Source organism: Dasypus novemcinctus, chromosome 4 (assembly GCF_030445035.2).
Source record: "Dasypus novemcinctus isolate mDasNov1 chromosome 4, mDasNov1.1.hap2, whole genome shotgun sequence".
Taxonomy (NCBI): domain Eukaryota; kingdom Metazoa; phylum Chordata; class Mammalia; order Cingulata; family Dasypodidae; genus Dasypus; species Dasypus novemcinctus.
The window spans coordinates 62,143,777-62,215,865 of record NC_080676.1 but is presented as its reverse complement, the minus strand read 5'-3'; the positions used below and the strand labels follow the sequence as shown (position 1 = coordinate 62,215,865).

General features: G+C 42.5%; 1 long non-coding RNA gene across 2 annotated transcripts; it reads left to right on the top strand.

Annotated features, from left to right (window-relative positions):
* The first annotated feature begins 37,472 nt into the window (after positions 1 to 37,472).
* On the top strand, positions 37,473 to 65,444 carry LOC131278226 (uncharacterized). 2 transcript variants are annotated; one of them, XR_009185510.1, is made up of 3 exons: positions 37,473 to 37,636; positions 38,823 to 38,998; positions 65,059 to 65,444. It is a non-coding gene; the product is annotated as an uncharacterized lncRNA (long non-coding RNA). The 2 variants fall into 2 exon arrangements; XR_009185511.1 differs by lacking the exon at positions 65,059 to 65,444 and adding an exon at positions 45,600 to 46,021 and having other exon boundaries at positions 38,823 to 38,910.
* The last annotated feature ends 6,645 nt before the right edge of the window (positions 65,445 to 72,089 follow it).

The window sequence follows — 72,089 nt, the reverse complement described above, 5'->3', positions numbered from 1 at the left end:
TTTCCACTTTTTCCCCTATCAGTACCTGGGTCTTCCTGTCACTGGCATTCTGCTAGGATGGACAGACTGATGCATTGAGGGGTTAGAGCTTTGATATATCTGTCCCCACAAGATAAACTCAGTGCCTTCCTATCCTTTATAAGTAGACTGAGGGCCCTGGAGAGAGAGGCCTGGGTGAACTCTATATGCCCTGTCTGCTTTCCAAAGAGTACAGTCAGTCTCTGACATGTCTCCTCATACACACACTCACCTGGCCAGAATTCTGAGAACTCCATCTGTCATGGTCTCCAGACATGGCCCCTCTGCTCTTGAGTATCTTGCTTAGTAACCTGCAATCTGTGTCAGTCCTACTCAAAGGGCATGGCTGAGTTGTCCAAAGCAGGGATGGAGGGGAGGGATAGATTCTGGGGAACCTGACAATATGCACGACAGTTTCCATGGCTGGTTGAGCCACAGTTGGATCTTTCCCTTTCCTTCCAAGCTTTGCTTCATACCCAACCCCACCAGATGATTGTTAGGTCTACATATAATCTGGCTGAAAGGCTAAAATTCTTTGGGTTACAGAATTCCTCCCATGGCTGAGGTCTGCATTTGAGCAGTGCTGCCACTAGGAGGTCAGTCATGTCATACTCTCCTCTGGCATTCCAAAGACTCCCTCCCTCCTTCATGCTATCTCTAGATTTTATTATTTTCTATTTTTAATAATGCCATTATTTGATGTCTCTCCTTGTATTTTTACTTGTATTATGTATTTACTAATTAATCTCCTTTAGCTGAAGATTAAACCATAACACAGCAACTAAACCAAATTAACCAGAACTAGGATTCTTTTTATTTTTCAGTTGAGCTCATTTTAGATTCACATGCAGGTATAAGAAATAACATAGAGAGATCCCTCTTATACTTTGTCCAGTTTTCCCCAATGGTAACATTTTACAAACTATAATATCACAACCAGGATATTGACATTGATACAATCCACAAGTCTTATTCAGATTTCCTGTTTTACTAGTAGTCATTTGTGTGTGTGTGTGTGTTGAGTTTTAGACAATTTGATCATCTCTGTAGGTATGTGTATCCACAACCAGTCAAGATACTGAACAATTTCAACATTGCAAGGATCCCTCAAGCTGTTCTTCTATAACCATACCCACCTCCCTCCATTCCTAACTGTTGGTACTCACTAATCTATTCTGTTTCTGAACATTTTGTTTGTTTTTTGTTGTTGTTTGTTTTTTGTTGTTGTTGTATATGAAATTATTTTATTAGATAACAAGATTTTTTTAAAAGAATTTTTAAAATTCCAACCCCCAACCCAAGCTAGCTTCCTCATGTGTCTGCTTGTGTGCCTGCTGTGTCTGCTCACCCTCTCTTGGAGGCACCAAGGAACCAAACCCGGGATCTCCCACATGAGAGGCAACTGTCCAACCACTTGAGCCACATCTGCTTCCCGCTAGCTGCGTTGTTTGCTGGCTGTGGCAGTTACGGCGTCTGCTGTTATACCATCTGCTTGTCTTCATTAGGAGGCACTGGAAACCAAACCCAGGATTTCCCATGCCCCCCGCTCCCAGAGACCAAGAATTTTTTACTCACACCACTTCTTCTTTTCCAACTGTGGTTTTCAACTTCATTGTATTTACTACCTCCAATTGAGTGACAATACATTTACATGCTCATTAGCTAAAAATAATTTCCATACCAGATTCATGTAGTATAAAACTGCTAATGCTATAAGAAATGCATATTCATTTACATGATGGTTTGCTCTCCTGTGGATTTCTATGCTTACTAAAAGCTAAATGGCAAAGATTTCTGCGCAATTCCTGCATCCTTCACACCGCTCTAGCATTAACTTCTGTTGTCTAACAAGAAACCTTAGTGAACCTTGTTACATTTCTTACATTAGATTTTTCTCTGGTGTGAGTTCACTGACATAAAAGGAGGGTGTATGTGAACTGAGACATCCCAAAATTATATTCATAGGACTTTTTCCCTGTATGAGTTAGTGCATGCTCTCTAAGGGATTCTTACTGCCTTGGAGCTATCTCACATTTGTTACATGTATAGTGTTTTTCTCCAGTTTGGTTTACTTAGTGGTGCATCGTAGAGTTTCTGTCCAGTGTGAATAATGGGCAATTTACAGTTTGCCTATTGTGAAAGTCCTTCCCATATTTACTATATTTATAGGATTTTCCTAAAATATAAATATCTTAATATTACTAAGACAAAAATTGTAGTCATTTGGTTTCTCTTCATTATGATCTCTCACATGTAAAGTGATTCATGTAACCTAAAGTCTTTTTCACACTTACTGGGCCGTTAGGTTTCTCTCCATTATATATTCTCTGATGGACAATAAGATTTGAGCCTTTACTAAAAGGTTTCAAAAGCCAGTGTAGACCAGGGGTTGAGAGCTGGCTTCCTAAATGAGGTCCCAGGTTCAATCCCCAAAACCATTACCTCCTTAAAAAAAATAAACCTTTCCAATGTTCATCAGCTTTATATGGCTTTTCTCCAGCATGGACTCTGATACACAGTAAGGTTTGCATTAAAACAGAAGGCTTTCCCACATTTAATACATTCACAGTGTTTGTTTCTGAAATTTTGTAGTTTCTGAAATATTATATAAATGGACTCAAACAGTATGTAGCATTTTGGGTTTGGCTTACTTTTTTTATTCAGCCTGCTGTTGGACATTTCAATGTGATTCACCAAATGTTTAAAACATTTGCTCCAAATACCAGCTACCTGGACTGTAAAGCCAAAAGATCTTTTACCTCATCATTCAAGAGATGTTTGTCAGAGAAGTGGACTTGGCCCAATGGATAGGGCAACCGCCTACCACATGGGAGGTCTGTGCTTCAAACCCCAGGCCTCCTTGAGCTCCTGGCCCATGCGCAGTGCTGATGCGCAAGGAGTGCTGTGCCACGCAGGGGTGTCCCTGCATCGGTGAGCCCCACATGCAAGGAGTGCGCCCCATAAGGAGAGCTGCCCAGAATGAAAGAAAGTGCAGCCTGCCCAAGAATGGCACTGCACATACGGAGACCTGACACAGCAAGATGAAACAACAAAAAGAAACATAGATTCCCAGTGCTGCTGATAAGAATAGAAGTGGTCACAGAAGAATACACAGTGAATGGACACAAAGAACAGATAACCGGGGAGGAGAAAGGGGAGAGAAATAAATAAATAAATAAATAATTTATAGAAAAAAAGAGATGATTGCTGAAATCTACTATATTTCAGTGTGTGTGTTAAGAGGAGAGTGTATGTTTATAAGTAAGGTATTATCTCTGTACTCAAAAGAATTCAGTCTATTGGGAAAGGTTGGCATTTTCATAACCATATTATTATGCAAAAATGAGACACATCAAAAAGAATAATAAGGAAGGTTTCCAGAAGCACAGAGCAGGGCTGAAATTCAAATTCTCAGTTCAAATTAAGGTGTTTTTCAGAGAAGTGACATCAGCACAGAATGTGCTCTGAGGGGAAGGCACACCACAGAAACAGAAAGACAAGAGTAAAGGCACAGAGTTCCTTCTTAGGTACTTAGTTCCATGACAAACATTGCGTAGGTGTTTGCAATTGCATGCCAGTCAGAAAAATTACACGCAGTCTTTGATAGGTTCCCACAGAGGTAGTGATGATATCCACAGAGTCCGAAGACCTTTTTTAACTAACTTCAAATTCAACTGATAAGAAATTAATCAGTAAGTCAGTATATTTTAAATGTAAATATGTAGGTTACGTATATATCCATGATGTTATTTTCTAAAATTCTGTGATTCTATCTAATTTTAGTGTCCTGGAGAAATATTCAATATAAGCTCTGCACCAATACACAAATGAATAAAATCTAAAATGAGAAGATACAACTCCAAAACCAGTTTTTTGGCCTTGTGTGGTAACCAGAAACATTTAGTTCCCCAGAGTCCTAGAAGATTGTTAAAATTAGCTATTGGGTCAAGAGGCAGGTATTTTATAAGCATGGCCAGAAGATCAGTGTCTAACCACCTATTTTCCAATGAAAAAATATAAGCTCTGGGCTAAAAGAGGCTTCAGAATCCATTTGCTCTAAGCTCCAATTTATGTGTGAATTTCTCATACAGCATTGAATCAGTTATCACTGAATAACGAACTGTCTTAAAACTTCGTGACTGTATATATTAATAAGCTGTTGTTATCTCATACAGTTTTTGTGGATTAGGAATTCAGAAATGGCTTGACTGGGTGGTTCTGATGTGAAATCTTCCAGGAGGTTAGACTCAAGATGTTAACCAGGGCTGCAATTTGCCTTAGGACATAACACTTCAGATGACCCACTTCCAAGGTAAGCACATTCACATTTTTGGCTTTTCGTAAATTTCATAGTTTTTCCAGTACATTAAAAAATGCTGTGCTGATTTTTATTGGGATTGCATTAGATCTGTAGGTCAGTTTTGATAGAATAGACATCTTATTGATATTTAGACCTCCTATCCATGAACAGGGAAGATTCTTCCATTTATTTAAGTCTTCTTTGATTTCCTTTAACAGTGATATATAGTTTTGTTCTTATAAGTCACTGAAATCTTTAAATTTATTCCTCAGTATTTGATTCTTCTATTTTTTTGTCTTTTTTTTTTACTATTACATTAAAAAAATATGAGGTCCCTATATACCCCCACCCGCCTCACCCCACTCCTCCCCCATAGCAACAATCTCCTCCATCATCATGAGACATTCATTGCATTTGGCGAATACATCTCTGAGCACTGTTGCACATCATGGTCAATGGTCCACATCATAGCCCTCACTCTCCCACATTCCACCCAGTGGGCCATGGGAGGACATACAATGTCTGGTAACTGTCCCTGCAGCATCACCCAGGACAACTCCAAGTCCCGAAAATGCCTCCACATCTCATCTCTTCCTCCCATTCCCCATTCCCAGCAGCCACCATGGCCATTTTCTCCACATCAATGCCACATTTTCTTTGATTACTAATCACAATAGTTCATGAATAGAATATCAGTAAGTCCACTCTAATCCATATTCTATTCCTCCATCCTGTGGACCCTGGATTGGTTGTGTCCACTCCACATCTATATCAAGAGAGGGCTTAGATTCCACATGGATGCTGGATGCAATCCTCCTGCTTTCAATTGTAGGCACTCTTGGCTCCATGATGTGGTGGTTGACCTTCTTCAACTCCATGTTAGCTGAGTGGGGTAAGTCCAATAAACCAGAGTGTAGGAGCTGAAGTCTGTTGAGGCTCAGGGCCTGGCTATCATATGGTCAGTCCAGAGATTCAGATCCCCTGAGTATATATTAAACCCCAGCACCAACTACAGTTCTGGTAAAAGTAACAGGAGAGGCTTGTGAACAAAGATCACATCTGAGTCCAGCTCCATCATACAGAAACACAAACTCCAAAGAAGGGCCAACTGGCATGGCACTGAACTCCATCTGCCATGGCCATAGAACCTGTGGGTCTCTGTAGCCCTCAGAAGAACCAATACCCAGGGTTGTATCTACTTTATCTGTCTCTGGGACTCTGCTGAGGTGTGCATAAGGGCAACCCCTCTAATCCCTTTTAAAGAAAGTCCTTTAGCTATTTAAAGACAGTAATCTTCTTCCTCTTAGTTACCCTAACTGATACTTTACCCCTAGTCCCCAGTTCAAGTCTTTTATGTGGCATTTTAGGACAAGGTTAATTATGTGTACTTAAATATTATTAATCAAAAAAGACATGAGGGCACGTATCTACTCCTCAGCTTTCCCTCCACCCATAGTCTCACCCTTGGATTAGAGTCCATTCCTATCCTCACCTAAGTCATTTGCCCTGAGGATAGTGTCCAGATGCCATCTCATCAGCTCTCAAAGCCAGGCTGTAAATAGGCCAACTCAGTCCCATATAGCCTTTACTGTGGAAGCAAAGGAGTGGCAAGGGCACCCCTCACCCACCAGGGCTTCACATTAACTTTGTGGCACGCACACTTCAAAGGCTGAGGCAATAATGAACTCTTGTCTTGAAGAAGTCATATGCAAGAGTGAAGGGAATATCTCAGGGATCTTATGACCACATAATGTCCCAAACAGAGGCTTAAAGTCAATACTTCCATCTTTCCCAGGAGATGGAGCTTGAATGTCTGTCCTCAGGCTCTCAGAGAAACAGACCCAAAGGTACATTCTAATTGAAGATCCCATGAAGACTCACTGTGAATGTTAGTTAGGATAAGTTGCAGCTGCTAGAGAGATGTGTTTCCCCTTACACATAAACCTAGATAGGCAGTCTTGGACTTATGGCAAATTCAGGGTGTCACAGACCAAGGAAACTTCCATCTTGTTTTTTAATTCAACATGGCTTTGACCTCATAGTTGAAGATAACAGTATCCATGTTCCAGGAAGCAGGATAAAAGAAGGAACGTAGAAGGGGGAAAGGGCACACATAGCTCTCTCTTACAGAAGGTTTCCTGACGCTACCAGATGACAGTCCTACTCCATTGGCCGGGAAAGGCTAGACAATTTTGTCCTTACTCTGGATGCCATGACCATCCATAATAAAAATTCTATTATTATGGAATAAAGGGAGACCGGCTATTGGAATAATTATCGGTCTCTGCTGCAGCCCCCCACTGAGTGAGAGCACAAGTTACACTAATTCTGGTCAGATTTTAGGCGACAGTTACAGATATACAGAAATCCCGTGCCTGATGCATTTATTGCCTTAAAATACCCTACCTGTTGCTCTTATACTTTGAGACTTGCATCAACTAAATACAATTTAATCACCCTCAATCTGATCGCTCAGACATAAAGTGGTATCTGTCTTTAACTAAAGAATTTCTTCATGTTTCTTTATACATATGAAGCTATCAACATTATTTATGATGTTGGAATCCATATATTTGTGGAATGACATTTTCTATGTATCATTTAGCTATGAAATGTCATTCTGGTGAAAACGTACAAACATCCACTGAGCAGCTGTATTACTCTGCCAAAGGGCTGCTGATGCAAAGTACCAGAAATCTCTTGGCTTTTATAAAGGGTATTTATTTGGTGTAAAAGCTTATAGTTACAAGGCATATAAAGTCCAACTCAAGGTTGCTTTCTCACCAAAGTCATTTGCCACGTGTTGAAGCAAGATGGTTGCTGATATCTGGCTGGTCTCTGGGCTTTCTCTTCTGCTTGAGGCTCTGTGGGCCCCACTTCTTCCCAATTTCAGCAGCAGGCTGGCATAGGGTTTCCTGTGTTAGCATCTTCTGTTCTTCCCAATATCAGCTGTAAGCTATCAGGCAAAATGACTCCTCTCTCCCTGCAGCTTCAGCTGTTTGAGCCTTCTTCTGTTATGTGGAAAGATCAAAAATGACTGAGCTCTCTCTGTGTCTTCTTGAGTGAGTATCCTTTTATATCAGACCCAGCAAGGAGGTAAGAATTCAACCTGAGTCATGCTCTCTGATGTAGTCAAATCAAAAGCCCTACTCTTAACAGGTAATCTAATCAAAGATATTTCAGCTGAATTTAATGCAATCAAAGAGCATCATACCCAGGGGAATAGATTAGTTTACAAACATAATCTTTCCTTTTTGGGATTCATAAAAGAATCTCAAACTGCCACACCAGCTAAGAAATTACTATTCTCTGCCTTATTCTCCCCAAAATATTAAAGCAGTTTCTAAAAAACAATCTAAGAAGGAAGCAATAAAAATAACATTAAATAAATGAGAAAATGTGGTGAAAGAAAAATTAAGAATAAGAGAAATAAAATGAAATAAATCTGTAAGATTATTAAATTCTTGTTTTAAAAAGGAGACTCTGTGTGAAGTCACAGTCATTGATGTACTTTCTTTAGCCATAACAGCTCCAGCTCTGCCCTGATGGTTTGAGAAGGTGATGTCACGTCTCTGGTTATTACTTGGTGTTTTAATTTACTAAGCTGCTCAAGCAGACACCATAAAATAGATTAGCTTTTAAGAATGGGAAAATTGGGAAGCGGATTTGGTTCAATGGATAAAGCATCCACCTATCACATGGGAGGCCCAGGGTTCAAACCCAGGGCCTCCTGACCTGTGTGATGAGCTGGCCCATGCTCAGTGCTGATGCTTGCAAGGAGTCTGTGCCATGCAGGGGTATCCCCCACGTAGGGGAGCCCCACAGGCAAGGAATGCGCCCTGTAAGGAGAACCACCTAGCACAAAAAAAAGTGTGCCCAGGAGTGGCAGTGTACACACGGGGAGAGCTGATGCAGCAAGATGATGCAAGAAAAAGAGACACAGATTCCCATTGCCACTGACAAGAACACAAGCAGACACAGAAGAACACACAGTGAATGGACACAGAGAGCAGACAATTTGGGGGGTGGGGGTAGCGAGGAAGTGGAGAGAAATAAATAAAAAATAAATCTTTAAAAAAAAAGAATGGGAAAATTATTATTAATAACTTACAAGCTTGCAGTTTTGAGGCTAAGAAAAATGTCCACATCAAGGCATCATCAGGTGATGCTTTATCCCCAAAGACTATATGCCAGTGATCCTGGGACTCCTCTATTACATGGCAAGGCATGTGGTAGCACCTGCTGGTTTCTCCTTTCTCCTCCTAGAAGTGAGGCATCTTCAACTGATGCATAATCCAGTGTGGTCTTATGTTTTCACACAACGTTTAAGTCATTTAGATACAAAACAAAATATTTCATTAAAACTTTTTTGGTGTTTTCTCCCACATCAAACTACAGCCGTACTTTTTATTAGGTTTTGTTTTTTTTTTTTCTGCCTGCCTTTAGTGTTATCAGATATGAATCCAAAAGGCACAGAAACCTTTTGAAATACTAATCACTTTTTAGTATCCTCAACCTCCTATGAGCATAAATTGCAATTCCACAAAACTTCTTGAATTTTTTTGCTCATAATCCCTACATCCACCCTTCCTGTTCTTAACTCAATCCTTCCCAACTAAACTTCCATCTCCATCATTCCCCCTGAAATCATTCTTGCCTAGGGCACTACCGACTTTCATCTTGGAAAATGGAATGGTCGATTTTCAGTTCTCATCTTACTTGACCTCTCAACAGCATTTCACAGTTTATCCCTCTCTTTCTTTAACTGTGGTTTTAAATTGGTCTCTGGGACACCAAAGTCTCCTGGTTTCCTGTCTACCTTACTGTCCATTCCTCCTCAGGTTCCCTTGCCTTTTTTTCTCAGATGTCTAAATGTTGAGTGCTCTGGAAATTCAGTCCCCAGGCTTCTTTTCTTCTGTCTTCACTCCTCATGTAATTGCATTCAGAACCATTTATTAAAAGGTACTGATTCCCACATTTATACCTCCAGGTCCAATTTCTCACCTGAGCTTCAGACTTATATGCCACCTGTTGAATAGATGCATCCACTTGGCTATGTAAAAGGCACCTCAGAATTCACGCATCTAAATAGAACTTCAGATACACTCTTCCCCCTGTCTCCTCTCTCCTCTACCTTCTACTGTCAGCTGAGGCCAAACTCAGGAGGCATCCTGGACTCCTCTTTCCCTCATTTCCCATACCCATCAGCATTTTCTGGGAGCTCTATCTTCAAAATACACCCAAAATATGACCAGTCCTCACAATCTCCACCATTTCACCCTATATTCAAAGCAATCCCATTTCTTGACAGGACTTTTGCGATAGTTTTCTATTTTATCTCCCTCTTTCCACTTTTTCCCCTAGAATCAATTTTCCATACAGTAGCCAGAATGACCTTTTCAAAATGTAAATTAGATTATATCAATCTCCTGCTCAGACTCTCCAACAGATTCCCACTGCTCCTGGAATAAAATGCAATTTTCTTACCATATCTCTAAGGTCCCACCTACTACTCCATCTTTTCTTCTGCTACTCAGTCTCCACCACTCTGCTCTTACCAGAAATGACCTTCTTGTTTTTCTTCAAACATGCCAAGCTCCTTTCCATCTCAACACTTTTACCTTTGCAGTCCCCAGTACCAACAATTTCCCCCCAGACCTTCACATGACTTGCTCTGTTACATCATTCACATTTCTGCATGTCACCTTCTCTGAGGGGTTTTCCATGGACTACTCCACCACCCTCTATTTCTTTACCTACCATTGATTTGTTTTCTTTTTAGAACTTAGCACCAACTGACAGTATTTTGCAGTCATTATTAGCTTATTTCACTCTTGTTCAGTTATGTATTCTAGTGCCTGGAACAATGTCTGGCACTCAGTAAGCATCAGGTAAATAAAAAACCGAAAGACTCATTGAAATTAATTTCCCCAGACTGCTTTCAGGGTAAGACTTTGTATCTGAGTTAATAGTGTCAAAAAAGGTATCTTTTGTGAAAACATTCTAATAGGCGCCTGAGCACTTCCCAACTGTATCTGGACAAATCTATTAATACCAAATTCCTTTTGGTATTGGTGACTCAAACCTCATCAGAGTCAGAAACCTGGTAATGGTAATAAAAAGACTCTCCCCAGGAGGGCTTTTTGGTAATGAAAGCCTTTCCCCAGGAGATCTCTTTTCAATTGAGGGCGTGGTCTCCTAAACCTTCCCATGTAATCTGAGCAGGCAGGAATGGTGAAACTCTAGGTGGATATTGGATCTCTGTTTTCCTTTAAGAAGTAAGAAAGGTGAGGTATGATGATGTTGTTATAGTTATTCTAAGACACAAGGGGGCAGCAAATCCAGTTCTTATTTTTAAAGGCAAAAAACACTTTGATAACTACAATTATATGCTCAATAGATTGGATAAATTTCAGTACATCCATGTAATAAGTATTAGACAGCAATGAAAATGAATGAATGATAGCTACAACCAGCATGTGGAAATAGCGTAAAGTTGAACGTGGGAAAATGCTTGGAGTTGAAATGTTTCCATAATGCAGATAAGAAGTGTGGACTTAGGAACACCAGGCCCTGACTAGATGAAATGTTGTTTGGCCAGCACAGAAATTGTTTGTGTGGAGAAGCATTTGAACTTTTTATGGCCTATTCCCTATTATTGTAGATGTTGCACCTGTTCCCTATTATTGTAGATATTGCAGTTCTGAGAGCGAACAGCTGCTTGATAGTTTCTAATAAATATGATGTGGAAACTAGGGTCAAGGCTCTCAGTTCCAGAAACTGTGGTCCCCTGGTCCCATCTTTATTTCCCTCTTGTGTCTTTCTTTTTGTCCTTTCATTTCTTAAGTTCTGCATCGCCTTCCTTCAGTCCAACCTACTGCTGAGCTGGTCTCAGTAACTGGCGCTAGAACAAGGACTTGAAGGGAAGAAGGATCGCTTTGAGCAAAACTAAAGACAGTACAATGGTGCAGAGCCCCGAGTGGTTCAGGAGGCCTCCAAAGTCCTCAGCAGGTAAGGACACTCGGGTATTTTTGCAGGTTTACAATGGGAAACGGAGACAGTTTAACGAAATATCACCCTTATGTCTGTCTCTTGAAACAGCTCCTTAAAGCAGGAGCAGCCAAGGCCAGTAAGCCTCATATTTTAGAACTCTTACAGATTATAGAAAAATACTGTTCATGGTTCCCAGCAATAGGAAGTTTAGAATTAGGAGACTGGGAAAGACTGGGAAAATTTTTAAAAATTACATACACAAGGTGTTCCGCTCCCTGTTACTATCTGGCCCACTTTGACTAATTTTAATCTGTTTTAGAACCCTTGCAAACAGAAGAGGAGAAGGAGAACGAGGATAGAGAATGTGATGAAGTTCCTCCCACTGAATCTTTGATACTAAATCTAAAACTGTTCTGTCTTCAGCTCCTTCATTAATGGACTTTAGAAAGTCACTTTCCCCTCTGCTGACACCTCCCATACCCGGAGATGCTCAGCCACAGTTGTCAGTTTTACAACAGGGCATTTTACAGGCTAGAAGGGAGGGTGACTTGGAGGCACTTCAAACGGCCTATCCTCAACACCTGAATGGAATTTACGTGTTCACCCATGAACCCTTTCAATTTAAAATTTTGAAAGAGTTAAAAGCAGCAGTGCAACAGTATGGTCCAAATTCTCCTTTTACCTACGGTGCAGTGCAAGGTCTTACTGAAAGCTCTAGGCTGATTCCCGCTGACTGGTCTGTGTTGGCATGCATCACCCTAGGGTCTGGAGAGTTTTTACAATTCAAAACCTGGTGGACAGGTCATGCAGAGACTCAGGCTGCTCATAATAGAGCCCATAATATCCTCATTTCCTTGGATCAGTTAGTGGTGGTGGGGAATTGGGAGGAAGTAGATAAGCAATTAACAATGGATGATCAAGCCATCACACAGGTTCCTTGCTATTGCTTAAGAGCCTGGGGAAAAATTGAGGTTAAAGGACAGCCTCCAGTGTCATTTCAAAAAATACAACAAGGACCTAAAAACCCTACCCTGACTTTATTGCCCAATTGCAAGAGGCTATCAAAAACTGGTTAATAGCTTAGAGGTTGCTGATACTATTTTGCAGCTAATGGCTTATGAATATGCTAATCAGGATTGTCAGAAAGCTGTTGGGATTATGAAAGGTAAAGTGGATTTGACTGGATATAGTAAATTGTGCCAGGATGTAGGGACAGAGGGCCACTGTGCTACAGTGATGGCTCAGGCTATGGCAGGTATGAAAATCAATAAGAGGTTCTCTGGAAAATGTTTTAATTGTGGAAAAATTGATTATATGAAAAAAGATTGTCAGAAAAGTTCTGAGGGAAAAACAATGCTGCTCAGGCAAAATATTTCTGCTTGGAAATGACCTAAGCTGTGTTCCCGCTGTTATAAGGAAAATTATTGGTCTAGCTATGTCGGTCTAATTATCATAAGAATGGCACCCCCTTGTCAGGAAACTTACAATGGGCTGCCTCTGGCTCCCTCTGCCCCAGGTCCAAAAGGGGGATTTCCCAGTTCAGTAGAGCAATCCCAGCACTTCCCAATACTCCTCAGTGCTCTGGACTTATCCCCCACCACAACGGGAAGTGCAGTTGTAGATATCCCTATGGCAGAACCTGTTATTTGGCTTCCAGGAGACACCCCCATCTGTGTAAAAACAGGAATAATGGGACCTTTACCAATTGGCATGGTGGGACTTCTCCTCAGGAGAAGCTGTCTTACTTCACAGGGAGTTAGAGTGCTTACAGGAGTAATGGACTGTGACTATAAGGAGAGATTCAAGTTATTATGTCCACCTCAGTTCCTTGGAAAGCTGATATTGGAGATCATATAGCTCAATTGTTGTTGTTCCCTTATGTTTCTATAGAAGCTAGTAAGAATGTCCACGGGAAGAATGGTGTTGGAAGTACAGGAATGACAAGAGTATTCCTAACTAAAAAAATTTTAGAATCTCATCCTGTTTGTGAAATAACTATTCAGAACAAACTGTTTAAAGGACTTGATACTGGAGCTGGCATTTCTATCATTAGTTCCAACCATTGGCCCTCTGCTTGGCCATTACATGATGCATCTATTTCTGTTGTGGGACTTTAAACTCCCAGAGGTTTAAAACAGAGTGTGCAAATTTTTCATTGTTTGGGACCTGATGGGCAACCTGTCACCCTGCAGCCGTATGTTGCAGAATTACATATTAATCTTTGGGGACATGATCTATTGTAACAGTGGCAGGCTGAAATCCCTATTCCCAAGGTTGGCCCATATAGTAAACAAAGTCAACAATTATTAAGAAAACAAGGACATATTCCAGGGTTAGGGTTGGGTAAATACCACCAGGGAATTGTTGTACCAATAGCCCCCCCAGCTCACGGTAATCATGAGGGATTTGGATATTCATCTTTTCCATAGTGGCCACTGTTCAGTCTAGCCTCCTTGGACTGCCCAAACCTATTCCTCTTAAGTGGACTACAACCTCTTCAGTTTGGATTTAACAGTGGCCCTTAACTAAAGAAAAACTGGAAGCACTTCATAGATTAGTTAAGGAACAATTAGACAAGGGTCATATTGAAAAATGTTTTAGTCCTTGGAACTCTCCAGTGTTTCCTATTAAGAAAAAATTAAGCAAATGGAGACAGACCTCCGAGCTGTTAATGCAGTTATTCAACCTATGGGTGCACTGCAGCCAGGTTTGCCTACACCATCTATGATTGACTTAAAGGACTGTTTCTTTACAATACCTTTGGCTCTCCAAGACTGTCAGAAATTTGCACTCTGTACCCTCTTTCAATAACAAAGAACCTATGAAAGGGTTTCAGTGGAAATATCTTCCTTAAGGAATGCTTAATAGCCCCACTATATTTCAAAACTTTGTAGCTAAAGCCTTAAATCCAGTCAGATTGGCTTTTCCTTCTTGTTATATTATACATTACATGGATGATGTATTGTGTGCTGCTCCCTCTTCCCAGACTCTAGTTTTAGCATATCAGGCCTTAGAAAAGAGCTTAATTGCAGCAGGATTAATGCTTGCACCTGAGAAAATCACACAAACTGAGAAGAAAAATAATTAATTGCTTAAATGCATACAATGAACCCTCCAGGGTGTATGAAGCACCAAGAAATCGCAAAATCTGCCTTCATTACTTTGCAAAAACAAAAAGAGGGAAATGTGGAAATAACCTAAATTTGAACATGGGAAATTGGCTTGAAGCTGAAATGTTTCCATAACGCATATAAGAAGTGCACACTTAGGAACACCGGGTCCTGATTAGACTAAGTGCTGTCCAGTCAGCACAAAAATTGTTTCCATGGAGAAACGTTTGAACTTTGTATGGCCTGTTCCCTAGTATTGTAGATGTTGCACCTGTTTCCTATTGTTGTAGATGTTGCACCTGTTCCCTATTATTGTAGATGGTGCAGTTCTGATAGTGAACAGCTGTTTGGTAGTTTCTAATAAATAAGATGGGAAACTAGGGTTGAGAATCTGTTCCAGAAACTGTGAGTCCCCTGTCCCACCTTTATTTCTCTCTTGTGTCTTTCTTTGTGTCCTTTTATTTCTTAAGTTCTGTGTTGCCTTCCCTTTGATCCAACCTATTGCTGAGCTGGTCTCAGCAACCAGCCAAATGGATGAATCTTACAAACATAATGTTTAGTGAGAGAAGCAAGACACAAAAGAATAGATATGATATGAGTCCAAATGTATAATGTTTACAAAATGACAAAACTAAACTATATTGTTTAGAATGCATACAGGTGGACAAACTATAAAGAAAAGCCAAAAAAATCACAAAAGTAAGGCTTGTGAGGATGGAGGGGCTTGTGGTCAGGATGGTACTCACGGAAGGCTATGGGTACCTGGCAATATTCTGTCTCTTATAATTTTAGGCTCTTCTTTGCATGTGTGCTTATATTTTACATTACAGTGGTTTTGTTTTGTTTTGTTTTAAGGGAAGGGAAAGGGATAAGAAAGAGAGAAACAAACAAAATTACACAGCAGAGAGAAGTGTGGGGATAGATAAGAGAGATCCTGAGAGAGGTTATAAGAGAGAAGGAGGGATGAAATGGAAAGAGGAGAAAGAACCAGGAAAATACAGAAGGAAATATTAAAAAGAAGACAGTGTGAGGGAACAGTAAGAAAGGAGGAAATAAAGAAATAGGCAGTTAAGAGATAAAGAAGAATGAAGACAGAAAGTGGAAAAGGACTTCTGAAACTGCAAGACAGCAAATGCTTGTTGTTTAAGCCAACCCATTGTGTGATATTTGTCATAACAACCTGATGAATTAAGACAGATGCTTTTCTCCTGGAGGATCCCAATAAATATTCTATTAAAACTCAGATCTTGGCCTGAGTCATAAGAAGGCAGATTGAGCAAGATGTGTAACCAGAGGGTGACGGCCCATGTGCTCTCTAGGGCCATCAGGAGCTCCATAAAGGAGAGAACCAGAGAAGGCCAGGCCTCCCTGATCAAGGAGTGAGGCTTCTGTCAGAATCAGAATTGTGAGAAGCTACAAACCCAACTGCCACCCATTGGGCCTGCCCAATTAGGGGCTGGGAATCAGCCATGGTGTCCTTTCCAAGATGTGCTTTTGAGTAAATGCACTTAGCTCCCCTTCCACTAATTTTTTAAAATCAAAATACCAAAAAATATATAAATGTTGAGTAAATAATATGTAACAGTCCTGGAAAATGAGGGTCATCTGGGCATCAATGGATCAGAAACATGAGATGTGAGAAAAGTCTTGACCAACAAGACCAACAACCAACAAGTGAAAAGAGAACCTGAGAGAAAAGTAAGTGAATAAGACCCCTGCCAGAACTTGAAAAAACCACCAAAGTGGAGCAGAAGGGCTGGGGAAGTTCAGGCACAGGGCAGCTAGAAGGATGTGGTAATAGAAAGATGAGGTATAAAGGAAGCTGTGGTAAGCAATAAAGTAATCATTGTAAACATAGTTACAAAACCGTGCAAGCTGAAAACAACTCTTGAAAAATTTAAGGTCCACAATGCAATATAATTTAATAATCTGGGAAAAATATCTATAATAATACAAGATTAGCATTATTTTAAAACTATGTATAGACACTGTGCTAAGTGCTTTATATACTTCATCTCATTTCATCTTCATAAAATATCTATAGAGTAGATATCATAATTATATCCACTTAAAGAATGAAAAAAACTGAGGTCAAAAAAGCCCATGCTTTTTTTTTTTTTTTTTTTTGGAGTTACCAGGGATTGAACCCAGGACCTCCTACCACCTACAGGTGCTCAAACCTGTTGTTAACACCTCTCATGCATTTCCTCTCGTATGATTCTAAAAACTAGAATCCAAGAGCAAGACAAAAAGAAGGGAGAGAGAACAATAGAAGGAAAGAGAAAGACTGGACAAACAGATCAAAAAACAGAACAGTAAGGAAAAAGAAGCTAGGGGAAATGGAGGTAGAAAAGACAGAAATGGGGGCAGAAGCAAAAGAGGGGAATGGATGTGACTCAAGTAATTGAGTGCCTGCTTCCTACATGGGAGGTCCTGGGTTCTGTTCCTGATGCCTCCTAAAAAAACAAACAAAAAGCAAAACAAATGAAAAAAACAACTCAGAGGAGCCAATGTGGCACAGAAGTTGAGTGCCAGCTTCCTACATACAAGGTCCTGGGTTTAATCGCCAGCCCCTGGTAGAAAAAGAAAAAGAAAAAGCAAGAGAGGAAGATTGAAAGAAAGAGACCAAAAGAAAGAGGAGGGAGATCACTGAGATAAATGAGATGAAGTAGAATGAAGAAAGCAGAGAGAAAAGAGCATTGGATGACCAGAAAGAACTAACAATGAGAAAGAGAAAGCAAAGAAGGGGAGATAAGAAAGCCAAGAGCAAGAAAAATCAGAATGAGATAATAGCCCAGGGAGAAAAAATAAGTGAGAAAAAGATAGACAATACAGAAAGAAAGAATTTGAATGGGAGGGAAAAGTAGAGCAAACAGAGTGGTGCTAAGGAGAAGGAGAGGAAATGGGGACAGCGGCATAAATAGAAAAAAGGAGAAGAGCACAAGAGGAAGGATTGGGTCAAAAACAAGATACTGGAATTTTGGCCACTAACTAGTCAATTAATTCTGATATTTCTGAGTCTCCATTTCCTCAACTGTAAAATGAAATGCATACTTTGATCTTTATGATGGTTAAGTATAATAATAATACATGTAAAGCATCTGAAATACCAGTCACTTAAAGATTCTTTTTATTTTGTGTATTACAGATCTGATGCCAACAATGAACTAAGTTTCAGGAAAATAGGGATCTAGTTTTAGTCACCTTTATATCTAACTCTGGAACATAGCATACTTGTGAAAAATGATTGGTCAACTTAATTAAACAAAGAATCAGTGAAGGGGAGCTACAGAATTCTTAGAAACAAGGAAGACAGACACAGGCAATGAGAAATAGAGGCAAAAAGGAACAGGAGAGATGAAAGAGAAAGACAAAGAAACAAAGAAGTCACACTAATAAGGAAAAAATGAAGGAAGAGGAACAACAAAGAGGAAGGAGAAAGGAGGAGGCAGAGAAGGTCAAGGAGAGCTGGCAGTGAGTGAGCAAAGAACTCGCTTCTCCTTCACTCGGTGAAACCCAGGCAGCTCAGGTATGTAACTTCCACTCAGCAATGCGACCTGTAGTTCTGAGGATCTCACATATTGAAGAGCTGCCACACTGACCTTTCTGCTGAGACTGGAGGTGGAGTGAGTGATGAGACAGGAGGAAACTCTGAAAAGGATCACAGGGATGTATTAAAGTTTGAGGAACTCACAGTCATGTCGACTTTTGGGATTTAATAAATACCCTCCTGGTCCCAGCCTGACTTCAAGCACCATCTAAGTTCAGCACCTTCCTCCCAGGCAATGAGCTCTGCTTGTGATAGCCATACCATCCTATTGCTGGGGACTGGAGATCTCAGCCCATGGCTAATCCCTTCAGCAGATTATGAAAGTTATGAAGGTATTAAGGGCCCAGCAATAATTCCACTGAATAGAGAAGTTTGCTTCAAGCCACAGCAAAAAACAGGTAGGCTTGATTATTAAAGAAACAACAAAACAACATCCTTAACTGTCTGCATACCTGACAGTATGTCCTCCCAAGGGACCTCTTGGGTGTCTGTTGTTTTGATGAACTAAAAGGGGAGCTCAATATCAGAAACTATGTCTTAGATTAGTGGGACTAGAAAAAAAGGTGAGCATCACTAAAGATGAAGGCATTAAAGCAGTGAGGTTGAGGGGCAGGTTATACTGGGTAGGTGGAGTAGGTGCATTGGAGGCTTGGGGAGGACTCCCTCTGTGGGAAATGAAAGAAGAAAACATTTAAGAAGTTTATGTAGAACCAAATTAGAGTACTGGTTAGAAATGGCCAGCAGTTTGAATACTAGCTTTTATTTTCACTCCCTTCTCAACTCCATGAAGTAGAAATAGACATTTTTTAAAAATATATAAATCCATAAGGACAGACAAAAGTGGGAAGTGAGAATACAGAAGCAAGAGAAGGTAACAAACTCTTGGAAAATAAAATTGATTCAATGAGTATAAGAAATAAGTACATAAGCAATGGTCAGAAAACTAAAGCAAAATGCCTGCTGAGGAAAGAGGGATGCAGCACTCAACTGAGGTGGTAGCATCACCTGGTTAAATGGAAATTCTCTGGTCCCACCAAGACCTACAGTATAAGAATCTCTAGGGATGGAGCCCAGACATCTGTGTTTAAACTTGCTCTTCAGGTGACTTTCACGCTTGCTAACTTTGAAAGGCACTGCAATAAATAAGACAATGCACACTTCAAAACAGTCTCAGAAATTGGAAGCACATGGTAGCTCATAATGCAGGTGTTCAGGGTATGGCTAAATCCCAAAGGAACTGTCTGAAAGTCCATTTGAAGAACCCCAGCTTCCTTCTTTCAGTCTAAGCAGCCAGATAAACATACTTATGGGAGATTTATTTTCTGAAGATGATGAGGCAAATGGACTTGAACCAGAAATGGCTGAGACTAAGAACAAGGTAGCATTTTAAAATCAGGGAGATAATAGAAAAAAAGCCACTTGGCTTCCAAAATGTTGGAAATCAAGCTTATAATTGCCTTCTTTGACAAGCAGGAGACTGGAGAATTTCTCTCTAGGTAAACTGAATACTCTACAAAAAATGACATGATGGGGTATCCCCTCCTCCCCAAAAAGGCTAGGTCTCTCACTGCCCAGCTACCCTGCTGTGAAAACCACCAGTGCACAAGACCCACCAACACACCTCCAATCAGAATTCTACTGCCTCTCTTAAATAAAAGGCAGACAATGACACAAAAACAAATAACAAAATAAACAAGAAAAAGAAAAACTCTGAGTAAAGAGAGTAAAGAAAAACTCTGAGTGCAGGGAGCAGAAAAATGCCTCAAAACCACAAGTAATGCCTACTGAGAGATAAGAAAAGACACTGTATATGAAACAAGAACAGGAAACTGTGGGCAGCAGCGGGCCTCCGGGAGGGTCAACGCGGATGGCCGGGCGGGCTCTCCGGACGGGGGCTGCCTCACGGTCGAAGGAGAGGAGGGGGGTCGGCACGAAGCCGTTGGGCCCTCAGGCTCTCTGCTCAGGCACGGGGGACGCACGGTGCAAGCAAGAACACCACGGAGACTAGGTCTGGGCACAAGTCTGCTTTATTGTAGAAGGGGACATGGTTTTATAGGGTCTAGGGATACGTAAAGGGACTTGATTGGTGCCGGCGGGTGCTGTTGCTTGCGTAGGCGGTTACTGGACAGTAGGCGGTTACTGGACAGTAAGCTGGCTAAGGGGTTAGGAGCAAGGGAGGGGAAGGGGAAAGTGTGGGCTGTCTAGATAACGGCTAGGCGGAAGATGGAGAAGGGGAGAAGGAGGGGCAGCGCCGGCTGCCAATACTGGGTGGGAAGGAGACGGGGACAATTGCTCCCTTTTGTTTAAAAGTATGTGCTTTGGGGGAGGTGAACTGGTGGCAGCAGGGGCAGTATGGGACGGGGTACTGGGGTAAGATGAGGGGAGGAGGGAGACCACGAGGACCGGCTGGCGGCGAGAAGCAGAGGGCCCTCCCAGCTGCTCTCAGCTGCAGAGGACACAGCGTCTGGCCAGGACGCATGTGCCTGCTGCTGGGGTCGGCGCACGCCGGCGCCTGGCGCGCGCTGAGCTCTGCCAGCAAAACGGGTCCTGAACCCCTCGCCCAATTGGGGGAGAAGGAGGGAGATGAGTGAGGAAAGAGAGACAGGAGGTTACAGGTGTGCGGTTCGGTGTTTGCGGCGGGGGCGGGAGCAGCTCAGCGGGTGGCTTGGTGGTGGCTCTTTAGTGGCGAGGCGTTGATAATGAACCTGCACAAAGGAGCTGAATACTGCGTTGGCTTGGTCTTTGGCGAGGCGGACTATTTTTTTGACGGCCCAGGGTCCTACAGTGAGGGCTAAGATGATGATGATGAGTGGGCCTAAAAATGGAAGGAGGTATGGGAGGAGGGTATGGAGAACACTGGAAAAATAGTTCGCATTTTCTCGCTCTTTGTGGCGCTTATCCAATCCCTCCTGGACCTTTCTCAGGTTGTCCTTGACTAAGCCGGTGGAGTTGGCATATACGCAGCACTCCTCTCCAAGGGCGGCACAGAGACCCCCTTCCTTAAGGAGGAGGAGGTCGAGGCCGCGGCGGTTCTGGAGGACTACCTCAGAGAGAGAATTGAGAGAATTTTTTAGATGTTTTACAGCATTTTGAAGGTAGGTGATATCTTCGTCGATGGCCTGTCTGAGAGAGGAGAGGGCAGAGGACTGTGTGGCGAGGGCGGCGATCCCTGTGCCTGCCCCTGCAAGACCTAGAAGGGTAGCGACTGTCAGGACTGCGGTGACAGGCTCTCTCCTTTGTAAGTGGAGGGAGGTTTGTCTGCTCAGCACGCGGCGGAAAAATTCGTGGTCAGAATGGTAAACGACTTGAGGAGCGAGAAGGATGAGCAGGCAAGTCTCATGGGTAGCATTGAGGGTGGCAACATTGAGGCAGGGGGTTAGCCCGGTGGAGGTGCAAAGCCATTGGGAGGTGTTAAGGGGGATTAAGAACTTGGCAGAAGCGCTGGGAGAGGAGTAGTTAGAGCAAGCACTAAGGGAGGGGTGGGAACCTTGACGAGAATGAACACAGCGTCCTGTGGAGGAAACAGATTGAAGGGTTAGGGGGACGGAGGAAGTGTTCCAGTTGCACTCAGCTGGGGCTACTGAAGTGGATTCGTTGAACGTGAAGTTAACGGCGACAGGCTCATAGATAGGAAGGGAGGGGGAGAGGCAGAGCCAACAGTTCTTGGTGAGGTTGGGTTGAGAAGTATTTAGAGATAAGTAGGATGCATAGATTAACGCGAGAAGGGGACTGGAATACTTGGTGGGGGGGCCATAGCTGGGGAGCGATGGACGAGGGGGGGGTGCCGCTGCAAGGGGGGGAGGAGGCGGGGGGATTGAGGACTTTATTGGGGCCAACGGCGAGGGGTGGGGATTCAGGCGTGGGCAGTAGTTTTCTGATGATGAGGAAGGCTTCCCCTTGCCAGCGCTGGAGGGTCCAATTGGAGCATTGATGGGCCGAGTTGACAACGGCCGGGGAGATGAAGGGAAGCATGACGATGAGAGCAATGGGAAGAACGGAACTACCCGCGTTGCGGCGAATCATCTGTGGAGACAAAAGAGAGAGAGAAAACAACAAAGGAAACAGCGATGGGAAGGAGGCAAGTTAGGTAGGCAACTCGTTAGGAGGATCATTGGTGTCAGCGTTAGCGGAAGCCTTGGCGGTGTGGGGCTTGATGAGATGTCCTGGGACCCAGATGGGCTTCGGCTCTGATTCAGGGAAAACGCAGGTGAATCCCCGTCCTTGGGCTAAGAGAGGGGCAGGTCCATGCCATTGGGTGGTCTGCGGGTCACGCCAGAGGACAAGTGGTGCAGGGGTGGGCCGGAAGATAGGCTCCCAGTGCATGTGGACCGGTGAAAAGCCTTGGGCATTGAAGGTCATCAGGTTGTGTTGGATCAGGGCCTCTGTGACGACGTCATGAGGGGTGCGACGCGGCTGGTCGGCAGATGTCTTGAGAATGAGGGTTTTGAGAGACTGGTGAGCACGCTCTACTAGGCCTTGTCCCTGCGGATTGTAGGGAATGCCGAAGTGAAGGGTGATGTCGTAGAGTTTGAGGAATTCGGCAAAGGAGGCACTCCGGTAGGCAGGTCCGTTGTCTGTCTTGATGTCCCATGGAACGCCCATGAAAAGAATAGATTCTCTGAGAGCTTGGATGGCGTGCTTGGCCGTTTCTCCGGTGAGCGCGGTTGCGTAGCAGAGATGGGAGAAGGTGTCGATGGCCACGTGGAGGTATTTCCATCGGCCAAACTGGGGGACGTGAGTGACGTCCAGTTGCCATCTGGAATTGGGGCGGAGCCCACGAGGGTTAACTCCCTGCGGTTGGAGCGGCCCCAAGGGCAGCAACGGAGCGCACGTTCGGCATGACCGCACAAGGTGTTTGCAGGTATGGATTGGGAGGTCTGGAAAGAGTTTGTGGAGGCCAGCTGCTGAGAAGTGAAATCTGGCATGCAGCAGCTTGGCCTGATTGATGAGGTCTCCGACTGCGACGGTGGTCTCGACTGGAAGCAGGTGAACGGCCTGATCAGCAAGGTGGTTGCCGTGGGCCGGGAAGGCCGGAATGGCTGCGGATGTGAGCGTTGAACCAAGGCTGTCGGCGGTTCTCTATGAGCTCTTGAAGGTCCAGGAGAGCGACGTTGATGCTTTCACTCGCTGAGTTGTCGGGCGGAAAAAACGCAGAAAAGGCGATGACTTGGCAGACTTGTAGGCAGTAGAGGCTGTCTGTAAAGATGTTCAGTGGACAGCGGGGATGGGTTTGGAGTGCTAAGATGACAGCACGCAGTTCGGCCACTTGCACAGAGGATTGATGGAGGCGCACATGTGAACGTGGCTAGTGCTCGCCGGGTGCGAAGACAACGGCGGCAAACTTAGTCTTGGAGGCGTCTGTGAAGATGATGGTGGTGTCTGGAAGAGGCTTGCTGGACCGAAAAGGGAAATGGCTGGGGGCGGCGATTTCTAGCAGGGGAAGGTCCTGCAGTAACCGATGCTGTGGAAAGTGGTTATCGAAGTTGCCATGATAAAGCTCCATAAGAGTTTGCATATCAACAGAGCTGCGTAGCAGGGTGGTGACTTGCCCGGCGGTGAAGGGCCACACAATGGTGTCAGGTGGGCACCCATAATGATGGGTGGCTTGTGTGACTAGGGCGGTGGTGAGCTGAACGAGTAGGGTGGTTTGAGGTCCAATCTTTCAGAGCTTGCTCTTTGCCATATGGACCCAGAGGAGCGGTCCGTCCGTCTTGCCAAAGAAGGCCAGTAGGTGTTCCCTGAGTGGGTAAGACTAGGCCTAACAATGGTTTCCCAGGCTCATGTCGCTGGAGTTGGCACTGTTCGATGGCTCTATTTACCCGGGCCAGGGCATTTTTGGCCTCATCGGTGAGGCGAATCCTCTTTCCGGGTGCGGATGATGGCGGAGCGTTGGAGCAGAGTAGCCGGTACAGGGGCTGGAGTTGCTCTGTGGTAAGCGGCAGCGCTGGGCGCAACCAATTGATCTGTCTGCAGAGTTGTTGTAATTCGAGGAGCGTAAACAGGTCAGGAATTCTGATGTGTGGCGTTTGGGGCGCAACGGTGGAAGTGATGGAGAACCCTAGGAACTGGTAGGGTGGATGAACCGTTAGCTTCTGTGTATTGACTTTGAGATCTAGGTCTCGAAGGTGGCGCAGCAGTTGCTCCAGGACTGCGTGCAGGCCTGACTCTGAGGGATGGGCCACGAGCAAGTCGTCCATATAGTGGATGATGTTAGCATACTTCACGAGTGGCTGGATGGCTTCGCGTACATACATCTGGCAAATGGCAGTGCTGTTTCGCATGCCCTGAGGCAGAACGCGCCAGTGGTATCACAGTGCCGGTTCCCGATGGTTGGTCTGAGGAACCGTGAAGGCGAATTTCGGTCGGTCGTCCGGGTGCAATGGGATGGAGAAAAAGCAGTCTTTAATATCTATCACTGCAACAAACCAATGCCGGGGCACCGCGGTAGGGTGGGGGAGGCCGGGCTGCGGCGATCCCATAGGCTTGATGTGTTTGTTGATTTCTCTTAAGTCTTGAAGTAGACGGGACTTCCCGTTCTTCTTTTGAATGAAGAAAATTGACGAGTTGTATGGGCTGGTGGAGGGCTCGATGTGGCCTGCGTGAAGCTGCTCATCGACAAGCCCCTTAAGAATGTCCAGTTTAGGGATTGGGAAAGGCCATTGCTCCACCCAAATGGGCTCCTCTGTATCCCATTGCAGAGGAACGGGTGCTGGAGGTTGAACGCGAGCAATGGCCGAAACTATTGAGGGGGCAGCTGCGGTGGCGTGGCAGTGAGAACGGCTCCCGACTGATGCAGGATATCACGGCCCCAAAGAACTTGCGAGATTTCCTTCAGAACGAGGGGGCGGAAGGTTCCCTGTCGACCTTCTACGTCTCTCCAGACGACGTCCTGGGCAACTTGCTGGGAGGGCGCTTGGCCGGTGGCTCCCACCACTAGGGGGCCATCGGTCAGAGGGAGGTGCCTGGCCTGGTCGAGTGGGATGCAGGAAATTTCTGCTCCTGTGTCGAGTAGCCCTGTGAGCCAGCGGCCGGAGACTTGGACAGAGAGAAGAGGCCTGGTGGAGGGTGCGATGGGAATAGACCAGAGTACTTTCATGGGCGGGGGCGCTGAGTCGTTGCGGCCTCTTTGTTGCGGGGCTGAGGCCTGCCCCCATGGCCGTTTAAAGGCTTGCGGCTGGTGTTAGGGACGCGGCAGTCACGGGCCCAGTGGTATCCTTTTTCGCACCGCGGGCACGGAGTGGAAGGAGGCCGTGGTGGATGGCCTATGTTGGGCACGTCTGGCAGCGGCCGTGGCTTGTTGGGGCAGTCTTGAGCGAAGTGGCCGAGTTCGCCACAGCGGAAGCATTCGTTGGAGGCTGAGACGGCAGCGAGGACAGCCTGGGCCACGGCGGAGGCCTGGGCGTTGACTCTGGAGCAGGCGAGGACCCAGTCGTGGAGGGACTTGTCTCTCAGCGGCCTGATGATCGCCTTGCAAGTTGGGTTTGCGCCCTCCTGAACAATGTCCTTGATGAAGGAGGTCTGGGCCTGCTTGCCGACAACCTTGCGCTCGGCCGCAGCCTGGCCACGCGCCATGAAGTTGGAGAACGGTTCCTCTGGTTTCTGGAAAAGTCTGGTGAGTGGCTCGGGCGCGGAGGCGGCGCAGTTGCGGAAGGCACGGAGGGCACACTGCCTTAGCTGGATGTAGAAGCCTTGAGGGAGGGCGACGTAGCTCTGTGGCATGGTGTAGCGCCCCAGTCCGAGGAACGCGTTGGCAGGATATCGAGTGCCGTCGCGGGCGTTCTCGGCGATTTGTTTTTTGTTCTCGGCAGCAAAATGTGCGCGCCAGTCAATAAACTGCCCTGAGGGAAGTATGCCTCTCGCGAGGGATATCCAGTCGTAGGGGAGACAGCGGGCGAAGGTCATACATTCAAGGAGGTCTTGAGCATGGGGGCTGGCGAGACCATCCTCTCGGATAGCGCTGCGGAGGGTTTGCATGTCTTTCGGGGAGAAGGGAACCCATATTTGGGGGTTCGCTCGAAAACGATTGGGATTTAGCGGATACATATCAGCGATTGGAGCAGTGGGGGGCTCGAAGAGAAGATTATTAGAGCGTGGGAGGGGGTGTCTATTCGGCGGCACATAAGATGGCGGGCGCTCGTACGCATCATCTAGGTCGTCATCAGAAGATGGCGGATGAAGCGCTTCCGGTTCCGGGTAAGGGCAAGATGATGCCGGTTCCGGGTAGGGGCAAGATGGCGCCGAGGCAGGAAGGGGAGGGTACAACGGCGGATAGTCCTTCCGTGAAGAAGCAGGAAGGGGCGGGGAGTGCGGCTTCTTCCTCTTTTGGGAGGAAGAAGGAGGGAGCGCGCCCTCTTGGGTGGGCTTTTCTTTGTTTCGTGAGGAAGAAGGCGGAAGTGCGCCATCCTGGTCGGAGTCAGAATCAGCGGCGCAAGGGGGGTCAAGCTCAAGCGCGGCCTCCAACTGAGCCGAGAGCGATTCGGCATCGGAGTCGTTACCGGGAGTGCCGTCTTGGTGGCCGCGCCCTTCCCCTGACTCATCCACGGTATCGCACGGGAAGGCCTTGGCCTCGGAAGCGGGCACGCCTTGCAAACAAGCGTGAATGGCCACAAGAGTGGGGAGGAGGCCGGGGGGAAAGACCCGGCCCTCATGTTCCATGGCTGAGGCTACTCGTTCGATTAGCCGGGCATAAGTCTGAGCACTCCAGAGTGGGCAGGTGATGAGCCAGGGATTGAACGGGAGAAGTAAGTCCCAGTAGCGCTGAAGCTGGCGGACGGAAACTCTAACCTGGTTAGTTTCCAGGAGGGCAGCCAGGGCCCGAACCTGCGGGACCTGACGGGAGGAGAGCGAAGCACCCATTCTGGTTTGAATGGAAGACGCCGAAGAGTCCCTACCTTAAGCGAAGGGTGGGGGGTAGGCATCAGAGTGGGCCCCACCCACGTTGGGCACCAAATGTGGGCAGCAGCGGGCCTCCGGGAGGGTCGACGCGGATGGCCGGGCGGGCTCTCCGGACGGGGGCTGCCTCACGGTCGAAGGAGAGGAGGGGGGTCGGCACGAAGCCGTTGGGTCCTCGCTCTCTCTGCTCAGGCACGGGGGACGCGCGGTGCAAGCAAGAACACCACGGAGACGAGGTCTGGGCACAAGTCTGCTTTATTGTAGAAGGGGACATGGTTTTATAGGGTCTAGGGATACGTAAAGGGACTTGATTGGTGCCGGCGGGTGCTGTTGCTTGCGTAGGCGGTTACTGGACAGTAGGCGGTTACTGAACAGTAGGCGGTTACTGGACAGTAAGCTGGCTAAGGGGTTAGGAGCAAGGGAGGGGAAGGGGAAAGTATGGGCTGTCTAGATAACGGCTAGGCGGAAGACGGAGAAGGGGAGAAGGAGGGGCAGCGCCGGCTGCTAATACTGGGTGGGAAGGAGACGGGGACAGGAAACTATAAAGAACATTCCAAGAAAAAAAAAGTCTTCAAATTTTTTTAAAGTATTAAGAGGAATTAAATAAGCAAAAGAATCAGAAGGTAAAATTAAGGGGAATTCTGAGAAAGCAGAGAAAAATTAAAAACAAGGAGATAGAAAAAAGGAGAAAAGGAAAGACATAAGAAAATAAGATTATCAATCTAAGAGGTTCAATATTTGAACAATAAGAGTCCCAGAAAAAGCAAAAGAGGAAATGAAGGGAATAAAATTATAAAAAATAATTTCCCAGAGCTGGAAAACTTCAATTTCTTCATTTAAGGGGCCACCAGAGGTATATAAAAGGGACCACACCAAAACATTATTATGAAACTTCAGAACACCAACAATAAATAAAAGATCTTAAATCCCCCTGAGAGAGAGAAAAGGTTACATACCAAAGTCAATCTGGCATTAGATTTTACCACAGCAACCCTAGAAGCTAGCAGATGGAGTAAAACCTTCAACATTCCAAAGTAAAATGATTTTTAACCTATAAGTCTGTATTCAGCCAATTTTTTTTACTAAAATGAGGGAAGGGTAAAGACATTTTCAGACATTTGATGTGTCAAAATGCTTTTTTCTCATGGGCTTTCATTCATAGCAAGTTACCAGAGGAAGTGTTATACCAAAACGGGAAGTAAATCAAGAAAGAGGAAGATCTAAGTCTATGGAAAACAGAGGACCTGATATAGGAGAAAGAGGAAGAGAATTTAGTTTGAACCATGTAGAAAAATCTACCCTAAAAAGACAAGGAAGGTGTGGCAGTTTGATATTATTTATGAATCCCCCCAAAAAAGATAAAAATGTTTGTAAACTTATCTATTCCTCTGGGTGTAATACCCCTTGTTTGTTTGTATTAAATTAAAAGGTTTTAACTTAATGAAATCATTTAGGGTCTTTGATTGGACCACATCAGTAGGGGATGAGTCAGGGTTGAGTCCCCGCCCACCTTGGTGGGCTGGTATAAATGGACACTCACTCAAGAAGATACACCGGAAGAAAAATAGCTGCATTAGACATGAAGAGGAAAGAACGTTGTCATTTTTCGAGCCTGCGGTCATGAAGAGAGATGAGCCATTCATCTGATGTTTGCAGCTGATATAGGAAGCCCTGAAGGAAAGCCCTAGACCAGCCTACAGCTGAGATCAGAAGAACCTGGAACCAGAGAGTGCTAAGCGGAAGAAGGAAGGAGAGACAGGCAGAGACTGCCCACCATTTTGGTTCAACATGTGCTTTCTAAGGACAGGGGCACACTCTGAGATGCAATACCTAAGTCTTATATAACTATAGTAATATGGTGTACAAATGATGGGATGGTCTCTGAATCTGTTTTTGATCTGAAATGGAGAAGGCAAGGTTGACCTACATAGACAAGACATATCTCCAACTAACAGTCTACTCATGTAATAGCAGAAGAAGAGAGACTTACAAAGTGAAGAGTCCCACAGCTGCCTATTTCCATTACTCGGGAGATCTAAGGGCTATAAGACCTCTTACAACTATGGGGCAAAGGAAAACTTCTGCTAACCTAAAACATAGGCCTGATCCCACCTCAACATGAACCTTCAGTAAATACTAATGCAGGAAAATCTCACCTCCCTCTAGGAAGGCTTTGGGTGCCACCTCACTCTGAATTCCATGTGGGTCCCCTCTGCCTGTCCACCCCACCCCACCCCCATTTTCTCCCAGCACAGGATCCCTAAGGGAGACCGTGTACAGATCAAAGCTGTGTAGTCCTGGATGGAAGCAGATGGGGAGGAAGCTCCAGAATTTGGATCCCATGTAGTAGATGCTGGTTCTAACCAAGTGTGAGCCTCAGTTTCGACATGTATGAAATTTGTTTAAAATACCTAATTCATGAAGCTGCCAGTACAAAGAAAACAAGTTTTTTAGCGCTGCATTCTTGCTGCCATTTAGCAAGTCATTTGTCCCCTCTCTAAGCCTCAATTTTGTCATTGGCAAAGTAGGCATGATAAAGGCACCAACCCCTGAAGACTGTATTTGAGAATGAAATGAAGATTGTATACCCAGATATAGATTCAGCCAATGGATCGATCCTCAAATATTTATCTGGGTCTACTGTGTGCACAGTCCCATGCTGGGTGCAGGGAAAACAGTAAGGCAAGGGGAAAACAAGCTTGCAGATCAGCAGAGACAGACACTAAGCAGGGAAATATGGGGGAAAAAAAAAAAGGAAAAATCTCAATCAAACGTAAGGTCACCAAAAGGAACTACAATAGATCTGTGGAAAGATCTTGTAAGAACAAATGAGGAAAAAGTAACAGTTTATAAGAAAAAATGTTGACTTGGTCAATGTGAAATTTGTGAATATGTCACCATGAAAGTTTTAAGACTTAATGAAGTGGGCATATACATACATACATATGTATGTATATATATGTATATGTGTATATATATATACATTTTTAAAAACACAAAGCAAAAATGCAAGATTTCTGAGATCTGACAAGGCTACTGATATGGATGAATTATGAGCTGGAACAGTTTAGAAAAGAAGTGAATAAAAATTAAAGCATCACAAGAGAAAAGGTAGGCCATGGAACAGCACAGAGAATACAAACAGAAAGCTTACTAATGGACACAGAGAAAACAGAACCAAATTAAATGTAAATAAAGAGTAAGAAGGATTGTAGAGAAAATAACAGATATAAAAGATAAAGGGGAGCTTATATAAATTAAATATCTGGAATTCCCTCATTTAAACGTGGAACAGGATAAACATTAAAGAAATGATTTAGAAACACTTTCTCAAAATAAAAATTTGACTACAAAATTGAAAGAACAAAAAATGTCACCAGGAAGTTAACAGAGACATACTGTAATAAAGTTCCTTAACTTTAAAGGCAAAAAAATCCTTTGGGGATCTATGCAAAAATATTGTTATTTATAGCAAGGGAAAAAAATCAGACACTGACTTCATATTACCCCAGAGCAAATTCCATATTAGAAAACAGTGGAGTAATGCTTACGAAATCCTCATGAAAAGTAATTGTAACCAAAGAACATTTTCACTCACTCAGAATATCATTCAAGTGTAAGGCAAAAGATAAACACTTTGAACACATGATGAGCCTTTCTTATAGAAAATACTAGAAGATGAATTTTAGTTGAGTAAATGGAAAAACATCAAAAGTAGCATTGCAATTGAAATCTGTGGAATGAAGATTTAAAAATGCAGGAATTATGGTAACAAAGCAGAATGCAAATGTAGTGATCCTGACAACATGGAAAAGACATATCTAATAGATTTGGGAAAAGAACTGGAAGAATAAGAAAGTACTAACATATACCAATGAGATAATCCTTTATAGCAAGGGGTCAAAAGATATCATTGGAAGCTGATCAAGTTAAAATAATATACATTTATTTAGCTGTACAAAGGTAAATGCAACTAATTGAATGGAGGAGCAAATGGAAAGGAGAAGGAAATATAATAAATTGTGTCTGTTTGCAATATGGAGTTAATAGATCTGTCTAAAGAGATAGAGGGCTAAAGGTTTTATCCCAAGTTATCCTAAATTATGACTGTAGTGGTAATCTTTAGATAAAAAATACTTTCCAAAGTACTTGAATTAAACACACTCAAAAAATTACAAAACACATTACCTAGTAGATATTAAAACATAAAAACACAACATAAAATAACGTGACAGAACTAAACCAAATAAGTCAAAGATAGCCAGTAGTGTGCTGGAAAATGTTTAACACCAGAACCTGGGGTGTGGGGAGTGGGATACACCCTGATTTGTAATTTTTGCTGGTTTCCGTGGTGTACATACTCCCACTGTGGCCAATTCCAAGCCAGCAATCTGACATCCCTGAATGTGGAGTTGGGAAGCGATATATATCTATGGCTCTTGTGAGCCTGCATAAGCTGGCTTTAGCACATCACTACTGATAGCAATAAATCTAAATCAGATAAACACACTTTTAAAAGACCATCATAGTAGCTCATAAATCAAAGCCAACTTACTACTGTATACATGTGACCCTCTATGGAAGAATTATGAAAATTGATCACATATTAGGCCACAAGTAAGCATTATACTTTTTTAATAGGGAAGCACTACAGATAACAACTTCTGATCACAAGCAATAAAAACTAGAAATTTGTAATAAAATAGTAAATCAAAATTCCCTGACCACCTGGAAATTACACTTTTACAATTTTTAAAACAATTCATGGGTTTGATGGTTTTAAGCTATGTACCCCAGAAAAACATAAACTTAATCCATTCCTGTAGGTGTAATTAAGACCTTTTGATAATGTTACTTCAGTTTTGGTGTGGCCCACCTCAATCAGGATGGGGCCTTAATCCTACTACTGGAGTCCATTGTAAGCAGAATGAAATTCAGACAGAAAGTCACTGGAAGCAAGTGGTTGAAGGTCAATGGAACATAGAAGAGAAAGGGGAGGCCAGGAGGGGCCATCCATACATTGCTATGTGACCTAGGAGCCAAGGACCAAGGTTCATTGGCCACCAGCCCCAAAATACCAGTCTTTGGAAAGAAAACATCGTCTTGATGATGTCTTGATTTGGACTTCTTCTAGCCTCAAAACTGTGAGCCAATAAATTCCCACTGTTTAAGCCAACTGATTGCATAGCATTTGCTTTGGCAGCCAGGAAACTAAAACAACAGGCCAAATGCGAGTTCGAAACTGAAATTGCAGAATATATTAAAAGAAATAGTTATCACACTACATATCAGAATCTATGGGATGTAACTATAACAGTGTTCAGAGGAAAACATATAGGCTAAATTCTTAAATTAATGAATAAAAAAGTTAAAATAATTGAAGTAAGCATCCAACTTTAGAAGCTAAAAAATGAAAAACAAAAATAAATAGAATGGACATAAAAGGAAGGAATTAGTAAAAAATGACAGATATGTTCTGATTTCAAATTTAGAAGGAAAAAAAAATAAAATGGCAGAATTTTTTGAAGGTCCAAAATCTGGTTCTTTGCAGAACAGGGGAGAGGAAGCAATAAAATAGTTCTGTTGTTATCAACTTAAAGGAAAAATGAATATGAATGGAATATATACAAATGAAATATGATAGGGAAAATAGTTGTAGACAGAGGTTAACTTGACAGAACCAAAAGAGAGTACTTTGCTAAACTCTGCAACTAAATTTGAAAACTGTTTGAAATATATAATGTACTGGTAAAATTAATCTTATTAAAATATAACTCGCCAAAATTGATCTAAATATCTCAGTTACCATAGAATATATTTACAACTTGTCTAAGACCTGTCTTGCTAAAAATACTATGTCAAGACAGTTTCACATGATATTTCCAAACTTAAAATGAACAGGTAATCTCAATGCTATTTGGACTGTTCTACTAGAGAATAGAAAAAGACATAAAGTTTCCAGTTTGGAACTACTCCCTCCTCCCCCAAGAAAAGATAGTCTGGAGAGGAAAAAACCCATAGAATAATCTCACTTAAGAATATAGAAAATTCTAATTAAAATATTAGTAGACAAAGTAGCATATTAAAAGACTAATACAACATAACCAAACATGGTTTATTCTAGGAATACAAGACTGGTTTAAAAAATGTATTCATCAAATGCAGTGAATGTTCCACACTAATGAAAGAAGTTGTTGACTTGGGAAAAGGGGGAGATGTGGGGAGTGGGGCATATGGGAACCTCCTATATTTTTTAAAGTAACATTTTGTGTGATCTATGTATCTTTTAAAAATAAATTAAAATATATTTTAAAAAGACTGATTCAATATCAGAAATTCTGTTAATATAAATTATCATTTTAGTATATCTATAAATATAATTATAATATCCTTAGATAAGGAAAAGACATTATATAAAATTCAATACCTGTTCTGGATTTTTTAAAAAACCTCTTGAATGTAATCAACAGATACCTCATTAATATGATAAAATATGTTTATCTCAATCCCCAACCAACATGTATGTTAAATTAATATAGACTATAAACATCCTCATTAAATTCAAGAATAAGACACAAACGTAAATTCCATAGTAGTGAATAAAATTTCATTTTACAACATATATAAGAGCATATCAGAATAACAAAGGAAAGAAATACAGGTGAAATATTTTCTTCTATTCCCTTACATAATTTCATTTTTTAGAAGAACTGAAAACAGAGTGGGAGATGTCCAAAAATAAGCTGCAATCAAGCAAATTTTCCTAACTATACATGAAAACATCCTGCATAATAATGCATAATAATGAAGGTTTGCTGCTCACCTATTTAGTTTTAAGGAATTAAAAGCTGATAGAGGTCCAATTGATGCTGATAAAAAATGAATCCAGATATAAGTTTCATACCATATATGAAAATTTACCCAAAATGGATTGCAGACTTAAATCTAAAACATGAAACTATAAACATAGGAGAAAATCTAGGGCTAAGGAAAGAGTTCTTAGACTTAACACCAAAAGCACTATCCATCAAAGGAAATATTGATAAATTGGACTTGACCAAAATTAAATATGTTTGCTCTGCAAAAGATTGTTAAGAGGATGAAAAAGCAAGCTGCATAGCGGGGAAAATATTTGAAAACCATATATGTGGCAAGAAAAGAGCATCTAGAATATATAAAGAATTCTCAGAACACAACAGTAAAACAAATAATCCAATGAAGAAAATTTCGTTGAAAAGGATACACAGGTGGCAAAAAAAAAGCACATGAAAAGATGTTCAGTATCATTAGCCATTAGAAAAATGCAAATTAAAACTACAATGAGATACCACTGTATACCTATCAGAGTGGCTATACCATATGCTGGCAGGGATGTGGATCACTCACACATTGCTGGTGGAGATGTAAAATGTTAGACGTTCTGGAAAACAATTTGGTGGATTCTTGAAAATCTAAACACACCACTACTATATGATCCAGCAATTGTACTCCTGAGCATTTATCCCAGAGAAATAAAGACCCATACACAAAAACCCATACACAAATGTTTATAGCAGTTTTATTTGCCAATGGCCAAAAATTGGAAATCAGTTCACTGGGTAGAGACCTACATAATGAGAGGGAAGGAGTTGGACTCTCATCCTGTGGAGGCCCAATATGTTCTCAAACAGAGAGGTGGGTGTCTCTCAAGAGCATGGGTGGTTCCTAATAGGGGAGGACAGACCAGTGTGTCAAGCCCTCAGAATAGTTGCAAGTAACTATGAATCTTGTCCTTCAAGGAGTGAAGCCTGATGGTAGCCATGGGTCCTGAGGGGAAGGGGAGGGAGGAAGAAAGTAGATGGCAGAGGGATTATGTAGAGGGCAATGGAGGTGTTCTGCTTGGTCTTGCAGTGATGAATACAGGCCATGCTGAATTTATAAAAGTGTGTTGTCTAGAGTGTAGACCATAATGTAAACCACTGACCATGGTTAGTGGCTATGTTTCAATGTTTGTACATCAACTGTAACAAATGTACCATCCACATGTAAAAAGGTATTGATACCAGAAGAGGGAAAGGGTGGAAGATGTTGGGTAAATGGGAGTCCCCATGTTCTGTATGTGACTTTACTGTGACCTGAAACTTCTTTGAAGACAAAATGAAAAAAAGCAAAACATGGGAATAAATGGAATGTCACTGTACATACAGGACAATAGATGATACAGTAATGAAATACAAAATGTCAAACATTTTTTAATGTGTTTCTTTCTTTTTACTATCCCAATTTTTTAAAAATTTTTTCTAAATTATATATTTTATTTCTGATGTTTAATCCACCATTATTTCATTTTCCTGTTAATTCTATTTGGTGATATGCTTGGCTTCATATTTTAAGAAGTTTTGGACTACAGAATGGTTCAACTGTGGCAGGGGAGGATCACTGGTATGGGGTGTCAGTGATGAGGCATACATAGGAGGAAGTTCACCTGGGAACACATATAAGGTATATAAATGTTCAAATGTTCATGGGGCATTGTCACAGTGGGTGGAGATGCATACAACAACCAAAAGAATATTGAATTCCCATCCTGGGGAGCTCTGCCATATTCTCTAATGGAACAGCAAGAATCCCTGAAGTGCAGGGCAATGACCAGTGAAGAAGGATGTCCACTGATGGGCCCTTGATATTGACAATTATGCATATGAGCCTTTGCTCTTGAAATTACAACTTAGCCTAGTGCTGTAGGGTGCTTAAGAGTTGCCTCCTGAAAGCCTCCTTGCTGCTGAAATGTGGCCTCTCTCAAGGCCAAATACAACATATAAATGAACTACCTTCCCTGCAGCATGGGACATGATTTCTGGGGATGAGTCTCCTGACATGGGGCAATTACTACCAAACACCAACCAGCAATGCAACTAGAAGAAGATTGTGAATAAAAGGGGGAAAAGGTAAAGACAAATGAGTTTATGTGGCTAAGAGACTACAAAATGTGTCAGGAGATCATCCCAGAGATAACACTTATGCATGTCTCAGCAAGATCTCATAGACAGCCAAAGTAGATACTACCCCATATAGGGGGGCTCCTGAGGGTTCTGGAGATACCCAGGTCTTACAGTCATGGAAGATAACTTTGGAGTTTGTGCTCCTGAGTGTGACAGAGTTGGACTCAGATGTGACTTCTCTACATGTGCCTCTTCTGTCCCTTCTATTTGAACCTATAGTTGGTGCTGAAGTTAATAGGTATATGTCCAAGAGGCTTGAATCTCTGGGTTGAACATGTGCCAACTGGACCCTGAGCCTCAGCAGAGTTGCAACACCTACTCTCCAGTACATTGGACTTATAGAGGACAACTAACAAGGAGGTGAGGATGGCTAACTACCACACCAAGGAACCAAGAGAGTCTACAGCTGCATGCAAGAAGGTCCCAACCATCAGCCATATGGGATCGAAGCCCCCTGTCAATAGAGGTGGAGCGGGCATCACCACCCCAGAATCCTCAGGATTGGGGAATAAAATATGGACTAGAGTAGACTTACTGGTATACTACTATAGACTTCTTGTGATTCTAGCAATGGAAGAAATTATATCATTGATGTGGAGGGAGCGGCCACTGGAGAGGCTCAAGTCAGGGAGAGGGAAAAAGAGGTGTAATATGGGGGCATTTTTAGGACTTGGAATTGTCCTGAATGTGATTGCAACAACAAATACAGGCCATTATATATTCTGCCATAGTCTACAGAATTGAGTGGGAGAGAGTGTAAACTACAGTGTAAGCTATAATCCATACTTAGTGGCAATGCTCCAGATGTGTTCATCAATTGCAATGAATATACCAAAGTAATGAAAGAAGTTGCTAATGTGGGGAAGGTTGGGAGGTGTGAGGAGTGAGGCATATGGGAATCCCTTATATCTTTTTGTGTAACAATTTATGTAATATAACTATCTTTAAATATATATATATATATATTTTAAAGTATGGGGGATACCCATGTAAACCTCCTCCACCTCCCTCAGCTCCCTTTATTAATACCATCTTAAAATAGTGTGGAACATTTGTTACAGTCGAATAAATGTTGAAGCATTGCTACTAACCAAAAAAAAGTTTTAGATTACATAAACGTTACTTCAAAAATAGAGGGTTCCAGTGCCCCTCCCCATCCCCTAACCCCCTCTACATATTTTTTGAAACAGGTTTTTTTCTTTGTTTTTAGGAGGCACTGGGGGATTGAACTCAGGACATTGTGCATGGGAAGGCAGGCACTCAGCTGAGCTACCGCCACTCCCCTGAAACAGGTTTTAATGTACCATTGCAGTTATTGCAAAACTAACACCACCTAAGAGGTAAATTACTAATAAGTAACACGGGCTTTCTCATTCCTTCAACTAAACTTAGATAATATAGCATTCTGGCATTAACAAGAATTTTATTTATTTTGTTAATAAATGTTATTTTAAATGAACTAATTCGTATATTTGAATTTTAGTTGAATAAGAAATCTGTGTTATGAGAATGACACTCCCGGCGTGAGGGGCGTGGCCCGGCTCGCGGTGTGGGGCGGGGCCTGTCGCCCGGGAAACCACCGGGCAGCCAGCCGCGCCTGCAGGCCCCAGGGTCCGTTGAGCCGAGGCGGGTAGAGGGGTTTAGACGGTTACGAACCCCAGGCGCACGGTGGCAAGAGGAGTCTCTGACGCTCAGGGCACCGAGGCTTCTGCGACAACGTGGCCGCAGCTAGACCAGGCCAGCGCAATGGCGAGGTCCCGACTGCCCGTGGCAACGTCACTGCGGGTGTCAAGTACGGCAGGAGCGTTTCGGGCTCGGGCTGCGCTGTTTCCTGCCCCGGGCTGCCCCAGGCCTGGGGTGCACGACGCACCTTTCCCGACTCTCGCCCTTAACTCTTAGGTCTGCGAGGTCTGCGGCACCCAGTGGGGGATGTGGGAGAGAGCTGCTGCTCCACGCGGGTGGGGAAGGCTCCGCCTCACCGCCGGCCTCGCCTGGTAGGCCCGAAAGAGGCAGTGAGGGTCAGGGGCTGGAAAAAACTGCCGCGGGTCAAACGAGCTCCCACAGTACCTTCTGGAATCACTGGCACTCCGGTTTCTGGCTTGGAGATCGAGAAACTGACCATGAAATAGCCTTGAAGGGATTTGTGCTCAGTCACCTTTTCAGGTGGGAGTCTCGTTGCCCAAGTAGATAGCACAGAAGCGTGGCCTCAGTTGCCCTGGATGTGAGGGCCACTGATTAATCATTGGTTTGATCAGCAAAGCAGGTGTCTATTCTTACCTGCTCGGTTCATCGGTTCATCACCTCACTACCTTCCTCCATGGATTTTTTTTCACAGGCTCGAAACCTTATCGTCCTCAGTGAATTCAATATATATGTTTCTGGAGTCTCCTTTAGGGTCAAGGTAGCCTAGAGAATCTTCACCACTTCCTTGCTTTTCACACATCTGGTATTCCTCCAGCGACATAAAACCCAACCAAGCCAATTTCCTGGGTGTGTGACCTGTGAAATCACGCAAGGTTCTCCGCTTGAAAAGGCACCACCGCACTCAGAAAGGCCCTGAGCTTGTTTTAACGTTCTGCTGACACAGTCTTGAAATGCTTAATTAATTTTAATTTTTGAACAAGGGGTTTCTTTTTTTTTTTGAGATATTGAGCAGGAGATTGAACCCGGTGAACCCGGGTGATGGTATGTAGGAAGCCAGCCCTCAACCACTGAGATGTACCAGCTCCCCTCCACAGTTTTATTTTGCACTGGCCCCAGTAAATAATGCAACTATTTGTTCTGGCCCCAACTCTCATCTTTCTTTGATAGTATTCAATTATATAAAAATATAATTAAAAGATTCTTTTCAAGTCAGTAGCTGCTAAGCTATCAAGAAACAAAGGAGAAATAGTTGTTGACTCCCCTGAATTGAATTATGAGCCCTTTGTAATCCAATCCCCTTTCTCCTCTTGCCTCCCTGCCCCCCATCACTCTAGTTCAGGGACTTGGAAGAATGTGCGGAATGTGAAGGTGCCACACTTCTGAAGGAGCGTTGTTTGGCTCCTTGCTTAAGGATAGAGGCAGGTGAGGAATAAGCTGATCATGTATTAATGGAGTACTTTGGGATTGCTTTCACAGGCGCCCTGGAAAGGCTGTTGCAGATGGGGCTAAGGTAAGGGCTGCACTGATTGATTTACAATGTGGGGAAGAAAGGAACTGTGCTTTGAGCAGAGGGTGAGAGGTTGGAAAGCTGTGCTGTTCAATACCATAGCCACTAGCCACATTTATCTATTTAGGACTTAAAATGGGACTAGTATGAAATAAGATGATTCATACAAAACACACACCAGATTTTAAACTCCTAATTTTTAATTAAAAATAATATTAACTTTTACATTGATTACAAGCTGAAATGATATTTTGGATTAAATAAGAAAAATTAAAAGTAATCTGTTTTACTTTTTCATGTGACTACTAGAAAATTTTAAATTATATACGTGACTCACATATTTCTTTTAGAAACCACTGTTATAAAGGTTTTGGAGTATTGGAAACTACCGAAATAAAAAATAAACTGCCTCTTCCCCCACACTCACTTTGTCCTCATCTCCCAGAAAATATTCCTACCCAGTCTTACCTTATCTTACCCACATCAAACAACCTTACCAACCCAGATAATCTCAAACTAAAGGCCTTGGCCATTAAAGACCAGAACTGCTGCCTCACCACAAGTGGTCTAGAACTGCAGAATTATAACGTCCCTTTTACTTGGGAGAATGACTGCAACTTCTATCAGCTGGTGCCACTAGAACCAACTAAGCATTGCTGAAACAGCTATTCCTACTGCTTTGGTTAGTTGTCCAGTTTTACAGAAGTGAATTTAGAGAAACTGCAGAGAAGAGAAGGAATAAAGTAAGGGAGAGTGAGCACCCCACCAGTCTTCACTCAAAATTATTATATTGTTAAAAATTATGGGATTATAGCATCCTTGACCTTCCTTCTTTTCTATCAGTCATACTACCTTAGAAAGTAACTATGTGATGTACATATTTATAAATATGCACTAACTAGAGGTGTTTTAGTCTTAATCTTGGTCATCTGGGCCTGCAATTCTCTTTATTAGGAGGGTTTTCAACTACAAAAAAATATTCTTTATAGACATAGGACTATTTAGGTTAGGTACTTTATTAGTGAGCTTTGATAGACACAAAATTCTGTGTCTTTTAAGGAATTTTTCCATTTCATCTAAGTTTGTAGAATTTATGGGCATACAGGTCTGTAATATTGTTTAATCCTTTTAATGTCCTGGGACCTATAGTGCTGTAGTGTTGTCCCTTTTCATCCTAAATATTGGTAATTTGGGTCTTCTCTCCTTTTTATCTGTCTGGGCACTATTGACATTTTGGGCCAGATAACTCTGTTGTGTGGGGCTCACCGGTACATTGTCGGATGGTTAGCATTCCTGGCCTCTCACCCTTAGATGCCAATAGCAGCAGTCCACAACCCCTACCTTGGTGTCATCCCGTGGCAACAATCAAAAATGTCCTCAGATATTGACAAATATTTTCTGAGGGACAAAACTGCCCCAGGTTGAGAAGGACTGCTTTAGACTGCCATTTTCTTTTACAGCAATTTTTAAAAAATTTTTTTTGTATTTTACTTTTACTTTTTATTGTATTTACCATTTCTGGAGATCTTCATTATGTAGATCCAGATTTTATTTAGTATATTCCACTGTCAGAGGAAGTTTTTTTTTAACCTTTCTTTTAGCACTGGTCTGCTGGTAATTTTCTTCTTTTTAATTTGTTTAAGTCTTTATTTTTCCTTCATTTCTGAAATATTTTCCGTGGGTATAGAACTCTGAACTGGAAGTATTTTTATTTCAGTGCTGTTATCATTACACTACATAGTATTCTGGGTTGCATAGTTTTTGATAAGTTGCTGTAATTAGTTTTGTTCCTCTGTAATATATCTTTTTTTTTTTTTCCTATGGCCACCTCTTGATTTTCACTTTAATTTTTCAGCTGTTGGAATATGATGTTGTATTAGTCAGCCAAAGGGGTGCTGACGCAAAATACCAGAAATTGGTTGGTTTTTCTAAAGGGTATTTATTTGGGATAGGAGCTTACAGATACCATGCCATAAAGCATAAGTTACTTCCCTCACCAAAGTCTATTTGGACTAAGATGGCTGCTGGCATCTGCTAGGGTTCAGGTTTCCTGGGTTCCTACATTCCTGGGCCTTGCTTTACTCTGGCTTCAAGCTGCCTTCCTTCCTGGGGTTAGCTTCTCTTTCCTCTGCATGCTGACTTCCCAGAGCTCCAGTTTAAGTCTTTAGTATCAAATTCCAAAATCAAAACTCCAACATTAAAAGCCCCTTAACTCTGTTCTTCATCATGCCTTTTATCTGTGAGTCCCCACCCACCAAGGGGTGGGAGACTCAATGCCCTAATCATAACTCAATCATGCCCAGGTACAGATCAGATTACAAGCATAACCCAATATTTCTTTTGGGAATTCATCAGTTATGTCAAACTGGTACAGATGTGTTGTGTGCATAATTTTTTTTGGTATTTTTCTTGGGAGTCTCTTGAGCATGGATCTGTGGCTTGGTATACTTCATTATTTTTGGAAGATTCTCAGCCATTTTCTTTTCAAATATTTCTTCTGTCTTATTCTGAGATCCCAAATACATGTTTGTTAGGCTGTTTGCTATTATCCCACAATTTTTAAATTCTCTTTTATATTTTCTTCACTCTTTTTTTCTCTCTGTATTTTTAGTTTGGGTAATTTCTGTTGACCTATCTTCAAGTTCACTAACTCTTTCCTCAGCTGTGTTATGTGTACTGATTAGCTTGTTCAAGGTATTATCCTATTTATAAAATTCCCATTTGACTTTTATAGTTTTATTCTCTGCTCATGTTCCCCATCCAATCATGTTGTCCATTTTTTCCACTAGAATCTTTAATATATAAAAATAACATGAATCATAGTTATTTTAGTTCTTTTTCATAGTTCCAATTCTTAGGGTGTCTATGAGTCTGGTTCTGTTTTGCATTCTCTTTTGATAGTGGGTTGTTTTTTCTCCCTTTTCTAAGTCTCCTAGTTTTTTATCAAATGCCAGACATCTTGGGTAATACAGCAGAGACTAAGTATGTCTGGGATAACTGGCTTGTGGTGGCCAAGCGTTCTTAGTGATGTTGCTTTTTGGCCCTTTGATGTCAACTCTTCCTATCATCATGAAGCAGAATTCAAGCATTGGATTGTTCACCCACTAATAGGGAACACGAGCTAGGTTTAGACCATCGTGAGACAGGTTAGTTTTACCCTACTGATGATGTATTTTTGCCATGGTAATCCTGCTCAGTATGAGAGGAACTGCATGTTCAGCCATTTGGTGTATGTTCTTGGCTGAGGAGCCAATAGGGTGAAGCGTCCATCTGTGGGATTATGACTGAAAGCCTCTAAGTCAGAATCCCACCCAGGTGGAATGATATTGCAGCACCGTGAAGCCTCAGTTGGCCTTGGATAGCTAGTCCTCTACCGTCCCCACCCGTGCATGCGGCGCCCCCTGCTGCACGTCGGGTCCAGGGTCCAGTGCAGAGAGCCCCTCGTCCTGGGAAATGGGGCACAGCTGGATAGGGTGCTGCCCCCTCACCTGACACACACCACACATTCTGGGGAACTTGGTACTAAACCACTCACAGATGACCTGCTCCTGGGTTGGGGTTTCAGACAAAGCAGAGCAGCTCCCTCATTGCAATCTTTTGAAAGTCAGCCTCTACACAAGGTTTTGAAAGAAAATAAGGAATATTAATAAAAAGTAAAAAAAAAAAAAAAAAGGGAAAAAAAGAAAAACAAGATAATCTAAAAAAAAAAGGAAAGAAAAAATATTTTAAAAAGAATATTTCTGCCACAAAATAAGCACATTTCTTTTTCTGCTAGGCTAGTAATATAGGATATTAAATCAGTCTTGCAGTCTTGAAGAAGTTAAACTGGGTTTTGATTTTATTGTTCCATCTTCAGTACATAGCTGGTTCTTTCCTCTAGTACCTTATGCTTAAAGTGAGACCTAGAGTGCTGGAGGAATTTTCTCGATGTACCTGTTCTACTTTCAGCTTTTAACCTTTCCTCTGAACCTGTACCAAAAAGAGGTCTCTCACCATGCTTTTGTTTTTCTCCTACCAGTAGATGGCTGCTGTTTATCTTGTGCTTGCTAGCTTGGTAGTAGAGGTCGGGAGACTTCTCTGTCATCCTAGTTCAGCCTTAGTCTTAGGCAAACTTTGTATGCATAGCCCTTGAGCATGGGACTTTCTCAGCATTCTTGCCCCTCCTCTGTCTGGCAGACAAACTCTTGAGTGAGTGAGCACTTCCTGACTCTCCCCAGTGTAGAAGTCTTCTAATTGTACTGGCATGGGGTCCTGGGCCCAAGACTTTTTCCTGACCCTTTTCACCCAGGGGTTGAGTTTATCTGTCCTCTCCATCCCAACCCTTACTCAACAGCAGAATTTCTTTACCTGACTCTGGAGGCAACCGGGTTTGCTGTGCCTCCCCAGTGGCTCAAGGCTGTTATTACGTAAGAATGAGAGGGTCTGGCATGACGTTTGCCTTTCCCACAGCAGATGCTTACTCCCCTCCTACAGGCCTCCATAGCCAAAAGGAGGCTGTCTGTGGTCTCCTGCCTTGTCCCAGACCTTTCTCATCTGTGCCCAGTAGAGACCAGAGAAAAGAGATTGGAAGTGTACACAAATTCCCTTTTTGTCTGAGGTTCTAAGAGGTTCTCTTCTTTCATGTTAGTCCATACTTGTCCAATAGCAGTTCAATTGAATACTTGTCCAATTCAGCAGTTTTGGCTGAATTCTTACCTACTTGTATGGTACTTAATGTCTCTTCTTCTTGTGCTTTGCCACATGTAAACCAATGCTCACATCCTGACTCTCCTTGGTGGGACCACTCTTTCCTTAGATTTCAAGCTACTAGATTGCTCTATAACCTTTACTGGGGTGATCAACCATCCCAGTTTTCCAGGACATGGGACTTTCAGTGTTAAAACCAAGAAAGTCCAGCTGGTCATACTAACCTCAGCTCTCTGATGGGTTCAACTTATTATCTTATAGTTTTTCTATTGCAATACTTTTTCTAGATTTCTATATCCTAGACAGAAGCCAAACTACTGAAATATTTATGCATGCTTAATCTGAACAAAAATGTTTTTTGTGCTGAGAGCAGCTCAGCAATAGGTTTGCATGAAGGGAAGGCAATGCAGAACTGAAGAAATAAAAGGACAGAAAGAAAGACACAAGAGAGGAAATAAAGATGGGACCAGGGGACTCACAGCTTCTGAAACTAAGAGCCTCAACCCTAGTTTCCCCATCGTATTTATTTGGGAACCAACAAGCAGTTGTTTGTTATTTACTATAATAGGGTATAGTTGCAACACTTACAATAATTAGGTATAGGTCATCCAAAATTCAAATGCTTCCTTACGCAAACATTTTTTGTGCTGACCAAATGGTGTTCCATCTAGTCAAGGCCCAGTGTTCCTAAACCCACACTTTTTGCCTGCATTATGGAAGCATTTCAACTTCAAACCATGTTCCTACTGTTTTCCCACAACATCTTGAGATAGTGAGAAACCTTACGAGGAAGCATCTGTTTCTTACTAAGACAGGTATCCTTGTGAAATTATCTCTAAAATAGAAAATAAGCAAAATTATTCTTTTGTCTGCCAGCAGCATATTTATCTGAATGGTTAAATGAACTTTAGTTGAAGAGGTGACTCCATACTTGTTTTTTATATAACTGTACTCAATATTGAGCTAGCACCAGATTTGGACTTCTCTTTCAGCAGGTAAGCATCTCCTGCAGATTTCAAGAGAAACTTTTAAAAAATCTTTATTCTCTTTTGTGGAGAAGGAAAAAGGTTGAGCCCAACTGTTAGCTTTCAACAACAATAATATCGACCACCTCTAGGTTACTATATATATTTATATGTGCCCATTCATATCTTGCTATCAACTGTTTAGGGCACATGAATTTATGTTGTCACGGGTGGTACATCTGGTATTGTTTTTTTTTATTATTATTTCAGGTACCATGGGAGCCAGGAGTGTTTGTAATCTTATAGCACTAATAATGGCTATGAGGTAGGCAGATTCATGGTAATGCTATGAATTTTGTGTGATGGTGAAGGCACCATCATTGCTCAGTTACTTCTTTTTGAGTAACCTTGAATAACCAAAAGAAACACTTAGGGCCTCTTGCTATATTTGTGGGCATCTGTCTAATATATTCCTATTAAATGGTCAAGATAGTGAGATTAGTATACTAAAGCACCTTTTTTCAAAATCATAAATCTAAACAGCTGTGGATTTTTTTATGGTTTATAGATTTAATAGCAGCTAAGGCTTTTATAGTATTTATTTTGTGCTAGATATTATTCTAAGAGTTTTACTTCATTAACACATTAAATCCCCATACATATAAACTTTATAACAGCCCTATGAAATTAAGTATTATTTTCTACATATTACAGATTAGGAAAATGAAGACAAAGAGATTAAGAATGTGTTCCCACTAGTTTTTAAGTGGTGGCATTGATACTTAAGCCCAGGCAGTCTTGTTTCCAGAGTTCTTTTAACTATCATGACAATGACCAAAGACACAGAGGTAAAAATTTCAACCTGGAAAAGGGTATATAGAGTGTGGAGGGTTGTGTATATGTAAAAAATGTTTAAAAGCCTTTTACATGACATTTTGATATTTTAATTTCAGGCCATGTACCAACCAAGGATGTGCAATACAGAAAGCTAAAAGAGCATATGCTAAGGAAAAGGAGTTAAAAATAGTACAGTGAGACCTTGGAGTCACTACTGCAAGTGAACGTAGTATAAATTATACCAACAGATGCCATCTTAGTGAAAAATTCATGTGAAGCAGATGACTCAGTTGTGCTAAAAGTGCTGAAAAAACACTTGAAGGAAGATTGCGACCTCTGTATATAAATATTTAAGTACCTTCAGTCTCAAAACTGAAGGTTACTCAGAAGGTGCTTGCCCTATGAAGAAACTAAGGCTGAATAAAAGTATCAATTCTACTCCTGCTAAAGTGGGATGTATAAAGAACTTTGGTTTGAAGGGGACAGGATGGATGTTATCAAGTCGAATGAATGTATAAAGAGTTTTGGTTCAAATGAATTACAGTGAGATTCAAATATGACTAACCATATGCAATTACCCTCCAAACCAGTCTTTGGAATCCAGAGGACACAAAAGGGAGACAGGACAGTCAACAGGTATACCAGCAATTTCTATGGAGTCTGTTGGTAGAGACACTGACATTCTTCAAAGAGTAGGATGCTTTGAAGGCTCTGTGATTTTTAAGCCAAGTGATTATTATAACAAAGAATAATTTATAATTTTCAATGGGACAAAGTCTTTTAGCCTAACTTGAGAGTAGTGATCAACATCCTCCGTATTCCTCCTGGGAGTCCTAGATGACTTTATATAGCTCTGATTAAGTGGACCAATTTATATGAGGACTTGATATTCTCACCTAGGGAAAAATGGTAGCATGATCTGGAAGTTAGAAAAGAGTACCCAGATTGTATTTAAGAATGTACTACTGCAGAAGTTCTGTAGCAGGGTTTCTTAAGATTAACCTTGACCATGGCCCAAAATGTATAAAGAGTTGGTAACCTTTTACAGTTTTGGACCTTAATGAAAGGATACTATTTTGTACTTTACTGCAGTGCTCTAGTCCTCAAGACAAGTGAAACCACCTATTTAACAAGCTAAACCATGTCATGAAAATTTAGAATTTTCTACTTAAAAGAATTGAGAGTTTAATTTTGAATGGCCAGTTGTTTAAGATACTGTCAATAATGAGGGAAAAATGGAGCACTGCTCTATTAGGATCAGTTCTACTCCAAAACTGGTCATAACTTTTAAAAAATAATTGTTACATTCTAAATTGAAATCACAGAGGACTGGGTTTTGAGGCCAAGTGAAGGATGAGTAGAGGATATAGGAGACATTGGGTTAAAGGTATGTAGTGAGTTTGGCTTCTTAAATCTCCCCAACTCCTCCCAGGAAAGTTCTTGTGTTTAGGCTGATGATAATCATATTCTGTATGCCCTGGGCTGTGGAATTTCTCAAGTTTCTTGCCTCCCCAACTACATTTTCCTGAAATTCCAGTGTATTAACTTATATGGTTGCAGAAACTGTCTTTAATAAGCCAAGTCATCTGGAGCTAGAATCCAGAATCCAGGAACTATCCTTGGTAAGCCATCAGCACCATCTTGCCACATTGCTTGGCATTTACATAGTAATTATTAGTCATATTGCAAAAGTGTAGGAAAAAGGAGGCTGTCAGGGGCATGTGCATTTAGTTCTCTGCAATGTCAAAAGGTGGAATAGGAGCAAAGCAAAGCAGATCTTAGTACATAAAAGTGAGGGCATGTCTAGGGGTTGGATATGTGTGTAACCACTTTCAGGTGGTTATGGACATAACAAAACTCAAATGCATATGATTTTGCCAAAGCTTCAGTCAAGAGGTTGCCCAAGTAAAGGGGGTAAGTACTCCCCCCAGACCTATTTGGAGTTATTTGGTGGTTCAGGTACCTGTCACATTGTTTGGCATTGACAGTTACTGACTTAACTGCCAGAGTCCAAAACTATGATAACTGGTATAATTATGGTTCCTCTCAGAGTAAAGATGTGAGGACATTTTTGGTATTGTGAAGTTTGTGAAAGAATCTGACTTTCTGAAAAAGTTTATTTTAAGAAAGTGATGTACACATCCCAAATTTCATTTATGCTGTTAAAAGGATTTGGAAGAGTGAATCTAAAAGCACAATCTGCACTGGTCAGTTTAAAATAGTTTATCTAAACCTTTTTTCTTCATCCTCCTTTCTGGAGAGACTTTCTATATTTTCTCTTAAAGTTTTCACACATTTAAGGCCAGCTGACAAATGTTGCTATCCCCATTGGTGAGAGTTAATTGAAAAGAGTAGGGTATTCTTGTTACTACTAGCAGCACCAAATGTTTCTTATTTATATTATCTTTGGAGAGAAGCAAGCATCTTTACCTCTTTGGAATAAGATGTTCAGACTAGTAAAAAGTGGGATTTTTTCCCTCTTACTTTTAACTTGTGAAAAAAAGCAGTAACTTTTTACATTGGAACCTTTTTCTGGTTAAAAGTTTAACATAGTTGCTTTTTAGTTTTGTAGATACTTTTACACTAGGAACTAAGAACTAAGGGTGGGGGTAGTAGTATCATATGTCAGTTTTAAATAACTTTTTAAATAGGGTTTTCAGAACCTTCACTAGTTTTTTTCTTACTATTTTTAAAGAAATTTAGTTTTATGAGCTAATTACATTAGAAACTAAAGTGTAGGAAGTTATATCTTGGAACTTTACAAACTTTTACTTTTTTACTTTGATCATTGATTTTAGATGAGTGTGGCAGTGTGATGGTGGATAGAATTAGTGCAGTAGCATTGAACACATAGGATCAAATGGAAAAGGGACAACCAGTCATCTCGTTATGCATTAAAATGTAAATTTTTAAAATTTTTCTTTTGTTTTTTAATATAAATTTGTAACTTAATAATTACTCCTGTATAATCATCACCCAGATCAAGAAATAGCAAATTGCCAAAATTTTCTAATAGTCACTTCTAATGGCAGCCCTTCCCCTCCCCAGAGGTAATCACTGTCCTGATTTATATAGTAATTAATTCCTTTTTTAATACCAGTTGTTCTCAAAGTATAGTCTAAGATCAGCATCATCTGGGAATTTGTTAGAAATACAAATTCTTTTAACTTTGCCCCATTGCAAAAAATTTATATATTTTTGTGGCATGCATATTTATGTAATAAGAGTGTAAGTAGTATAAGTCAGTGGTTCTCAAACTTTAGCAAAGTATCACAACAACCTGGATAGCTTATTAAAACACAGTTGCTGAGCCCCACCCCCAAAGTTTCTGATGATCTGTGTTATCTCTTTTAATCACTGATTCTAATTTTCTTGTGTGCTGGGTATCTTTTTAACACTGTGTTGGTACTTACACTTGAAACATTATTTTGGAGGAGTAATCCTGAAATCTGTAATCAAAGTACTTTGCTCCAAAGAGTATTTGCATTTGATTCTGCCAGGTACCTGGGCGCACTCCCAGTCTGTTACTACCTGCTCAAAGTTTGTCATTTCCTGGACAACTCTGGGGATTCTTACCATGTTTTAATTCTCTTCAGATTATTTCAGTTCTTTTTAACTCTTACTCAGAGATCTTAGAACCCAGATTATTGTGGGGATTGGTTTCCTATCAGACTCTCTACCTCATATGGGCCCAGAGTTTTTTCTGTTCTCTTCTTCACCTTGGAATGTTGTCAAAATGGAGGGTTTTAGTTTTCTAGGATTAGCTGGTATCCTCAGAGGAAAAATGGCTTTAGTCTTGTTTATTTCTCTACATTCTCGACTTTACTTCTGACCTGATAATTCCTTACTATATTGTAATCTCTTTGACGCTTTTTAAAAGATTATTTTAAATATATTTTATCCAGTTTTTTGGTTGTTTTCAGCTGGAGAACTGATCCTGATAATCTTAACCACCTTGATCAGAAATTGGTCATTAATTAATGTGTCATTAATGTGCAGTATTTTTTCAAAATACGGGGGTTTTTCAAAACATTGAAAATCATTGATATTTATATCCTTGAAAATTTTATTTTTAGCCCACAGCTTTAACCAGATATAGGACACACAGGATGGTTTTGGTACAAAAACTTTGCTGATAAAAGACTCACAGGTTTTCATATTTGTTACCCCCAACTATTCCAAAGTATAGTCCCTCTGATATATACTCATTAATTTCCAGGGAGTACATCCCATATCTTCAGAAAGCCTCATAAAATGCACAGAAATTCCTAGTCCAGAATCTATTTTGGAGTTTGTGGCACTTTCTATGAGGTTTAATTTTGTCATAACCAGGCTAGAGAAGCCAGATTTAAGAAGCATGAATGGTTTGTACTTTATCCCTAGGAAGGATTCTGTCTAGGATAGTTTATGAATTCCCCAAACTTTGCTTGCTGCCAAGTTCTGAACATTTGTTGGATAATATTTTAAATACTTCACTCCCCCAAAGAATATCATATTTTTTTTCCTGTTTGGCTCCTGTGAAACGATTATCCCTTGAAGTAGGCAAGATTCTTAAATACACAATACCCCTTCATAAGCTCTTCTTGACAAAGTCAGACAGATTCTTTCTGAACAAAGACAAGTCTCTTATATTTTTCTTTAGACATCTTTTGGAGGAAATTGGAAACCCACTAATGCTACACATATTCATTTGGATAGTAAACTGGTAGGCTTTCCGGAAGTCAGAGACTGTTGGGAATTTAAGATACTTCAGTTTATCTCATTTAAAAGGTACAACCTAACTAATTAGGGCAGAGGATGCCTTAAGGTAATAGAGCAGGTGCTGCTTCCCCGTGCCTTTTTTCTCCCTAAGATGTGCCCAAAATTTGTGGGCTTATGGTACAAGTGCAGGATGGGAGTTCCAACAGACCAAAGAGACAGTCTCTTCAAAATCTGTTTTTATTTTTCTTTATCATTTCAGTGGGTAATGTCATCAATATCTAAACTAGTAAACCTACAGACTAATCACTTGTTACTGGACCTGACATTCATTTCAAATATAGGTTTTCAAACTATCCCTTGTGATATAGGAACTTTCCAGTTTACAGCTTACAAATAACTAGGGAGCTTTCCATATAACATAGGGGACATAGCAAGTCATGACCCTCTGCTGTCCTCCCTCTCAGTTGATAGCATTAGTTCAGGCCATCATGTTGGCCAACAAAGCAATATACTGCCACCATTATTATTTTTACACAACACATTACTTAAAAAACAGAAATATTGCTGCACAAGTAATAAAATTTCTGTGTTTTGAATTCGTACTTCACTAAAAGGTGTGGAGATCCAAAACCACATGGAGTCTGCTCAGTTCTGCTTCCTTATGGACATGTCTTGCTGAATCCCATGTATTTGGGGGAGTTGTCTGGGATATAGGTGCAATATTGCCCCTATTTAGTAACACATGCTCCTCTCTTCCCAACTAAAATGTAAGGATGTGTGGTGTTAGACCACCATATTTCTTAGGATTACCATTTCTTCAGTATTACTGCTGCATAACTGATCATTATGGTGTCTATCTCAGATCATTGAGCTAGCATGCTTACTCTGAACTTTGAAATCATACAATAAATTCTGTTCCTACATCTAATATGAATTTTTAGGAGTTATTTATTGAATCCAATACTGATCAAGTTCATCCCAAGTAGCAGCTCACACTTTATTCTTCATGCAGCCATTGATGTGCATGTGATTCTCATATCTGGTAGGTAAAAGATTTAGGGGTGGAATTCCTTTGTTTTTCTCCAAAACCCAGAGTCCAATTTGTGGTACTTAATATGGATGTTATAGAAAGTGGCCTTTATGTCCATCCTTGATGCTACAGGTATGGGTGACTATTCCCTTCAGCTTTAACTTAAGAGAAATTTGTATAGGAAGGATTAGGAACTATTCTTAAGAGAGAAGGGTTCACATGTACTTTCTCTTATAACTAGTCGATCTTCCATGTACTGTCACCTTAGTTTTAAACTTAGCTTTTGCCTAAGCTATCCAGGTTCTGGAATTTGCTTTTTTTTAAAAAACCAAGTACCATGATTTCCCATCCCTCAATTGTTCTCAAATGAAGTATGTAATGTATCTCCAGTACTTGGATCTATATTATTCTGTATTGGCCATTTCTAGGTAACTAGATAACCTAGAAATTTAGTATTAAGATACATTTCCTCCTTCAGATGTTCTGAATCATCTGAGAGTGCCTATAGGAGTGCAATCATTCCTTCAAAGTAGAATTGCCCTCCCTTGTACAAATGCTGTTGTACTGGAATGAGGGTGACTGCCTTATTTCAACTAGTATTTAGCCAGCTGTTTCAGGATTTATCTTCACTTTCAGTGATCTTGATTTTCTTTCCAAAAGTTGCCATGCAGTAAGTTCCAGCTAAGAGCTGCATGTCATTAGCATTGAACTTTTGCATAATGCCTGGTCAGAATTTCTAGCCCAAAAAGTCTCTAGAGGTGAGCCCTCTACTCACACATTCCTTACTATGAGCTGTTACCTGCAATAAGGCAATAGACAGTGTTCTTTGAGAAGGCATTCAAATGAGGATGACTTAAGAACCCTAGGCAGTATAATCAGACCTCTCAAGGAAGGAAACATTAGACCCCTTTCAGTCTCCTGGCAGTTCAAAACTTCAGTTCTTTGCTTGCATCCTTGAAGGCTTGATTCTGAATGGTTCAAGCCAAATAGTCAATGGTAGAAATTGTTATGCAAGGAATGATGAAGTCATACACTATGAGTAGAACAGGGTCAGCTAGATGCTGTCAATAGCTAATCAGTGTTTGATAAGCCTAGAATGAACTATGATAGATAACTAACGTTATCTATTGTTTGGGGAGGAGAGGAGAGGATGCGGGCAGAAACAGTAGTGTACCTTCCCCAGTTCATTTACCCATTTATTGTTTTCTGCTCTTATCTCTGTTAGCCTGTGGACTCCTGCAGGAGTGATTGTGATTTGGTTTCCAATGTTTTCCAGTCCCTGAAACCTGTCTTTCAACCACATCACATTCTACATCCCCATTCTTTTTACCCACTATTCTGTTATTCACACAAAAACCTCCTGTTTCCAAGTGTTCCCAATGGGGAAAGTGTCATAATCTGGGGACATTGGCCTTCCCACTAAGGGTGCTTGTCCAGAGCTGTCTGAAGTTTGGATATTAGGGTTATAGGGCAGGCAGTACAGATGATACTCTTATTTCTCCTAGTATGAAGAGAACAGAGTCATAAATGTCATGGTAAGGAATTTCTCCTAGTATTGCTTTACCATGGTATTTATGGGTTGCCCATTAACTTAGACTTTTTCTACCCGGTTTTAATAGCCAGACCACTGGGACTTTCTACTGAGAACTTCCTCTTTCTTTTTTAGATTTGTTCCCAAAATTCTCAGAAGTCTTTCTCAACCATCTTTTCCAAAATTGTATATAGAAGAGACTGTTTATTATCTACCCCTCTATTCATTTTTCTTTTCTTTAATAACAGAAGCCTGATTTTCAGAGTAAGGGGGTGGTGTGCTCAGCTAAATAACTACTTTATTCCTCTTCTACTACAGATAAAGATGGCAGTGAGACACAGTTCTTGTCAATGAGGCATAATCAAAGGTTATTGGGAGCAGTTTCTAGGAAAGCTCCTTAAAAGGAGGTAGTCTCAGGGTATGTGCCCTTTTGCCCTTCTACCTACCTGCATCTTAGAGGAATGCTGGAAAAAGAATAACATCTCACAACCATGTGGTGACCATGTGTGAAAAGCCAAGAGAATAGCTCGGGTTATATCTGAGAAGACCAGGTTGGCAGGGTAGTTAGATTAAGAATGACTCAGGCAGTAATACCCCATAATTTTTGTACATTATACTCCTATCCCTATCCCCTCAGCGTTGGGGAAAAATCCCTTTGTCACTGATCATATCCATACAGTTAATATATCTTCAACGCTATGAAGTAGGACCATTCTGCCACAGTTTACTCTAGACAGACCTTTCTACTCCCAAATCCATTTAAAAATTATCTGTGCTTCTTTGCCCCAAGTTCAGATCTTGACCTTTCTTGTTAATGGAAGGTCCAAAAACCTCCAGAGGAGTGGTGGCATACAATTTGAAAGCAATTCAGTAGATAGCAAGTTGGTCAATTTTAACAATTAAAAAAATTGCTATCCACCGCCATTGGCTTTTGAAATAGTAGTAATCTGAATGTACCATAATGTGGTTTACAACCCATTTCCCATTTTAAACGTATAGATTCAAATTTTAAAGTTTTATGACAAAATAAATTACTTGTAGATTTCTTATTTCCAGCAATTATTCTTGCTTTGTACTATTGTAATAGTAAAAATGTTGGAACAGCTCTAACATCTCCAAATATAAAGGGTTATTGGTACAACTTAATAAAGTTCCAAAAGCAAAGTCCTGTATTACTTCAATAAATTGTGGTTACAAATGCTATCTACAATGTCTCAGATTTATGAAAAGATAATTTTTTGTGTGTACCTGTATATTTTTTAGAAGCTACTTTATCATTGTTTTTTCCTGTAGGTAAATGGGATAATAGGTTGTGGAGGGGTTTTTGTTTTGTTTTGTTTTGTTTTTAGTGTTCTATTCCTTTCATTTAATATTTCAATAATGAGCTAGCATTACTTTTTTGATAAGAACAATTTTTTAAAAGATGAAAAAATCCTCTTGATGGACATTTGACATGAAGAGAGCAGAAGAGTGATGCTGAGATATGAGCAGCAATCAAGTCAGGAAGAGGAGGGGACCATTGGACCACTCAGGCTGCTGCTGGCTCATGACCTGGTCGGGAGCTGCTTGTGGGATTCTGAATGGCAATGAGTCCTCCCTGTGATACCAGGGTTACTTTTCCCTTCCTCGTGTTACTTTACCCTTTATGTTAAAATGTCTCTCTGATCCTTAAAAACTGTACATGCATTTATTCAATAAACAGAGCCCAAACCCCTTTAGATACATAGTGAACCAAACATACTTTCATAATGAGGGAGATAGATACCACTCAGATCACACAGATGTATATAGGATAAGGACTATGAAGGAAAAATAAGCTGGTATGGGATAGAATTATAGAGCAAGTAGGGAGACCCACTTTACATTATATACTAAGGCATTCTGAACTCAGTTTTGTTTTTTTTTTAAAGATTTATTTATTTCTCTCCCCTTTCCCCCATCCCCCATCCCGGTTATCTGTTCTCTGTATCTATTTGCTGTGTCTTCTTTGTCTGCGGCTCAGGAACCTGTGTCTCTTTTTGTTGTGTCATCTTGTTGTGTCAACTCTCCGTGTGTGCGGCACCATTCCTGGACAGGCTGCACTTTCTTTCGCACTGGACAGCTCTCCTTACAGGGCGCACTCCTTGTGCATGGGGCTCCGCTATACAGGGGACACCCCTGCATGGCAGGGCACTCTTTGCGCGCAACAGCACTGTGCATGGGCCAGCTCCACACAGGTCAAGGAGGCCCGGGGTTTGAACCGCGGACATCCCATGTGGTAAATGGATGCCCTAACCACTGGGCCAAGTCTGCTTCCCCTGAACTCAGTTTAAGTTGTGACCTCTAGTAGGGCAGCAGTCAGGCAATTGAAGATTTCTGAAGGGGGAACAAGCATTTCAGGCAGAGGAAACAGCATGTGTGAAAGCCTAGAACAGCAAAGACCTTAGAGACTTGGGGTAAAGGATGGTAGCTACAAAGCAAGAAAGAGAATGACTTTAGATGAACTTGCAGAGGTAAGTAGGTATATTAGTCAGCCAAAGGAGTGCTGATGCAAAGCACCAGAAATTGGCTCGTTATTATAAAGGGTATTTATTTGGGATAGAAGCTTACAGACACCAGGCCATAAGCATAAGTTACTTCCCTCTCCAAAGTCTATTTTCATGTGTTGGAGCAAGCTACGTCTGCGATGTCTGCAAAGGTTCAGGGTTCCTGGGTTCCTCTCTTCAAGGGTCTGGCTTCTCTCTCAGTTCAGGGTTCCTCTCTTCCCAGGGCTTGCTTCTTCCTGGGCTCAGGATTCCTCTCTTCCTGGGGCTTGCTTCTGTTTCTTCTGTGAGCTTACTTCCTGGGGCTCCAGCTTAAGGCTTCAGCATCAAGCTCCAACATCAAAAACCCTTGCATCAAAAGATCCAATTCTGTGCTTTGCCATGCCTTTTTATCTAACGACATGCCTTAATGCCCTCATGACATGGCCCAAAGCCCTAATCATAACCCAGTCACACCCAGTAATAGACCAGATTACAAACATAATCCAATATCTATTTTTTGAATTCATAACTGCGACGGTTTGCTCGGTCGGTAGAGGTGGGGTCTGGCTGCGGACGAGGGGTCGGTCCAGCTCTGGACGAGGGGTCGGTCCCGCTTGGGACGAAGGGTCGGTCCCACTTGGGATGAGGGGTCGGTCCGGCAGCAGACGAGGGATCGGTCTCACAAGGGGTTGCGCGGTTCGGCTGACGGGGTCGCCCGGCGAAGCCGGCGACGAAGGGGTCGCCCGGAGAAGCAGGCGACGAAGGGGTCGCCCGGAGAAGCAGGCGACGAACTGGGGACAAGGGAGGCCAGGCCCTTGTCGGGGGCTCTCAGGACTGGAGGGCGCACGGCAGAAGAACTACCACGGAGACAAGGTAAACACGCAAGTCCACTTTACTGAGGGAGAGGCAACAGTTTTATAGGGGCTGGGGAAGGCTGATTGGTCGAAGCCACGCCCTGTTCTGATTGGTTGCCGGCGAAAGGTCAGTGGGCGGTACTGGACGGGGGAGGGGTGGTGGTTAGGGATTGGCTGTCGCTGTTGCTGGGGGAAGGGGCAGGGTTTAGGGATTGGTGGCTGCTGTTGCTGGGGTGGAGGGCAGACTTGAGTTTCCCGCCCACGCCTGGCTGTTGCTGCTGTCGGGGGAAGGGAAAAGGGCGGGCTGGATTTCTCCGCCCACGCCTGGCTGTTGCTGCTGTCGGGGGAGGGGAAAAGGGCAGACTGGAATTTTCTGCCCTGCGCCTGCGCAGGGAGAAGGAAGAAGAAGGGTGCCACCCCACAAGGCATCGGGTGGCGCCATCTGGGAGGAGGGGCGGCCGCGGAAGCATGACTGCCGAGAAGGGGAGACCCGAGGGCACTCTGCGCCCATGCCGAGCTTCCTTCAGGGGTGGCGGTGGGCCCGACCAACCACCCTATTATGGGGGCAGCGGAATTAGGCCTACCGCGGCCGCTCCCCTGCCAGGCCAGCAAACCACACTTCAGCCCGAGGGATGACCACATTTACCCCTTCTTTTCAAATAAGGGCCAGGATGGCAGCAGCAACAAGTAGCCGAGGCCCAAGAGGCAGTAAGCAATGAGGGAAGTGGGGCTGAAGAGGGAGGTGAGTATGACGGGGATACAAATGTACAATTTGGGGGGCAGTATCTTGCCGTTGCAAGCAAGGGTGGCCAATGTCCAATTCTTGTTGATCTCGGTGGCTATAAGGTCCATCTGCTTGTTAAAAGTCCAGGATGACAGCGCGTTACAGGTAGTTGATCTCTTCTTGGCGGCGAAGAGCGGTAGAGGCAGACTGTGTGATGGTCTGGAGGATCGCAGCGGTGAGGACTAGTCGCGTCAGGGCACCAGCGACGGTGGTGGCGGCAGCGTCAGGAGTGGTGGAGACGTAGGCGAGGACAATAAGAAGGCCAAAGTCTTCACGGGCGCGAGAGAGGCCGATGTTAATGGGGCGGGCCAACATGGGGCGGCCCAATCTGCAACGCAGTAGGGGTTCAAGCGAAAAAAGGAGGGGGGCGGGGGACGAGAAAGGATGCTTTGGATGGCTGAGAAGAGGAGTGAGGTCGAGACAGGAGGAAGCTCCGCAGAAGTATGGGGAGGCAAGAGCAGAAGCGTTATTGGATGCTAGAAAGCAGGCCGCGGGCCGGGGAAAGCGGGTTGCGGGCCGTTTAGCAGGGCTGGAGCTGCTTGAGAGCGATGGCGGCATGGGGGGCCGTGGTTACAATCTTCTGGGGTGGTAGCGGCTAGACAGATGGCAGAAAATATTATCAAGAAAGCAAAGGTTATGAGGAAGAAATAGAGTATTAAAGGCTGTGGGGGAAGTGAGAAGATCATTTAGAGGATAGGGTTGAGAATGGTATGTTTAAGACAGAAGCTTTGTGGTTTGTAGGAGACTGCTTTATAAACGAAGGAGAATGAGGGCAGTAAATATAGTAACGATAGATAGGAAGATGACAGTGAGGAGGAGTCTTTGTTTAAGGTTCCAATCGTCCGGCGCAACAGTGGCTAGGCCGATAGCGAGGGGTGTTGCTAAATAGACAATGGCTGCAAAGACAAAATCATCTTCTGTTTCCTTAAGAATAACTTTTCTTTAAATACTTAGTAGCATGCAATATTAGAAACTGTTTCCTAAAAGCAAGTTGGCAGGGGAGCTTGGTTGCTGTTAATCTTTCCTGTTATAAAATTACCTTTTATTATTATTATCATCAATTCAGTTTTATATATATATATTTAAGAATGACCTTTTGGAATTAGCCATTTAATACCTTAATGTAAACTATTGAAGATAAATTTTATCTTTACAGAACACATTCCCTTACGTAAAGTTATCACAATACCTTTTACACTTGCCACATGCAAATTAAGTTTCAAGAGTTTATGAAAAATTAGCCATCTTACTTTAGGACAAAATACGTCTTTTTGCAAAACTTATTACATTTCCGTTAGCATTTTTACAAACTTTTAACCTTTTTAATATTCATATAAGTTTTACATTCTTTATATTATCCTGTGAAGAAAAATAAGTTATTCATTTTAATCTAGGCAAGAACAACTTTTTATGAAGACGTACAGTTAATTTTGTTAATTAAGACTTACAATTTTTTTTTAATTGTAGATATCTTATTAACATTTAAACTTATGTATTAATATAATAAACTTAAGTATTAATATGAGCGCTTATTTAATTTTTGGCCATTTGAATAGAGCTCTTTTAAAGATTTCTAGTAATTTATATTTACCATCCGGAGGTATCACAATATATGTTGACATTGAACAAACAGACAGACAAACACAGAACAATTACAACACATTAACAGAAATATATAATTTATTTACAGTTGACTCATAATTCTTACTTTCTTGGTATAGCTGCTTTTAAATCCTTTTTTATATAGCATATCATAGATTATACCCTTCAAGATTTCTTCTGGACTTCATGTTGCCTGTAATAAGCCAGGAGGGAATCTTTTACCTTCCTGCTCCACAGCAAAAGTGACCCTATCTATAAGGCGAGTATAGGTGTCCGGGTCCCAAAGCTGACACGTGGTAAGCCACGGATTAAAGGGGAGAAGAAGGTCCCAATATACTTGGAGCTGTTTCAAAGAGATCTTACACCGGTGAGTGTCTAGGAGACCGGCGAGGGCCCGAACTTGTGGGGCTTGCTTAGCAGATAGGATGTTACCCATTGCTAATGGCCTTTTGGAGCCGATAAGAAAAGGGGCCCTTACCTTGAGAGTGTGGCGATGGGAGCCGAGGTGCGCGGTGAGATGAGGGGTCGGAGCCGGTGGGGCTCTGACGGTGGTCGCGGGCCAAAAGAAGGCCCCGACAAGGGGAGGGCGGGGCGACGAGCAGTGGAGCAAGGCAAAGGGGAGCAAGCACGGAGGGGAGGAGGCAGAGGTGAAGGCAGGGGTGGAGGTGCTCAGGCACGCGCTCCTGAGAGTTTTATTGGCGCCTCTTAATCATAGCGGGTCGGTATAAGCCCCCGACATGGAAGGAGAAAGCCATCCAGCGATTCTCCCAGACCGCCGTGGATCATATGAGGTCACCAAGATTCAGGAGCAGCAATGCAGAGCGAAAAGATAGGGGTGAGAAGAGAGGAGAGCGTAGGGCTATGGTAGGGTTACTTCAGACGTGCAAGCGCGTGCTTCCGAGAAATCCAAGGCTCCTCTTAATCATAGCGGGTCGGTATAAGCCCCCGACATGGAAGGAGAAAGCCATCCAGCGATTCTCCCAGACCGCCGTGGATCGTATGAGGTAGCCAAGGCTCAGGTAGCAGCAATGTTGCACGAGAGAAGTCCCAAGGTGAGAAGAGAGGAGGGCGTAGGGCTGTGGTAGGATTACTTCAGACGTGCAAGCGCGCGCTCCCAAGAAATCCAAGGCTCCTCTTAATCATAGCGGGTCGGTATAAGCCCCCGACATGGAAGGAGAAAGCCATTCAGCGATTCTCCCAGACCGCCGTGGATCGTATGAGGTAGCCAAGGCTCAGGTAGCAGCAATGTTGCACGAGAGAAGTCCCAAGGTGAGAAGAGAGGAGGGGGTAGGGCTGTGGTAGGATTACTTCAGACATGCAAGCGCACGCTCCCGAGAAATCCAAGGCTCCTCTTAATCATAGCAGGTCGGTATAAGCCCCCGACATGGAAGGAGAAAGCCATCCAGCGATTCTCCCAGACCGCCGTGGATCATATGAGGTAGCCAAGGCTCAGGTAGCAATGTTGCACGAAAGAAGTCCCAAGGTGAGAAGAGAGGAGGGGGTAGGGCTGCCAGGTTATGGAGTGAGGCTGTGGTGGGGTTGCCTTGTCCCACGTTGTGCTGTGGTGGGGTTGCTTTGCCCCACGTTGGGCGCCAGCTGCGACGGTTTGCTCGGTCGGTAGAGGTGGGGTCTGGCTGCGGACGAGGGGTCGGTCCAGCTCTGGACGAGGGGTCGGTCCCGCTTGGGACAAGGGGTCGGTCCCACTTGGGACGAGGGGTCGGTCCGGCAGCAGACGAGGGATCAGTCTCACAAGGGGTTGCGCGGTTCGGCTGACGGGGTCGCCCGGCGAAGCCGGCGACGAAGGGGTCGCCCGGAGAAGCAGGCGACGAAGGGGTCGCCCGGAGAAGCAGGCGACGAACTGGGGACAAGGAAGGCCAGGCCCTTGTCGGGGGCTCTCAGGACTGGAGGGTGCACAGCAGAAGAACTACCGCGGAGACAAGGTAAACACGCAAGTCCACTTTACTGAGGGAGAGGCAACAGTTTTATAGGGGCTGGGGAAGGCTGATTGGTCGAAGCCACGCCCTGTTCTGATTGGTTGCCGGCGAAAGGTCAGTGGGCGGTACTGGACGGGGGAGGGGTGGTGGTTAGGGATTGGCTGTCGCTGTTGCTGGGGGAAGGGGCAGGGTTTAGGGATTGGTGGCTGCTGTTGCTGGGGTGGAGGGCAGACTTGAGTTTCCCGCCCACGCCTGGCTGTTGCTGCTGTCGGGGGAAGGGAAAAGGGCGGGCTGGATTTTTCCGCCCACACCTGGCTGTTGCTGCTGTCAGGGGAGGGGAAAAGGGCAGACTGGATTTCTCCGCCCACGCCTGGCTGTTGCTGCTGTCGGGGGAGGGGAAAAGGGCAGACTGGAATTTTCTGCCCTGCGCCTGCGCAGGGAGAAGGAAGAAGAAGGGTGCCACCCCACAAGGCATTGGGTGGCGCCATCTGGGAGGAGGGGCGGCCGCAGAAGCATGACTGCCGAGAAGGGGAGACCCGAGGGCACTCTGCGCCCATGCCGAGCTTCCTTCAGGGGTGGCGGTGGGCCTGACCAACCACCCTATTATGGGGGCAGCGGAATTAGGCCTACCGTGGCTGCTCCCCTGCCAGGCCAGAAAACCACACTTCAGCCCGAGGGGTGACCGCACATAACCATGTCAAACCTCTACAGTAGGCTAAGCCAAATCACACAGGGCTTTGTAAACCATGATAGGATTTTGTCTTTTTCCTGAGTAATCAAACCAGTAAAAAGGGTTTGAGTTGAAAAATACCTTAATCAGCTTAGAGTTTCCTACTGTGTTTGCTAAATGAAGGAAGAATCAAGAGGCTATTAAAAAAGTATAAATATAAATATCACAGTGACCAGAAAAGGGCTAGAATTAGTTACACATGTTGCTATTCTATTTAAATGGAACAATATCCAAAAGCTGTTGAGAACCCTGGCCCAGAATTTGTCATTTTGGCTGACTACTATAGTTAGCAATCTCTGCTTTTGAAATGGCTGCCTATCTTCCTTCTTCCCTATGTGTGTGTTCCTGTGTTTGCCAAAGATAAACTTCTAGACAGGTCAGATCTGAGTCATAAGGTAACCTCTTTGCTTTTCCCAAAGCAATGGGATCATAGTCATGAAAAGGATTGAACAAATATTAGTGTTTACCATGTGCCAGGTACTGGCATAAAGAGTGAGTTAAAACAGAGTACTTTCCCTCATGGAACTTACAGTTTAGACTGGGAGCAGATATTAATCAATCTTGCAAATGTACAGTGATAAATTGTGAAATGGCCATGTCTACATTCCTTGTTAGCCACAATTAATACTTTTTCATGGGCCCTAGGCACAGGACTACCTCATATGATTATGAAGTTTGAATGTTGCACAAAGAAAGCCTGGTCAAGGGAGTTAATGAGGGCTAAAACACTGCCAGACTTCCCTTTGCCAAGCCTTACCCATGTTCAGAGCTACATCTGGCCAGTGGAAGGATACATTTTTATTTATACCAAGGTGTCATACATAGGTCAGTAGTATCTCTACCTCTCATATTGCAGGAGATCCCTATTATATAAATTGAATCAAGCCTTTACCTTGTAAATGTATAGCTGCCCTGACCACAGAAATATATCTGAAATGAATGATTAGGCATGAGTAGGTATAATTGTAGGCTTAGAAAACATGGAGTATAAGCCTGTTGGTTTCTGTATCTTGAGCCTAATTGAATAAGGATTTATGGTCCCATAATTTTCAAGTTTCTGACTCAGTTTTGAATTCATGGACTTTTTTTTGTTTGTTAAAGATTTATTTATCCTTTACCCCCCCCCCCCAATGTTTTGTGGTTGCTGTTTTCTGTATCCATTTGCTGTGTGTTCTTCTGTGTGCTTGTTTTCTCTATACGCAGCACCTGGGACCTTCTGGAGTGGTAGAAAGGCATTCAATCTCTTGTGCCTCCTCAGCAACCTGGTCTGCTGCATGTTTCTTTTTGTTGCATCATCTTGCTGCACCAGCCCTCTACGTGGGCCAGCAGTCTGTGCAAGTCAACACTTCTTCATGTGCCAGCACACCATGCAGGTCGGCGGCTCTCCACGTTAGCCAGCACTCTGTGTGTACCAGCTCTCTGCTTGGGCCAGCTCGCCATGCAGGCCAGCTTGCCTTCACCAGGATGCCCCAGGAAAAGAATCCTGGACTTCCTATATGGTAGATGGGAGCCCAATTGTTGGACCCACATCTGTGTCTCTGAATTCATGGGCTTTTAACTTTTGGGAGTGGTCCTGCTTCTGGGAAGAATACTGCTAGAATATACCCAGAATCAAAGAACTAGGTAGGAGTCAATGCGCTGAGGTCATGTCTCTTCCCAACAGTTTTCTGATGTTGGACAGTAGGAATAGACCTCTCGAAACCTTAAGTATTTCATCTGGAAATGGAGGCTTCTGTCCTCACTGGATTATGAGGCTTAGATGAAATTGATTAAAAAACAAACAAACAAAAAACCTTATAAACTGTGAGGCAGTTAAAAAGTATTAAGTTTTTTATGAAATGCTGTGTTTGAGTTTTGGAGTCCTGATTCTGAACTGGGTTGAGCTGGATCAACCCTCCACCTTGGAATGGTCTGTTTGTGAGTGTACATCTGGGCTCACTTGTCTTTGGGTTGAACCAGTGGCTTTTCACTACCCTCTAGCATTGACGATTGAAAAACAATTTTAATTTTCCATTCAGACACAAAACAAAAGGGAGTTTTCTGATTCAAGCAAGTTATGTTCTGGGCATAGATGACCTCTCTTCTTCTTTTTTTAAAATTTTATTTGACTTTATGAAACAAACATCAAGCATTGGCTCCCCATTCTTAACACCGATTCTGTTTCCCACTAACCTACCCTCCATAGTGCAACTCTGTATGTATACTCATTGTATTTAGTTCATACCAGTGAGACCATACAGTAGTCATCCTTTTGTGTCTGGCTTATTTTGCTCAACATAATGTCCTCAAAGTTCCTCTGTGTTGTTTTGTGCTTCCCCAATTCATTGCTTCTTTCAGCTGAATAGTATTCCATCCTATTGTATATACCACATTTTTTTGTTTATCAGTTGATGAGCACTTAGGTTGTTTCCATAATTTAGCAATTGTGAATAATGCTGCTATGAACATCAGTGTACAAATATCTGTTCATGTCTTTGCTTTCAGTTCTTCTGAATATATTCCTAGTAGTGAGATTACCAGATCATGTGGCAGTTCTATATTTAGCTTCCTGAGGAAATGCCAAATTGCCTTCCACAAAGGCTGCACCATTTTACATTCCCACCAACAGTGAAGAACTACAGCACTTGTAGTTTTCTGTTTTTTTTAATAATGGCCATTCTCTGTGGTGTGAAATGATATCTCTTTATAGTTTTGAGCTACATTTCCCAAATAGCTAGTGATGTTAAGCATCTTTTCATGTGCCTTTTGGCCATTTGTATTTCTTCTTTGTAAAAATATCTATTCAAGTCTTTTACTCATGTTTTAATTGGGATGCTTGTACTTGTATTGTGTGATCTCCTTATACAATATGGAAATCAAACCCTTGTCAGATATGTGGCTTCCAGAGATTTTTTCCATTGAATTGACTGTCTTTTCACCTTAACAAAATCGCTTGAAACACCAAAGTATTTAATTTTGAGGAAGTCCCATTTATCTATTTATCTTTCATTACTTGGGCTTTGGGTATGAGGTCCCAGAACCCACCACCACCACAAGATCTTGAAGCTATTTCCCTGAGTTTTCTTCTAGGAGTTTTATGGTTCTAGGTTTTATTTTGAGGTTCTTGATACATTTTGAGTTAATTTTTGTATAAGGTGTGAGGTAGGGGTCCTCATTTTTCTTTTAAATATGGATATCCAGTCTTCCCAGCATCATTTGTTAAATATGCTGTTCTCATATAGCCGTGTGGGTTTGACAGTGGCTGAACTCTCAATTCCATTGGTCAATCTGTATATCTTTATGGCAGTACCATGCAGTTTTTACCACTGTAGCTAGATAATATGCTTTAAAGTGTGAAAGTGAGAGGCTTCCAACTTTGTTCTTTTTTAAGATATTTTTGACTATTTGGGGGCCTTTACCTTTCCAGATTAATTTGATAATTGGCTTTTCCAATTCTACAATGAAGGCTGTTGATGAAAAATTTTATCAAATTTTTGTTAAATCTGTGGATCAGTTTTGGTAGAATGGACATCTTAGTGATATTTAGTCTTCCAACCCATGAATATGGAATATCCTCCCATTTATTTACATCATCTTTGGTTTCTTTTAGCAATGTTTTATAGTTTTCTGAATACAGGTCCTTTATGTCCTTTGTTAAGTTTATTACTAAATATTTGATTCTTTTAGTTGCTATTGTAGATGGAATTTTTTTCCTGACTTCCTCTCAGGTTGCTCATTAGTAGTGAAGTGTGTAGAAATGCTATTCATTTTTGCGTATTACTCTTTTTTTCTTTGTTTATCTAAGGATTTATCAGTTTTGTTGATCTTCTCAAAGAACCAACCTTTAGTTCTGTTGATTCTCTCTAATTTTTTTATTCTCCATTTCATTCATCTCTAATCTTTATTATTTCTTTCCTTCTGTGTAGGGTGGCACCGTGTGGGAGCGTGGCGACAGCAAGGGTCGCCTCGTCTCCAGGCGCCGGTGTGAGTCGGACCCGGGTGGCGGGAACGGGCATTAAGGCCCTCCGCTTGGGGTTCGGGCATACTGCCTGCCCCTCTGCCCAGCTGCACCCGCTTCCCCCTCGGTGGCCTAACCCTGCCTCTCCCCTGAGGGCCACCACCGCGCCATGACAGCCCCGCCTCGCTGCCGCCGAGAACCCTGGCTACCCCGTCTTCTGCCCGCAACCAGTGATGCACCCCTGCATGAACCTATCAGCCGTCTGCCGCACCCCGGCCACGCCCCCTGCCCCTCCCCTGTCTTCGCCCTATATTAACCGCTGTACTTCCTGAATAAATCAGACTTGCGCACAGATCCTGGTCTCCTTGGTAGTCTTCTTCCTACTGCGCGTCCTCCGCACCTTGCCGGCCCTGGAGCGCCTTCTCGGAAGGCCCCTCCGTGTGTTGCAGCCCTCCGCCCGAGCCCATACCGCCCCTGCAGCGGCCCTCCGGGCAAGCCCACACTGCGACACTTCTGTTTGCTTTTGGTACTAATTGGCTGTTCTTTTTCTAGTTCTTCCAGGTGTGCCATTAGGTCTTCAATTTTAGCTCTTCTTTCTTAATTTAAACATTAAAGCTTACAAATTTCCCTTTCAGCACTGCCTTTGCTGTATTCCATAGGCTTTGATATGTTGTGTTCTCATTTTCATTCATCTCAAGATATTACTATTTTCTCTTGTAATTTCTTCTTTGACCCACTGATTAAAAATGTGTTGTTTAATCTCCATATATTTGCAAATTTTCCCTTTTTTCTCCTGTTACTAATTTCCAACTTTATTCCATTATGATCAGAGGAAGTGCTTTGTATAATTCAGCATTTTAAAATTTATTGAGGGAAGCAGTTGTGGCTCAAGTGATTGAGCTCCCACCTACTACATGGGAGGTCCTGGGTTCAGTTCCTGGTGCCTCCTAAAGAAGCAAGACAACAAGCTGGCATGGTGAGCTGACACAACAAGATAATGCAACAAGAGACACAGGAAGAAAACTTAATGAGAAATACAACAAAGGAGAGAGCAGAGGTGACTCAAGCAATTAGGTGCCTCTCTCCCACATGGGAATTCCTCGGTTTGGTTCCTATTGCCTCCTAAAAGGAAAACAAGCACACAACAGACAGCAAGTGCAAGTGACAAGGGAGTGGAGAGAAACAAATAAAGTAAATCTTTTTTAAACAACGTATTGAGATAGGACTTATGTCCCAAAATATGGTCTATCCTGGAGAAAGACCCCTGAGCACTTGAGAAAAATGTATATCTTGCTTGTATTAGTCAAAGGGGTGCTGATTCAAAATACCAGAAATCTGTTGGCTTATATAAACTGTATTTATTTGGGGTAGAAGCTTACAGTTACTAGGCCATAAAGCATAAGTTACTTACCTCACCAAAGTCTATTGCAACACATTGGGGCAATATGGCTTCAGTTGTCTACCAAAAGTTCAGACTTCTTGGGTTCCTCTCTTCTCAGGGCTCCATTTCTCTCCTGGCTCAGCTGTTGTGCTCTCTCCCCAAGGCCAGCTATAGTCTCTAAGGCAAATGGCTCTGTTTCTCTCTCTGTGGCTTCTGCCATCTCTATTCCTCTGTGTTCTTCTCCTGTGTGTTCACTTCCCAGGCTCCAGCTCAAAACTCCAACTAACTTCTCTGCTTTGCTGTATAGTTTTATCTATGAGTCCCAGCCCACCAAGGGGCTGGAGCTCAATGTCCTACTAACGTGGCCCAATCAAAGCCTTAATCATTACTTAATGAAGTAAAAGTAAAACCTCTGGATCCAATATAATCTAATATGCCTGGAGGAAAAGACCTGTTTACAAACATAATCCAATATTTCTTTTTGGAATTCATCAATAATATCAAACTGCTGTTTGGTGGTATAATGCTCTATAAATGTCTGTTAGGCCTACATTTATTATATTATGGAAGCTCTCAGTTTCCTTATTTAACTTCTGTCTAAGAGCATTGTGTTGAAGTCTATATTATTGAATAGACATCTCTTTCTCCCTTCAATTTTGTCAGTGTATATCTCATGTATTTTGGGGCACCTAAAGTTAGGTGAATAAATATTTATTATTATTATTTCTCCTTGGTGAATTTCCCTTTTATTAATATATAATGACCTTCATCTCTTATAACAATTTTGCACTAAAAATCTATTTTGTCTACTCTTTTTTTTTTTATTACTGTTTGCGTGATTATCTTTTTCTAACCTTTCACTTTCAGCCTAATTATGTCCTTGCATCTAACGTGCATCTCTTCTAGACAATAAATATATTGAGGGCGCGGATTTCCGCGGAGGAGTAGAGCAGGAGCCGAGGACGCACAGCGACGCGAGGGACGACTGCGGAGACTCTGAGGATGGTGCAAACAGGTCTACTTTATTGGGGGATACAGCGCTTATATATGCGCAGGGTAACACCAAATAAGGCAAAGAGTGAGGGGAGAGTTGCTGATTGGCTGGGGGAAGGCGGGAAGGAGCTGGGTGGGCAGGGCTGATGTATAGGGTGCCGATTGGCTGAAACTGCTGACGCGGCCGTTGCTGGGCAGGGGAGCCGCGGAGAGGTTACACTTTGGGGAGTAGGCGGGAAGTTCTGGGAGGCAGGGCAGAGGCTGGCTGATTGCTGCAGGGCACCTTCCCAGTGGTCCAAATGGTGGATGAAGATAGAGGGCCAGTGCTCGGGCAGGGCACCTTGGGGGCACTAATCAACCCGCACCAAGCACCCACCCAATGGGAGACAGCGCTTATCTCAACTCACCGGGCTTGCCCAACGGCGACGGGCCTCCCCATCAATATATGGTTCATTTTTTTAATCTACTCTATCAGTCTATGTCTTTAAATTGGGAAGTTTATCCATTAACATTCAGTATTACAACTCTAAAGGTGTTACTTCATCCATTTTATCCCTCGGCTTTCTGTTGGCATATCTTACTGTTGTCTGTCTTTTCATTTCAGTTCCTCTTATTTATAACTTTCATATCTACACTCTTCTCTAGGCCTCTAACACTTGTCTTTTCCTTTCAGGCTGAAACACTCCCTTTAATATCTCTCATAGATCTGATCTCTTGCTAACAAACTCTGTTTTTGTTTGTTTATGAAGACTTTGAAGGATAGTTTTGCCAGATAAAGAATTATTGGCTGGCAGTTTTTCTCTTTTAATACCTTAAATATATGATAACACTGACTTCTTAATTCCATATTTTCTGATAAGAGATCACATATAGCTTTTTTTTTTTTTAAGATTTATTTTATTTATCCCCACCCCCAACCTCATTGTTTGCAGTTGCTGTCTGCCCTGGAGTTGGACTCAGATGTGACCCCTCTAACACATGCCTCTTCTATCACTTTTACTGAACCTGTGGTTGGCACTGGAGTTGGTATATGCTCAGGAGACTTAAATCTCTGGAATGTCAATATGCCAGCTGTGCCATAAGCCTCAGCAGAGTTGCAGCACCTACTCTTGGATTCGTTGGACTTACCCAGGTCAACTAACAGGGAGGTGAGGATGATCAACCACCACACCAGGGAACCGAGAGAGTCTACAACTGCAGCCATGTAGATCTAAGCCCCTTCTTGATTTAGAGGTGGAGTGGACATTGCCATTCCAGGGTCCTCAGGATGGAGGAATAAAATATGGATTAGAGTGGACTTACTGGTATTCTACTATAGAATTATTGTGACTCTAGCAATGGAAGAAACAGTATCATTATGTGGAGACAGTGACCACAGAGTTCCTGAGGGCAGGGAGAGGGAAGAAGAGGTGTGATATGGGGGCATTTTTGGGACTTGGTGTTGTCTTCAATGATATTGCAGGGACAGATGCAGGACATTATATCCTGCCATAACCCACTGATTGGGCTGGGAGAGAGTGTAAACTACAAAGTAAACTAAAATCCATGCTGTGTAGCAGTGCTCTAAAATGTACTTATCAAATGAAATGCATGTGCCACACTGATGTAAGAGGTTATTGATATGGGAGGAGTGGAGGCAGGTAGGGAGTGGGGGTATATGGGAAACTTATATTTTTTAATGTAATATTTTGTGTGATCTATGTATCTTTTTAAAAAAAGATAATAAAAATTTTTAAACATGGTTATAAAAAAATCTCAAAGAGTTTTATTTTATTTATCCCCACCCCCAACCTCATTGTTTGCAGTTGCTGTCTGCTCTCTGTGTACATTTGCTGTGTGCTCTCTGTGTCTGTTCATCTTCTCTTTAAGTGGCACCAGGAACTGAACCTGGAACTTCCCATGTAGAAGAGAGGCTCTCAATCACTTGAGTCACCTCAGCTCCCTGGTTTCTTGTGTCTTTTGTTGTCTTTCCTCTTTGTGTGGCTTTTGTTGCATCATCTAATTGCATCAGTTCGCCATGACTGCCAGTCGTGCCAGCTCATCTTCTCCAGGAAGCACCGGGAACCAAACCTGGGACCTCCCATGTAGTAGGCAGAAGCCCAATTGCTAGAGCCATATCCACTTCCCCACTTAGCCTTATTGAGTCTCCCTTATAAGTAAAACATTGTTTTTCTCTTGCTGTTCTCAGAATCCACTTTTTCTTTGGCATTTGACCTTCTGAATAGTAGATGTTTCAGAGTAGGTCTACTTTGATTTATTCTATTTGGGGTACATTGTCCTTCTTGAATATTTATATTCATGTCTTTCGTAAGGGTTGGAAATTTTTCAATCATCATTTCATCAAATATTCTTTATACCCCTTTTCCATTCTCATCTCTTTCTGGGACACCTATAATGCATATGTTTGTGCATTTCATGTTGTCACTCAATTCCCTGAGACCCTGTTCAATTTTTTTCCATTCTTTTTTCTGTTTATTCTCTGTTTAAAGTACAAATGTACTTTATATGTTCTTTATATGTTCTTCTGCCATTTCAAGTCTGCTGTTATAGGCCTCTAATGTATTTTTTATCTCATCTATTGTGTCTTTCATTTCCTTAAGCGCTGTTACTTTTTTTTTTTTTTTGCAGGGTTTCAAGTCGTTTTTTATGCTCGCACAGTGTCATTTTAGTATCTTTTATTTCTTTTGTCATATTTTCCTTTATCTCCCTAAATTAATTAAGGAGGTTTGTGTGAACATCACTGATTAGCTGTTTTAAATCTTGTGTCTTATTTGGATTCTTGTTTTGTTCCTTTGGCTGGGCCACATCTTCCTGTTTTTTAGTGTGGCTTCTTTTGTTGATATCTAGGCATCTAATGATGTTGGTGCTTTTACTCTGTTGATCAATTTCTCTTGCTTAGTGGTTTTATTTCACAGCTCTTCTTTGGTTTTTGGTTCAATTTTTTCTAGAGAGCTACTAATGTGGCATAGACCAGATAAACGTACAGTGCCTGGGAAAGAAACAGAAGAGACAAGCTTTGTCTTCTTTCACTTTCCCAGCTGCCCAGCAGATGGCAGTCCTTAGTAAACCCTTCCCCAGAGATGAATCTTTTAGTTTCTACTAACGAGCTCTTCTGAACTAGTAAATTGAGTTATGGTGGTTACATTCACCAAAAAGAAACCACATTCAGCCCTCATCCATACCCACTTTCCTTCTAGGGAGGAATATGTCCTTTCCTCTCTCTCTTGGCCACTCAGCCGCATATTTTACCAATGCTATTCACCTCAGGGTTTGGGAATAAGTGGCATTCCCATTTACCGGGCAGCAGGTCATAGTTTTCCTTTGACCTATTCATCTCTCCATCCCCAGTCCCCTCTGGTCGATGCATGCAGCACTCCTCTGGTCTGCAGGTCCCCAAAGCAGCTTCCTCAGATGACTTCTATGCCTTTGCCCCTGTTTTGCAAGAGAGCTATGCCCTGCCTGAGCTTCTCTGACACAATCTTCATAGGTCATCTCTCTTCTAATGGAATCTGTGGTCACATAGAGACTTTGCTTCTTTTGATGAGGCCCATAAAATAACTCTCAAACACTAGCACTAACCTAACAGACGTCAGGTATCTAGGATGAAACAATGCAGATGCCCTTTGAGGGCTCTGGCAAAAGGGACTTATTAGCCACATATTCTCAATGAGAATATATATTTAAAATTGCATGGTGATGAAAACTGATGTATATAAACATAATGAAGTAGGACTACAAAAAAGTACCAAGATTCTAGATGTCAAGGATTGCCCAAACCTCACCTGCCTTGCCAGACTCACTTCAAAGACAAGCTCTTTGGAGACTAAGATGTCTGTAGAACACCTCATTGCTTTATTTCAAATATACTTTCTAGGTCTGCACTGAACAATGAGGATATTCCTTTTCCCTACATTTATCTTCCTTGTTGATCATCATGAAACTCTATATGGAAGGATGGATTGGGGAGCTGAGTGCTGAAAAACCCCTACCATGAATCTATTACCTAATAGGGGCCAGCTCTTGATTCAAGATGGGAGCGGACATTTGTATCTGGAATGCTCTGTGGAGGGTGAGAAAATTAGAGTTTGTATGTATTGAACATCTTGTCATTTTCCCAACATCAACCTCTCCCTTTCTCTAGCAACATCTCTTTGCTCTGATAAAGTGATATTCTTCCACTCTGGTTTGTTCTGGGTCAAGTTTCTATTTAAAGTATTCTGTGATCCAGGCCTGGGAAGTCATGGTAACCCAGTTGCCGTACTGCAGTGATTGGCTGAAGGACAAGCATGAGACCCAAACCGGATCAGTCAGATCCCTTCTCTGCAATTTTATATATGGCCGCTGGGAGAGAAGTTTTCCCTTTTCTCTGGATTCACATGTCAGAAGCTATCAGAGACTTTGCCTTTCCTCCTGCCACTGCATGAGGAAAATATGGTAAGGCCAGCACAGAAATAAAGATGAAAGGGAGAGAAGTGGATGTGACTCAACTGATAGAGCATCTGTCTACCATGTGGAGGGTCCAGGGTTCAATCCCCAGGGCCTCCTGACCCATGCGGTGAGCTGGCCCATGTGCAGTGCTGCTGCTGTGCATAAGGAGTGCCATGCCATGCAGGGGATCCCTGCAT